The sequence below is a fragment of the Crocodylus siamensis genome, chromosome 8 (assembly GCF_052110815.1).
Source record: "Crocodylus siamensis isolate JL-2025a chromosome 8, ASM5211081v1, whole genome shotgun sequence".
Taxonomy (NCBI): Eukaryota; Metazoa; Chordata; order Crocodylia; family Crocodylidae; genus Crocodylus; species Crocodylus siamensis.
The window spans coordinates 74,397,277-74,466,617 of NC_143402.1; the positions used below are offsets into that span (position 1 = coordinate 74,397,277).

Below are 69,341 nucleotides of genomic sequence, written 5' to 3' on the forward strand. Positions count from 1 at the left end.
ATCAGAGAATGACTGGTATAAACAAGAAGAGGGCTGCATTATTCCTAGCTTTGCATACTTCCACCTCATTAAAATATTTTATTTATGTAGTATAAGCATTGTAAAATTAACAAAAGCTTATGTCTGATTCATAATCAAAACTCAAAGGTATAACAACAGAACTTGTTAGCAAGGTGAGTGCATTCATAGCCTAAATGCTCTTTTTGGAGTTATCAGAATAGGCATTACACCAAAATCCCATAAACTCCAGAAATGATTGTTTGTCACTGAATTGTCTGTACAAAATTGATGACATGCAAAGGAAAAAGGGAATCTTTTAAACTCAGAAATAATGTTCCAGGTATTTGTGCCATTCCAAAAACAGCCTCAGAGCAATCTCTTCTGCCACCTTCTGTTCCTGCAGGGATATAACTTATATATAGATCATTTTTCATCTATGCTTTCATGTGCGCTTATGAAGGTATACTAGCTATGAAACAAAGGGAGAAGTCTTTCTGCATTTCTGATTTCTCTTGTCCATTCTCACTCCCACCCTGCAGACAGGGACATAACTATGGTAAAACAAAGATCTGAGAAGTGAGGCTGAGGCAGTGGAAATCACTGAAACTTTGCAAACCTAGCAGAAAATGATCTGCATCACTGCTGTGGTTTCAGGCACATAGACAAGCAGTGCATGTGCTAAAAGGCGTCATATTCTGGATGCTATTGATGATGAAAGGAATTTTCTTCCAGGGAAAACCCGGACAGGAATCCGCCTTACATTGCAGAAATTGAAAATGACAGCTGCATGTGGCTATATGATGAGGAAATTAAAGTGCTCTTAGCCATACTGATGAATCACAGGATTTTGTTTCATAATGGAGACATTCGCCTACACGTGGATGTCTTGTCAAGTGATCAAAAACAGGCCACAAAGGAATTGTATAGTACCTTTGCCAACTTCATTTGCAAACTTAGCAGGTATGACGTAAACCTTAGAAAAGAAGAATGGAATAACCAGTGATTCTACATTGGAGAGTGCTGACCAACTTGTCCTCACTAAATATAAGATAAAGAACCAAAATGAGAGAGACAAGAGAAAGTAAACGTGCAGGAAGACTAAAATCACGTGGCATTTATTTATTAAACACAGACAACATTTCCAATGTCCTCAGCTTTGTGACTGAGACAGCAATAAAGACAGGACCTCCAGGTTGAAGTTGAATGGCTGTGGCTACTGTAAATAGTCCTTTAATTAGACTTTGGCATTTCTTACTGGGATGGCTCTGTTGACATTACATTGAGGCAGAAAGAGGCTCTACTTCCTGGAGACAGTTTTCCCTTTATGACAAAATACCTTTCACGAGAACATATTTTACTACAGACAAGTGAGTCACAAGGAGAAAGTGATACTGTTTATCTTAGAGTGGTGCTTAGAGGCTCTAACCATGACCAAGGTCCCACCCCACTGTACAAGGTGTTGTTTGTACCCAGAGGGAGAAAAGGACCATGGCTAGAAAACTATATACATACTCAAGGCAAAGGAACTAGTATTCTCATTCCCTCTCACTCTAATGCCTTAACCACAGTGGCACCTTCCGAGTGCAGCTTGAATCTACATCCAGCTGGTAAAAGATCATCTGCAAAGAGGAAGAGCTAGCTGCTTTCCTAGGGCAAAAAAGGAATAGAGCATGGTTCAGGATTGAGCCCAGTGGGCATTTCATAGGCTTCACATCTCTCCTTTATAAGGGAAAGTCCATTCCCAAATAAAGAGGCTATGGCCAATATTGGTATAAGTTCTAAAATTACAACCAAGTTCCTTAGCCAGAGGCACTACAGTTTGAAACAAACATCAATTTGCAATTTAAACAAAAGTTGATTAAATATAAAAGTCTGGACTATGTCAAAAAAGGCAGCCAGGAGAGACTATTCCAAACACAGCAAGGCCTTCTCTGCAAAGCAGTCCTGAATTTAAGGGAAAGGACAGAATCTGAGAAAACGCTTTTCAGACTGTCTGAGATGTGCTACATATCTGCCTACATATATAATATAATATAATATAATATAATATAATATAATATAATATAATATAATATAATATAATGCTGTATATTAAAGCATTTGAAGGGGACTAATATTATTAAGGCAAACCAGATACCATGCTGGAATAGAGTGGAAGAAAAGTACACATAACTGAAAACTCTGAGTGCAAGAGTAAAAAATATACCTTCAGATCATGATTACGACCACCTCACACTTTTCTTTTGACTGGGTGTCAAAGGGGCACTTTATTTTTCCTTCTCTTTAATAATAGAAGAGGTTATGGGAGAGATTTCTAGCTCTGAGTTCCATTAGATGGCCTCTTTTAATATATATATTTTAGCATTTTAAAGAGAAAATAAAGATAACTCAGGAGGATCCCAAGTCGGTGTCTGCCTCTGTAGATATGGATTCTTGAATCCTCTTGTGATCACAGTCGATTCTTTGGTGACCTGTTGGTCATAGCATAGACAGATTTAATTCTAATCACCAATAAGTTAAGTCAGCATTGCTTCCCACCAGATAAACCTACCCTACCCAATGATGCCTGTTTCCCACACACCAGAGTAAAAAATGCAAGGTAGGCACTGCTTGGTGTGTCCCCCTTGGGGTCTTGGTCTTGGGTATGCTCTTCAGTGCACACCCAGCCCTGCTCTACCAGCAGCTACTTTGTGATTTCCTGGCATTTGGTGTGCACAGAGAGGGAGTGAGCAGCCACTCATTGACACAGTCACACATTCCCTCTTTGGCCCCAGTCCTGCAGCAGGAGCCATGCCTGTGATCAACTGGAGGACAACTGACTTCAGTAGTCTACAGAGGGCTAAGGATTCATTGACGCGGATCCACTGACAGGATCAAGACCCTTGCTGATTTCCCATGATATGTTTGTGAATTTCTCTTTAGGAAAAAAAATAGCTGTATTGAAAGTCTCGGGTTAGCTGGGCTAATAGATAATTCAGCCTCTATATGGATGTCACATAGGAGCTCTCCCTAACTGCACTCTCTTTAGGCTGCTGCATTCGAGTGCCATTACAATAGCTCTGTATAGTTAGAGTAGGCTGCAACAAGTCCTTCCCTGGCCCCCTCCAGGATGCTACCAACTCTCCGCCTGTCTGTTCCTCAGAGAAATGGCACCACCTGCCCAAGCTCCCCAGCCTGAGACTGATGCCCCCAAATTTCCAGCAACTCTTTCCCCATTTCCAACCCTGTGGGTGCTTTGGGTCTTCAGTTCAGTCTTCAGCATCATGGGTGGATGAAAGCAAATGGGCTCTCAGACTTTGTAAGGGGTTCCAAGCACAGGTGCTCTTTACTTTAACTAACATAAGAAGTAAAAAGATATAGAAAACAGAAACCTAAAGACAGGATGTCTGCCTGTGTTTCCTCACTGCTTGTGAGTGTTAGGTAAGGGTCCTCCCAGGAGTCCAAGATGCCCTTCTACTCGCATTGAAGCACAGACCCTCACTCTCCTGTTCAACCAGTTTCCTTCTTCCTCACCTGCTGCCATAGTCAGAAACAATCCCAAATGCTATAGAAGCATGCCTCTTTTGTTCCTCTTTTTACATTTTTTTCCTAGGCTTTTCTTTTGCTGCTTCTTTCCTTCTCTTCTCCCCGAGTTGTTAAGGTCTGGCTTTAACAACTGGTTTCTTTGATCTGGTTTGGGGATTTTCCACAGTCCAAAAACAGTCCAGCTTCTTCAATCAACCTCATTTCCCTTGGCTTCAGCCCTCTCATTGTCCTAAGCGGATCTCATTTGAATGGGAGCACTTTAACCCATTGCCCTTAGACTACAAGATGTGAAAGAGCTGACAGCAAGCAGCAGATTCAATGGAAACTGAGATATGAATGAACAGCAAATCAAGGGCAACCAGAGTTCATAAACTGTGCATGGAGAGATTCCCCAGATTCAAAATCACCTACAAGGGGCAGTGGATACGGGTTTTAGAAACAAGAGCATATTGAAACATCGCTTCAGGTTAAAAAGCCTTTCATGTTCATGCACCTGGTACTAGATGTTAAGCAAACAAAGCAAGAGGAGAGCAAGGCACACTCTGGTTAAAATGGCCCCTACCCCATTGTTGTATAACACCCAAACATCTGGACATTAAGGACATGGCTATAGCCCTTCTGCAGGACACTTGAGAGCCCCCGCCAATCCTGGTTTGCACACAGCAAACCCAGAAATAAGGCAGTGAAGTACCTCGAGGGCACCCTTGCCACCACTCTCAAGTAAAGAGAAAGGGGAGCTTGAGAGCAGTGGGGGACAGATGCTCTTGGGGGATGACCCACCTGCTTTTGATGTGTGCCAGTGGAAACAGGTGGGCAGGGCTGTGCTTTGGGCCGCATCCTCCAGGGTACCATGGAAGTGGCATACACAAAGCCTGGCTGTCAGAGCGTCCAGGTGACCAAAAAAACAGGATGATTGCAGTTTTTCATTTTAATGACATAGAAGTCGGATTTTTATAGCATGGAAGTTAGGATCCAGTGGAGCCCTAACTAATAACATCTGACAGCATCTGGCAGCTGGACTCCGGCACCTCCAATCAGAATGTCATCAAACTTCTCCACTGCACTGTGTACGCTTGGCTGCTGATGAATAAAAAAATTAAAGAACACACTAAATTATTTACCTCCAAAACGCCTTCAACTAAACGTGGGGCAGGAGGAACGGAAGGATATGGAACAGCTTTTTTGAGATAGGATATGGAAATGATTCTTTAGCTGGTGAGGTCATGCTCACTTGGATGCTTGCTGTGAATTTTGCACCCATGTGTTTGGCTTTTATTCAGAAACTTCCTGACACACTTATCCCTCTTTGTCCACAACTTACTGACCTAAACTTTGCCTCCTGCTTCTCTGTATTTCTACAGTTTGATGTTTAATTGCTGCTGATTTTTTAAAAATAAATCACTTAACCTCCTGGACCTTTACATCTGCCTGGCTGTCTAATTCTGTGCTCTATTTTCCTTACCTTCCCTGCAGGGCTCTTGCATTTCTATGTCCCTTATTAATCCTGTAGTAACCCGGTGGTGCACAGTTCTGTAGCCCTTCTTCTTGGCTCTTCTTGTAGCAGTCCCAGGTCCTAACATCTTCTCTGCCTTCTATACCATTTTTTAATCTGGGTCTTTTTTCCTTGATGCAATTCTCTGTCATTCTATCTGCAGGTCCTAGAATTTTTCCTTCAAATATTTTTACCAGCTCCAATTGGCAACTAGGTTTTAGTACAAACAACAGACTGCTTGGTCTGTTTGTTTACTCAATTGAAGACAAGAGCCCAGTGGAGAATCCCGTTGTCATCTGCTGGCATTTTCTCTCTAGTTGCATTTGATTTGGACACATTAAGAGCCGGAGCCAGCATTCTGCACAAGAAACAGCAATTGGCCGTGGTGTTGGCTTCTCAGTATTTACCTCCCAACTCCCAACCAATTTCTATTCTGACAGAACTAGAGAATTGAGAGCTATTTGCCTGTATTCATGGCCCTAGATACATACTAAACCAGTGATAGGGGAATAATTTTTATCCTGTTACGGCCACAGCAGTTTCTTGGGCAATTTTTAATTCCTTTTGCTCCCAAGTAATTTTAAGGGCAGAACTGCTTTTTTGCCAGATAAACCCCCAGAAAGTCCATGGAAGCTTTTCCTGAGTAAGAGCTGCATGAACAGACTGTTTACTTCCCCCATCAAAGGGACAGAAATGTCAAAACAGGTTTACTATAACATCAAACCTCAGCACAACAAAGCTTCATTAGCATATGCAGAGTTTATACTAACTGGAAAGAGGAGTTCTTTGCGGTGCCCCTTTTACTGTTTAAAGAAAGTGCTTCCTGCACAAAGGGCTTATTTTACAAAGGACTGTGCTACTTTCTGATCTCCAGGAAGGGCTTCAGATGTTATTCAGATGGTTTGTATTGGCAGAAATATGATACAGCTTATAGAGACAGGTTAAAAGTTGTATGTGGAGCAGACAGAAGTTCACTGGTGCTGCTGATTTGGAGAGAGAGAATTTTTGGGGCCTTGTTTCCTTTTTACCATCTGTGCCCTTGTTGTATGTCTTCCCCAACCCTCATTGAAATGACAACAATTGAACTTCGTAGGATAAGCAGGACCTAGATTAGAGCCATTTCGTCTGGGTTTCACTTTTGTTTATATGGGAGATGGGTCCAAGCTTTCCCCAAAATAAAGTGATAAACTTGCAGAAAGCAAAATCTAGGACACGGCCCCAGATGCTCTGCAGACATGTGGAACCAGTACTTCACATCACTTCTAGCTCTGGTTACTGTAGTCACCATAGTGCAGTGTTAATTGGCTTTGGTTCTGTCTCTCTGAATGCGGTCATACTGTTCCCAGTTCAGGGGGTAACCCAGAGCTTCCTCCTGAATTGGAAGCACTACAGGTGTGTTCACCTGGTATAGGTGGCATATGCTGGGCTCTTTCAGTAAATGTAACAAAATATGTCCCATCCCTGAGCCAGAACCAATTTTTCCAATTTGGGACAAAAATCCCATTTTAGGGAATCGTCCTAGCCACTGGGACAACCCTGAAATTTGAGATTATACCAGAAAATGTGGGACAGTTGGTTACTTTACTTCAATGCAAAGATGTTCAAAACTCAGGTTCTGGTTTGTGTCAGTGCCATGGCTCCATCACATTTTTCCAGAATTGATGGATAAAAGCATTTCAATGACACCTACGATCCTATGGTGTCAATGAGAGGAGCTGGACCAACCCCCTGGGTTCACCGCACCCCTGAAATGTGTCATTGTCTTTACATCAGAGTCCAGGCCAGAATTTTGTTCCCTGGTAGGGAGGGCTGTGTCCTGACTTAGCATATCCTTTTCCAACTGACTTTAATGGGGCAACTGGCAAAAGAAGGAGTTGTCAGGTTCAGCTCTTCACTTCTTTTTCTTTCTGGTTCCTGTCTTAGATGCAGACCACCAAAGGGAATGCTTTTTATACGAAAGTGTGTGTGTGCACACACGTGCTTCTGTGTCTGTATATAATACCAACATTATTTTCATAATGTTTGGTTTTATTAAGTATCTTTAACCTAAAATTTGACTCCAAACTGGGTCTATATCTTTCCAAAAAATGACAGTTCTGGATACCCCTGGAAAAAAAAAAAGGCTCTGTTGTGAAGTATTGGTGCTATCTTCTTTGGACAAACAAAGCAGCTGAGCTTCTACATGCCTGGCAGTTTCCCATTATTACACCTTGACATGAATTAAAAGAAAGTATCAACCAGAAAAACATAAATCAAAGCTCCCTGACAGCCACTGCCATTCCTCCTAACATTTAGCATCCTAATGACATGCCCATCAGTCAGAAGATCCTTTACTGGAGAACAGTGGCCGTAACAAGTCATTTGGGAAAGCCTTGAAATAAATCCTCAATGTTGAGCTCACTGTTTCCCCTTAGATACACAAGAGGGTGCTATGAAACAAGCACCAGAAATCTGCTTCCCAGTGCTGCTAAGGAGAACAAGAAAAGCTTTCCAGCTCTTCTTCAAAGAATCATTTTCTCTTTCAGGAAAAAATATAAAATGCGCTTTACTGTCTCAATTGCCATCAATTCTCTGTGGGATCTGCTCCGTGTCACTAACTCTGAAATCCCAGTAAATCACACAAAAAAAGGGAAGATAAAAGCACCAGTGAAAGCACTCAATTTTAAATCCTGTGGCTTTCAGCTTTTCTGAGTGAGGAATTAATTTCGGGATCTTTGCAACTTGCTTTTCTTTTGCAAGGGAAGTCATGGGCTGGTATTGTCCAGGAGTTATTGTTGAATTAGCACTTTGTGGAATGGCCCACAAGAGATTCTAGGAGCTGATGGAAAAAAGGGATTCACAGTTCGGACAAACTGATCCAGGTTGCTATATCACCACCTATTCTCTATCTTGCACAATAAGATCACTGCTTAATTAATATTTTGTAGCCATGTGCATTTACCTTCTTTGCAAAGGCAAAGCTAATGTCCTGGATTCTTGATTCAGAAATGTAACATAACATTATGGATTGAGCAAAGGACTTGGAGATTAAAGTACGTGGTTGTACCCTCTGCCAAAACCCCATTTTGTTGGCAGAACTGAGGGAAATGACCTTCAAGGCTTTCCCAGGGGAGAAGGATTCCCCAGATGCACAGACCCCTCTGGTCCACCACCCCTACCAGGTGTGTACTGGACTTATAGACTCCTTTCTTCCCAGTGTATCCCGGGTTATCTATGCCACCCTTTAGTGCCAGCGCTCTGCAGTCTGATCCAGGGATCGATTCTGTGGCCTTGGGAAAGAAATTTAGGACACCGGTTTGTCCTTACTCAAGAATTAGCCTGCATTGAGGGGATACTGATAAAATGCATGGAGAGACCGAGACATTGCCTCTCTGTTTTGTAGCCCCAGTGAAGTAGTATCAAAGATACCAGTGCAAGCGTGGGCCAGGCTCGAGCATTGTCAACACCAGGATGTACAACCCCAGTCAGAACATTTTGGACTGATCATCCCGCAGCACAAGTAGGAAAGCGGAGACTGCATGACTTATCTATTGGAAAAGCAAGGGACTTGGGGGTGACATCTGTACAGTAGATGTCACTGTCTAGTCTGGCTTTTTTTCTTCATGTTGTGGGTTTTCCATTTGCCTGTTGGAGTCAGCTGTAGCCTTCAGGAACCTTGATACCAGTTCTGTACTCTGGTTATTAGACAGAACTGCCTATCGCTGGGCATATTGCTTATATCCAGCTGGATAACAGGCACCTGCTAAGCCACAGGGTTGAGCTTCAGGGGATTATAGATACCATTAGTTGCAAAGACCTATTAGGCTGCCTAGCTTCTTTCCTTGCCAATACAGGATTATCCCCTATGGCACCTTTACTAGTGCTTTAATATTGCAGTCAATAAGGCCTCCACCTGCTCCTGTGGGGGGCTATTCCACAGCTGAGCTAGTAAAGCTCCCTGAAGTTTCTCCTCATGCTCATTTAGGCTGCATTACTAGATCTGATGCAGCGTGTCAGAAGTGTAACTTCTGGCAACATGAAAAGGCATTTTAAAAATTGAGAGCATCATCTGCAATCATTTCAGATCATGAATATTTGATCCAGACTTTGCAGCGGAGAGCACCACAGCTGGTATGCAGGAGTAGCTGGCAATCTTTTTATGTGGACCTACCAAATTTGCAGTTTTCATTGCATGCTGACATGCGGGGTCCCTAGAGAAACTGTACCAGATGCTCACGTGCGGTTCAGGTGGGGGAAATGGGTTGAAAAGCACCCTTTACCCTCTTTTCTCCAGCCGGCTGCCACCTAAGCTGCCTACAGCAGGTGCATAGATTTTATGACTAGAAAGTACCATTGCAATCATGTAGTCCAACCTACATAGCCCAGGCCAGGGAACATCACCCAATTGTTCCTGGACCCAGCCTAGTAACTGTCATGGTTGGTTCATTCAGCCTGGCCCAGTTTGTTATCCTTAGTTCTCCATTTTAAATATTGGAAAGAAAACGTTCAGACCATTTACATTCTGATCTTCTAAAACTGAGCTGCTTAAAGAAGCCGTGACCATTGCAAGGTTTAATTATTACCCTGAGTTAGAATAAGCCTAATTGATTTTTCCGGTATTTTTTCTAATATCTTACAAAAAGCAAGGAACCCAGAATAAATGTCATAGGCCTATAGATCTATGTGTAACAGTCTTTTAAACTACATTTGATCTTCACAACATCTTGTTTGTTAAAAGGTTCCAGCACAGAAAAGTGAGACCTAATAGCTTTAATTAGATACAGGGAGGACGTTGTTAATAAAAAGAATAATGCCAACTGTCAAGAAAACCTTGAAAGCTATGTGTAGACGCCAGTCATCTGAAACAAGGAGAGGGCTGTGTTCTGAGATCTGGGCAAAGAGCTATTTGTTCTCAATTCATAATGATTTCAAGGGTGTCTGATACATAAAGGAGGCCGGCGCTCTGGAAACTGAAGATGGTAGAGCAAGGACAACACCTCATACCTCTATCTCAGGACAATGCTTGGGCAGCATAGCGAGTGGTTCAACATGTGGCCTGCTTGTTAGTATAGAATTATTCATTCAGAAGAGTATCATTATTTCTGGATGCTTTTCAATAGACTTAACCATGCACTTAAAATAAATTTGAATACTTATATTCATATTTGAATGAAGGTCAGTCTGATTTAACCCACTTTCTATTGCTGTGTATTAGTAATTAGGGGGGAAATGCAATGATGATAAAGGAAACCCCACATTCTTTCTAGCTCTGTATTTTTTCTTTATTCTTTTTGTCATTTTTTTTTGCCTCCTATCCAGGCTTTGGCAGCTTGGCAGTTCTGAAACAGCTCAGTCATAGCCTCTTGGGACTGTTTCAATATGCAACTCTAATTAGAGCTATAATCAGTATCATACAGACCTGAATCATTGCAGTTCTACTCGTCTTCAAGGGAGACAGTCTTTGTAAAAGGAGCTCTGTGCTAATTACATGTCGGAAAGGTGAAATATTAAGTGTCACAATAATATTATGTAGTAGCAATGCCTAGGTCTTGCGCCATGTTTTGATGAACTCAAAAGTGGTTTAGCAAGGAGACAGGCAGGAAAAGAAGGGTACAGGACAGTGAAGTGGGTTGCCTAATTTTTAGTCCTATAGATGATCAATACTTGAATGCATTGTGCATCCTGCCCATACTCCTAGTAATACTCTACACACACATATCTCTTGTTATATGTGACTGCCTGTGCATTTACCATTGTATATGTGGACAGATATTGCCGTACAGGTCTAACAGTCCTATTATGGTATACAGTTGGCCTTGACTTCTCCTTCCATGTTAGAGCAAGTGTTCAGCAACTTTTAAATTTAAATTCCTGGCTTGCTGAAGAGCCTTTTAAGAACAAAATTTTAACACATGTTTGGGAAAATGCAAATACACTTCAGTCAGTGGAGAAGAAAGAAACCCAGCCAGTGCATGGGTGGCAATGTTATAATCTCAGGCTGTCGTTGGCTTAACATTATTAAACAACTGCTCAGAATAGCAGCCATAATTATTCTTGTACAGTAGCTCAATCTAGAGTTTTAAATGTTTTCATTTTTCCTTCCTGCAAATATAAGGTTGGCTGCTCTGCTGCTTCCTCGCACCCACAAGTAGCAAACTGAGCTCTAATAAACCTGTTCCAACAGAAAGACCTGACACAGTTTCAAGCTGCTTTTTTCCTTCATATTTTAGTCACTGAATAATCCCTCAGTAGATGGCACATCACCTTGGGGACAAGAAATTTTCCAAAGGTATCATCTGAGCAACTCAAGGGGCAACTGAGTCAGGGGGAGGAATTTCTGGTCTGTGTCACTGGGGTGTTCATGAGCTGCCCAATTGTTGAACATCTGGTCCCAGTTGTTAGTGCTGTGCAATTTTTATTTGGAAGAAATTTTAGGGTTTTCACCATGGGGTTGGAGGAAAATGGAGTATTTAGAGGTGATGGCCAACTCATAGTAGGGAAGGTAGAGGACAAATTCCTTAAACATGGAACAGAGGTCCAAGATGAACAGAGGTCCAACATTCAGCTCAGGACAAAATAAAATGGGAAGTAGCTTATTCAAGAGGTCTGCTTGGACCTTGCAGTATCCCAGAGCTGTCCTGAGCCAGTTCCAAGCCCCATGTATTTGTGTTTGTATAGACATCAATATTGCATTTTTAATTTAGGAATGTATTTACATGAATAAAATACAACTCACTTGGGGATATGACCTACTTTACATGGAAGGATACAAATAATATACTTTATTGGGTTTATTTAAACTATTTTGAAACAGAGATACTGAAGCATATCAATGGAAAATTCACATCTGGCAGTCTTTTTTTTTTTTTTTTTGGCATTGTTAATCATGTCATCTGATTGAAATACATTTGAGATATTGCATTTCCTTGTGGGAGACTTAACCTTCAAATACAGCAGAGCAGTTTTGACAGTACATAATTTATATGAAAATTAAATAATTTGATGAGGGTTTATCTGTATTTGTTCTGCACTGGCAAAGATCGCTCAGCTATTTATCTAAATTATAAATAATAATATTAAATATATATAATGCTGTTGTCCTGCATAAATATGGAGCCTTTTTGAAATTCACAGAGCACTCCCAGGGCAACAGGCAGGGCTTTCAAGAAGCAGACACAGTAGTCACATCTATAATAAAATATACTATTTCCTTTAAAAGTATAAGCCCAAATCTGATTTTGCATAGACTCAAGTGTTTTAAGCAATGCATTATAAAACTTCTATTATTTTAAATGTAACATCAGTTTAAACTCCCAACTAATTTGTAGTCTCTCCTAATAGTTGCTTTTTTTTTCCCAGTGAAACTCTATTCTCCTCACCCTCAGTTGGGTTCTTGATCATTAATGGCAGACTCTGATGACACTAGTTGGAGAAAGATTGTTTCAGAAGTAAGGTCCACGTTCTGCACTCAGCTCTGTTTTGCATGAAATAACAGTGGCAATAGATTCACACTGCACTCATATACATTATTAAGCAGAAACTGGTCTAATACACTGAGATGACAACATACATTTCTTCATTTGCAGGGCTTGTAATGATATCATTACCCTGATTCCAGAAATATCCATATCTTCCTCCTAAACTAAAATTGACAAGCTTATCACCAGAGAAGCTGAATTGTATTGCAGCACTTATTTAAAGTACTTCCCTTTACTTAAATAACGGCTTTCTGCTGTCTCCACAGAATTTTTACTTTTTGCTCTGAAATTGCAGGAGAAGTTGACGGTTGTTAATATGCAAACCAGTCATATATGTCTCCATGGATGTGTCTACATGTGCATTTATGCTGGCTTAAATGTACTGTGCAGTAAGTTACTGCGCAGTAAGCGAGAATAGGCTGGTGTCTACAAGTGCAGGCATTAAAGCACATGAATGCTGTGTGTGGACTGACTTGGGACTAAAGTTAGTCCCAAGTCAGTCCACACACACTGTTACTGTGCAGTAAGGTGTCTACATGTGCGTTACTGTGTAGTAACTAATCAGGCATAAATTTGATATCTGCATGATGCAGGTGTCAAATTTACACTCAAGTCAGAGTAAGTGGTCATATTTACTGCACAGTACAGGTGTGCATGTGTAGATGTGCACACATACGGCAAAGTAATTTTGGTTACTGTGCAGTAAATGCACACATATAAATGTGGCCCATGTTATATATTTTTTTAGAGGTGCCTTGTTACCAGATATCAAACTCGCAGTCTAAGAAACTTATGGGCATTTAGCTTTAATGCACTCTTTTTTGTACAATTCAGTTAATCTACCACTAAAGACTTGGAAATACTTCCTCTTAAGCCGGGGTGGGCATAAAGCGTCCTAGGGGCCAGTTGCGGCCCGCCAGGCCATTCTATCTAGCCCGTAGGGCCCCCCAAAATTAAGAAAATTAATATTTATGTGCCCCTGGCTGCCTATCATGTGGCCCTCGATGGCTTGCCAAAACCCAGTAAGCAGCCCTCCGCCCAAAATAATTGCCCACTCCTGTCTTAAGCACATGCAGCAAACCTACAATTGTTTAGCCAAGTACTTTATGAAAGTGCATGTATCTGTAATTTTTCTTATGTCTTAGCGAAGTCAAGGCACCTTAAACAATAAACATGTACTTAAGTGTCTTCTGTATAAGCACACACAGAAGTGTGCCTCCAGGAAGTACTAAATCTGTGGTTTCGGGCTCTGTCTTCATAGATGCTTATATCAATCTGACTTAAATCAATACAGTTAAGCTAGTTTGGACACACTTACTTAATTTCAAAGCAGCTTCTCTTATCTTAAACCTGTTCCTAATTGACTTAAACTAGGCTAATTTGAGTTTAGTTTAAAAGAGTATGCATAGCTTTCCACACTAGTTAATTAAACCTGTCTAAAACTACATTTAAATTAAATGGTTGCAATTCTGAATGTAGTGAAGTCATGAAAGACCTCCCCACATGCCCACAAGGACCATTCTTTTAAAAAATGAATATCATTTGCACTTTCCTGAATTAAACATTAGAAGCATTCATACATCATCACAGCTAAAACGTTTATCAACAGATGTTGTTGGAATTGATGAATTATTGGGAAATAACCTTGAAAGCCTGCACTGGTTATTTTCAAACAGTATTAACCACAGTTCATGTATGAATAATTCACCTTTCATGTGGACTGTGGAGACTGAAAGTGCTTAAGTATTTTTCAGATTATTTGATTAAAAATGCACAATAGTGCCTAAAGAACACTGCAATCCCAAGCATTAAAAGTTTGAAAACTCCCCATTAGATTCAATGTATTATTTAATATGCAACACTAGAAAATGAGCGTGGCAGCCCTAACAGAAAGTGGTCAATTGTTTGATTGAAATTCAGCTTTCATGTATTAAGAAAAGAAAATCTTTCCTGTCTCAGGAAGTGCATTGTAACAAAGTGGATTGACCAGAGATGTAGGATGGTTGTACTGGCATGGGAAACGAAATGTGGTGATTGACTGGAGCTTTGCAGTAAGGTAGTAACAATCTAGGGTCATATCCTAATCCTGCCCTTGCAATGATTGGTGTAAACCTGGCATCGCTGTTCCCTTTGATGGAGTCTCACTAGATTTATTCCAGTCCAGAGGAGTGCATGGTTTAGCCCTTCATCCCCTCTCCAGGCCTCTGCTGGATTCAAGCCTGTTGTGTGAGCCACAGCAAACTACCAAATTTTGGACCCTGTTTATTATTGATAGATAAGCCCACGTTGCCAAAAGCATAGCCTAGGGATGAAATCAGTGGCCACATCCAGATGAGTGGGAATGTGCGTTTTGCTGGGGACAAGTAGCAGCGGCCCATGCCACATGCGCTCTGGCATGTGGCAGGGTACCCTGGGTGGGGTGGGGGGGCTGGGGCCAGCAACTGTGTTGGCCCCAACAGCTTTGCTTGGGGTCCTGGGAGCCTCTGGGAGCTGCAGCCACGGTGCCCTTGGAGCAGGAAATCTGGCTGGCAGCTGGAGTGTGGCTCCAGCCAGCCGGGCTCCAGTTATGTGTGGTGCATGCTGCCACCATGCGCACTGCCCCTTTTTTTTTTTTTTTGGTGGCACAGACCATGGATGGAAGCAGTTAAAGTTACTTCTGCATATAGATCCTTTCCCAGCTGCTGCAGAGTGCAAAATTATGTACCCTTTTGGCACTATAAAAACAGCATGGCTGCACATCTAGTAATACCCTATTATGGGTAACTTGAATGTGTGATTGATTAGTATCATATGTGTTGACCTGATGCTGTTCTTTTTAAAGTTAAGAAGTTTTTTTTTCCATTGATTTCAGTGGGAGCAGAATGCAGCCTGGGTTTTGTGGTTAGTCAGAAGAAAAGGTGAGCATTTTCTTGTAACCTATGCTTAAGAACTGAGAAGATCCTTTCTAAATATAGGTAAGATTTTACAAAGCTGGAGACCAAGTTATAAAGCAAAGCAGAAACCCTTCCCTTCTATAAGCAGGGTGAGCACTTTGCAATTTGACATGTGCACATATGCTTAGCTAATCTACCGCCTTCATCAGCAGTCCAACTATATCCTTTGTCTACTGAGGTGTCTTATATGACTTATATTTTATATTACAAACATTTGATAAAGATAAGCAAGGCAGCAATGTTTCCTTTTCTATAAGCAGCTATATCCAGGGTATGAATAGCTTGCACTTTGAGATACACACAATAGATATAGATAAAGAAACCCAATGGTGTATTAAGGAAAGGCCAGATGAACAAAGAACACCTGCAAGTAGTATGAGAAAAGTTGCTCCAGAATTAAAATTAAGTAGGGCTGCTGTAATGCGAATGGGATATGCCCATTAACACCCATGTTGTTCCCTAGGGATAAACAAGCAGCTTTATTAAGGGCAGTGTGAAGAGTCATTCTGCTTCATATGGCAAAAGCCAGAGGCTTCAACATACACAGTCCAGCTGAAGCTCAGCCAATTTGCAGAAAGACGAATTCAAGAAAGACTCTACAAAGCGCTGGTATTATTCACAGGAACATATGAGACAATTAACAAAAGCCACACAACAAAGCTACACTACTGTTTTAAAGAAGCCTACCAAGGCTTTTAATTGGGCCAGAGAGGGGAAAATACTATATCGTTTTATTTATGGTGGGAATGTCACTCTTTCACAGAATGTGAATCTCATCTCACATCTGCTATGGCGATGAGAAAAAAAGAAAAATTTCTTCCACTAATAAGAACGTTTGCTGTAGATGACAGAGTTTGTCTGTTTATGAAGAAACTTCCTACTATAGAAGTGCCTGTTTTCTTAAATGGCTAATAAGCAACAAGAGGAAATGAGGCTTGTTTTCTTCCTCAGTTTAAGTCGAGCCCACCTGAGGCATGCACAAAATTAATATACAACCTGGATAATTGGCCTTAAAACAGTTGGACAAAGATCCTCAGCAAGGATTCTGTTCAGTGTACACCACATAACAATGTAAAATGTAATACAACCCAGTATTCCTGTTTGCTCCTCTGAGACAACACCACTGAAATCAGTGCTTAGAAGATGCAGGCAGTTCTTGCTGGGAGGAAACGAGCAGACAGGGCATGTCTACACAAGATGCATTACTGCGCAGTAGAGCTAATTACTGTGCAGTAAGCGTCTGCGTCCACACATGCAGATGCTAACTGAACAATAATTGGCTCTAATCACGAGTAATTTGCTACCTACAAATACAAGTCGAAAATTTACTTGCTAGTAGTTACTACGCAGTAGCACACGTATAGATGCCTGACCGGGAGCAAATGTGCCCAGATGGGGACAATGTCTCTTTGCCCTGCCATCAGGGGTCTCCCCACCTGGCCCCACAACTATGGGACTTAGGATGGGAGATAAGGATCTCCCAGCCTGAGCCCCGTGATCACAGAGGAAGCCCTGGGAGCTCCCTCCTGCTAGGGCAGGGGGACATTGTCCCCACCTGGGCTCTGGCGGTGGAGCCAGCCCTGGCAGCAAGCAGCTCCTGGGGGCAGGGTGCAATGAGGCCAGGAAGCCTGGAGCTCTCCCTGGCTGCTGCAGGGGCCTGTTGCAGGGCCTCAGGGAGTGGGTATAGTCTGCTCCTAGGAACAGCAAATCTGCATCTCTGCATGTGTAGACATGTGCACAGGATAGTTTACTCTCAAATAGTCTACCTGAGAGTAAACTGCTCCTGGATTATTTGCACATGTAGACACATCCACAGTGTAGGAGTGGTTCTCTCTGGACTTTGTCTGAGGGAGTACACCCACCTTTTTCACATAGGTGCATTATCACGTCTTGTTACATCCCAGAAAGCTTCTGAATACCTCAGCAAAAGCAGAGCCTGAGGCTTCATTTGTCCTGCCCCGCTTCATATGGACCAGACTGCAGTCAAGCATTATCATCAGCACCAAAGAGTTCCCAGGGCAAACAAGAAACTGTTCAGTCTTACACACACAGGGGAGAAAGGGACACATTCACTGGGGGTGTGGATGAATGAACAAATTATATGAAATTAGAAAGGTAGTGGAATTAATCAAGCATTGGCTAATCGGCAGTAATTGTTTCATGCATCCCCTCTATCCTGCAGTAAATGCAAGCTGACCTGAGGCAGCTGACTCCCAAATGAAACAACAGCTAAACTACCATGGTTTTGCTTCCATTTAATGTGGGAGAGAGTGGACATATGACAGTGACCATGGCTGACCTTGGTGAAGTCACTTAGTGTGCTTCAGTTTCCCCATCTGTCAAACAGGAATAATGGCTCTAATACTCAGGTGCTCTAACACTGTGGCAATACTGTAACTAGAGTGAGTGGGCACAATCCCAGGCTTGACTTTCTCATTTATGGACATTTATGGCATTTCTAGCTGATAAATCAAACAGCTGCCAGCATCTAATGGGCCTCTTTCCTGCAGAGGCTGGTCTCAATATTGTGTGAGGTTTTAAGGATATTCCTAGCTAATTTACAAATGGAAAGATTAAATCATCCTGTAATGTCTTTGTTTCAATGACACCTGGATCCAACCTCCATTTAACCTGGCAGCTTTGCAGTAGTTCAGCAATAGGGAATGACAAGCAACACATCCTGGGAGATAGGGAGGGGAGATCCTGGATAGACTGGGCAGCTAGAGGCCAAAAAGGCATCCTTGCACCAGTCATGTCAAATGTACAGTAATCTCCAGGAAGGTTCGATCTGCCGCTTCTTATTGCCATTACAAAAACCAGAATGTGATTAAAAGTGTATGGGGGGGCGGGGGGTGACCCCTTGTGTACTTTAAGAGGCTGCAAAGCATTGCAGATGTGCAACCCAGCGCTCTATTTTGTGACCAGACTCCTCAAGCCCCTTGCAGGCTGCAGGCTCACTTACCTCCCACGTGCTATTTCTTAGTTACTGTGAATTCCTCCCAGTGTCATGAACTCCATATGTCACCCAACCTGCTGAAATGCATTTGTGTATCTTGAGTGGGAGGCTGATGGCAGGTGAAGGAAACAGCTTCAGCCTGAAGTAGGATTTAAAAGCCTTGGAGAGCAGGGGAGCCTTAATCAAAATGAGGCAGAGTTAGATTTTTTTAAGCCCTGTTATTAGGTGAGAACAACATGAAGGGCCTGGTGCATAAGAGCTTATGAAAATAGGGGTGTTGGTTGTAGCCGCGTTGGTCTAAGGACAAAGGTAGACAAGGTGATGTGGGTTAATGTGATATCTTTTATTAGACCAATTGAACAGTTGGAAAAAATGTTCTTTGCAAGTACACGTGTTTACACTTACACACACACACACCTGACAGTCCTCAAGCATGCATCCCGTGCTCTGTGCAAAATGTGAGTCTCTGCTTATCTGACTTCAAACAATGCATCTCCAAGACATTTAGCCTCATAACACTAGTTGGGAAGCAGTATTATTCCCATTCTTTAGGTAGGCAATTGAGAAAGACGGAGACAGTGTGCATGAGTGACTTGCCTAGGGTCGCAGCATATTTTGTGACACAGTAAGCAACTGTTGAGTCCCAGGCCAGGACCTGAGCTACAAGACCATCCTTCTTCCCTTTGCTTCCTATTTATTACCTTCTAGTAACCAGAACTAACCAATATTAAGAGGATGCAGAAACAGGAGGCAATACTGAGGTGAGAGTGAGAGAAAGAGAGAAATGGTATCTAGGAATGGGAATCACTGGTGGTACAGATGGGGTAGGATGCAACAAATGGGCATGACTACATGTGTATTTATGCACGCTTAAACTGAATGTGCTTTTGCATGTGCAGATGCGCTGATGCACATTAATGCAGTGTCCGTACATTGACATACACCACGTTAATGCACATTACTGCATGTACATGTGTGCTAATGCGACTTAGCTTTTTGCACCAAAATTTGATACCCACAGATATCAAATTTAGGCTGGCATAGCCTTAAATCACCATTTTTAAGGTGCATTAAGGGTGCACGTGTAGACATGCGCCCTTAATGTGCCTTAAAAACAGAGATTTTAGGCTAAGCCTGCTTAAAAGAGGAACGTGTAGAGAGAAGATTCAGGCTAAAGCAAAGCTAAGGCCTGCTTTGAAGGTAAGGACATATCTACCAGTTCTGCAGTAGCAGCTGGCTAAGGGCAGCACTTTAGGGCATTTAGTTACAAGGAGCAAATCAGTCACAGAGTACCAACAAGTGTTTGTTGCGATGGACTACATGAACAGGCCTGTGGTCACTGTGAAATCTTGGATCATAAACATAAACGTGGCAGCAGCCACATCTGTGCACTGCAGGCTGATGGAGGGAGGTTGGCGGTTGTTGAAATTCTTACCAATGTTCAGCCAATGTTAAGACCTCCTGCAAAATGCTATGCATTTGATGTCCCACTGAAGCCAACCATGAACTCACTGTGCTGCGCTGATTCTCCAAGAGCTCAAGATCCACAGTCACAGACCACCATGACAATGATGTCAGGCATGACCATCTCCAGCAGTACGCTTCCCTGCATGGCACAAGGTAAGAACCAGACACTTGATGCAATTCTTTCAGTGATCATGCATTCAAACAGGCCTGGGTTCACTGAATGCATGTATGAAAGTTTGGACTCCTCTGTGGAGCTGTAAAGCTGTTCTCCCTTGGCATGCCAGTGAAATAAAGCAATTACATTTCAAATTTACCTCTCAACTTCTGGTACAAACTGGGAGGTTGCGGAAGGTGCAGCCTCTCTGTATGTCAGATGTTATGTAAAAACTGGGAGATTTTCAAGTTGCAAAAATCAAATCAGTACAAAGGAAAATTCTACCCTCAGCTCTTTTTTGAGCTCCTTATATAGATCTGATCTCTAGGCCAGTCTAAAGAAATGTGTCATATAACAATTTTACTGTTTTGGTTTATTTTTTATATACCCTTTGGGGCTCTACTGCCTTAGTGAACACAGGCACGGGTAACAACTCTTCTGAGCGACCTGCTATTCTTTTGAGCGTGCAGAATGCTCTCTCTGGGGTTTGCCTCTCGAACGACCCGACCAAGAGTATAAAGTGACTATTGTAGCTGAGAGAACAAAAGCAACATCTGAGCGATCAGCAAGTAGCAGCACCAATGCCAGCAAACTGGGCTAGAGCTATTCTCCTAGCGAGGAGCGCAGGAGCAACGGCATTTGTGTGCTACATGCTGATGGAGGCAGACTGACGGGTGTTGAAATTCTTAACCCTGGTTTTTCAGGTGATGTTACGACTGGTGCAGTTCTTGCTTCGAGGATAGGGTTGGGGTATCCTCACGAAGGTTTAAGCAGCGAGTTAGCCAGACTCAGCACGTTTGCCCACAGGCTTCTCTGCAGCCATTTAGACTGTCAAGGATCCTAGTTCAGCACAGCACTTACACTTGTGCTTAAATCTAAGCCAGTGGTTCTCAATCCTTTTGGGCTTGAGTTACCCCTCATTTGGACTCTAGGCACCCCTCCATAACTTCTGGGAATGGGAAGAAGCTCCTATGAAAGCCATTAGAAATCTTCCCGTTGAAATATGCCCAGAAGAAATAACGTGCAATGGGAAGCAATTTGTGCCTGAAGTTTCAGTGAACAAAAAAATCTGTCTTCAAAGTCACCCAAGTTGTTCACGCACCCTGAAACAAACATTTTAGAACTTGTGTTGCAGAGATGAGGCCTTTCATATGGCTCCTGAAGAGGAGCTTTTACACCTCCACTAAGCTCAAACTCTATTTGGAGGCAAAATGATCCATGCAGTGGTTTTTTTCATAGCCTGAGCTCATGAATTATTCTGAGCTTTAAGCAGCCCAGCAGAAGATTTTTGTAAATAAGGATTATTTCCATCCTCCTCTCCTGTCCCCAGCCTTTTTTAACAGGCGCAGGTAATAACAATCAGTATTTCTCAGGTTCCAACACAAAGATGCTGGAATTAATTAAAATTAAGTTGACAGTTCACTTCGGAAACTCTTCATAATAATCCCATTGTAGCCTTGTTCGGTGAGCACTTATTTTGACAAATGTGGATATAGCTTTTCTCTTCTGGAATTAATCCCCCCCCCCCATTTCACCCCATGGGGGGGAGGTTTTCCTTAATTAGGATTTTATCCTAATTAACACAGATAAAAATGGTTATGTTCTGAATCCATTCTGTAACCAAATGTTCACAAGATGAACAATTAAAGTCAGAAAATTTAACAGCTGACAAAACTGCAGTGACATGCAATATTACTCTGTGGGCGCATCTACACGAGATGCTACATTGCTGTACCAACAAGCTATGGTGACATGGCATCGGTGGGCACTCCCTATTGCACAGTAGCAATGAGGTACTGCACAGTAGGGTTGGAAATGACTTGTGCACTGCTGGGACTGTGCAGTACCGACACTAACTGTGCAGTGGGGTGCATGTGTAGACACACCCTGTATGGACTGGAGCTGGACCCTACAAATCCTGGTGCACAAGGAAAAGTTACTGCATCGATTGTCCCAGTGAATTCACTGTGGCTACAAGGCACAAAAGCACCTCATTCATTCCTCTGCAGTCTGTGACTAAGTACTAGCCACTGGGGCTCTGATGGCATTTCAGCACGGGTCTAATTTCTGCTCTAACAAGGGGGGTTCACCTGAATCAGGGACCGGGAGCATTTTTAGGACATGACAACACCAGGTCAATTCCTAAATCCCTACCTTGGCCAGAGCAGGTCACTTTCTATTTATGAATAATAAACGGCAAGTGCTAAGTTAAAAAGGTAAAAGCTGATGTTGTTCTGATGCTTAATTACATAAAATGTATCCGTTACTTTTTAAATGAGAAACTGGTGCCCTAGGGAAGAGAATACAGGAATTAAGAGATAAATAAAACTCTATTTATAAAACAATGCCCTGGTTGTGTAATGTAATAAATGAAACTGTACATACATTATTTTTCTGCCCTGGAGGAAATGGACAGGGATAGCCCTGATACTGTATGTGCTAGCAGAAACTCGTGTACTTGGGGCAAGGAATCCCACTGAATTCAGTATTCATTGAGTCCACACTGTTGGAGCCTAGTACAAGATTAGGACTGTGTTTTGGAATATTTTGTAACAAATAATAAAATAGAGCAATGCTTATCACTAACACATGGCAAGGAGAATGCAAGTCAGTACATTACATTTGTTTTAATTGAAGTAAAATAGTACAGTCAGACTTAAAATTCAGATATACAAAGAACACCTGTAGCATTTTGCTATTTACAAACCAACATTTTCCAAAGTGGTAAAAAAAAATAACCAAGGTTAGAAACTGTACATTTGACACAGCTCTTTCAGTAATCTTATCATTTTCATAACAGTACCCTATATGGATTTTCACCTTTCAGTTCTCTGAATGTTATGTACAATAGATTGCTAGGCACACACTGTTAATTCTCAGTCTTCCAAGACCAAAGTGGATTGCATGGACTTAAGAACAACAAAGACACAAAATAAGGCATATAGTAATACAAATAATAGACAGAGCTTGAAATAATGCATGCCCTTTTTGTGAGATATAGCATCTCTGGTAGATTATCTGTGGTAACCCAAAATAGCTCCAACGAAGTAAGAGAACTCTGAAGGTTTACACCAAGTCTGGATCTGGCCTCAATAGTTTGGATTTGTGATATCAGTAGTTTGCACTAACAGTATAGAGTAACACCATGGTCATAGTGGACAGAGATTTAACATGAATGATTGGGTGTATGATTTGAAGAAGATGCTAAAGAAGTTTGTTCTCAGATCCCATCAAAAGTCAATGGAAAATGGGCATCTAACTCCTGTATAGCTTTTGGAAAATCCCATAGTGAGGTATAGTTGACTGAGATGGTTATTGATCATTACTACCTGATCAGAAATAATACACGGCAATGATGAAACATCTATCATAGTAAATCCCAAATCAAGACGCAATTTGCACTTTTGTAATTGTTACTATTATTTAGAAATGTACACATATCCTTTATGACAAGAAATCCACAGTAAAATGATACCATCAAAACACACACATTTTGCTGCCTACCAACAAACATTTTTTTTTTCCTATTAGTAGTTCTTTGAGATCAGATACTCGCTAAGCCCGATCCTGGATGTATTCCACACCCAAAGCTGCTACTCGCTGCAAAGGGAGCCGTGTGTGTGGAATGGCTGGAGGATGAGGATATGGAAGTAAGCATCATTTGGAAAGAAATCTCTTTAGCCAATGTTTAACATGGTTGACTATCCTATAAATAGACAATTGTCCTGGAAGAGCAGCCTACAAACAATAAACCAAGTCAGGACACAGTAGGGGCTTGCTCCTCATCACAAGTAGCTGAAGGAGTTAACTGCCATTCAACATGGGGAGGATGACATTTGATCATAATCTGGACATTTAAGTAGAGCAGGGTAGTTACTGTTCATCTGCAGGGAAGTGTCACTGGAAATATCAGACGGGCTGCGTCCGCGTACCCAAGCATCTGGGTGCAAGAACTGCCCGGAGTAATCGGAGCAGTTGCTAAGCCGTGGGCGATAGAAGCCAGGATGAGGTCTGTAGATCTCCTCAGCGGTGTATCTTTTCATAAACAGGTACACAGACATCACGCCCGCACTCTAAAGGGGAGAAAGAAACAAGCTGCAACTTGTAGCAAATAGGACTGGCCTCACAGTTAACCCTAAGGCGCAAATGCTACTTCAGAACTGCATTGGCATCCCCAAGAAGAAAATGTCCTTGAAACGATGGAGTGAACTTGGGTAGAAGAGTAGGACAGCAGTGTGGGTGCATGGAAACTAGGGTCTTCCTGCCCTGTTAGTGACTTCAGTAAAGCCACAGAGAAATTTCATTTCTCTTCCCCTCTACAGAGCAAGGATAACAGCCCTGTTACGAAAGCATTCTCCTGAATTACGTACGCCTTCTGCTACATTGCAGTATCTGACAAAGGATGCAGGCTCAGTTGAAGGTCCTAGGATCAAGCCCTTTGTTTCTCTTACTGTGCAAGTGCATTCCCTATATTAATGATGAAATGATCTTGCATTTAAAAGCACAATCTTGCTCTTCATAATAGCCTTTTTATGAAGCTTGGACAAATGATCAATTCCTGGGAACTAAATATAGTTCTTACAGGCGCTTCAGAGAGCTCACACTGGCAAGTACCTACCTCTGTCAGAAGGAAAGAGATAGCCGAGAAAGCAAATGACCATCCATATTTATAACTGAAGTAAGTCTCAGAGTCCTTGGTTCTGTTCAACATCTCATCGTTGATGCTGGATATGTACAATACCAGCCCCACCACAAGAGAGAGACCTGGAAAGAGATCAGGCAGAATTACAGCAGGAAGACGTTCCCCAGCAAAAATACTTTCATGGTCCTTTTTCTTTTAAGGTAAAATTTAAAGCAAGTAGGCTGCACTTAAATAATTAGAGAAACATACTTCACCTCATTGAGCTAACTGGTGCATTTGTCATTGTAGTCAAACCATATGTTCTTAAGGAAGGTCTTCTGAATTACAAGTACTCTGTGTACAAAAATGCTTTAAACCTTAGCTGTCACAGCTATTTGTTTAGCACTATGCTAACATTATGAATAAAACATTCACTTGTCTCATGGAAAATTATTATTTTAAAGTTCCAAAATCTCATGTGTCTGATTTACTATAAGAAATTAATGGTCTGTTTTTTAAAACACGGGAGTCCAAGATTTTGAGAGCAAAATTCCAGATCTCATGACATCAGTTGAGTGCCAAGCCAGGCAGTTAAGGGGCTAGCACTTCTATCCCATAATGAATGACTTGGAGGCCCAATGAAGAGTTCTCTGAGCCCAAAAACGCACCAAGATATATGCTAAAAGATAATCTTAGAGAATACTAAAACAACTCTGGAAGTACCAAAATTGTTTCAGGATCAGATATTTTTCCATCATTAATCATAGGTTATATCATGCAATGTAATATTAATATGGAATTTCTTTTGCTTAGTAGCTTAGTAGCTGGAATTTCTGAGGCTAAGACTTGTGTACTGTGAACCTTATCTATATCATATAGATGTGCAGAAAAGCAGGACCTGGGGGTCACAGTGGACAATAAGCTGAATATGAGCCAGCATATCTATGGTGCCAGGAAGACTAATGGCATCCTGGGATGCATTGGTAGGAGCGTTGCCAGCAGATCGAAGGAAGTGGAGAGAGTGCAGTGAAGGGTGACAAAAATGGTTCGGGGGCTGGGGGACATGACTTGTGAGGAGAGGCTGAGGGAACTGCACTTATTTAGTCTGGAGAAGAGAAGACTGAGGGGAGGGCAGGGGGTGGAAATTTAACAGTGGCCTTCAACTACCTGAAGGGAGGTTCAAAAGAGGGAGCTGGACTGTTCTCAGTGGGGGCAGATGACAGAACAAGGAGCAATGGGCTCAAGTTGCAGCCAGGGAAGTTTAGGTTAGATATCAGGAAGAATTTTCTCCCTAGGAGGGTAGTAAAATACTGGACCAGGTTACCCAGAGCGGTGGGGGACTCTCCATCTTTGGAGGTTTTTAAGACCCAGGTAGACAAAGCCTTAGCTGGGATGGTGGAGCTGGAGCTGGGGTGGACTAGGTGTGATCTCCTGAGGTCTCTTCCAATCCTCATTTTCTATGATTCTACATCATAAGGGACAGGCTCACAACTAGAGCTGACTGGGAAATTATTATCCCTATGAATATTTTCATAAAAAACTTTTAAAGAAACCCCCAACATTTTTGAAAAAGTTCAGAAGAAAGGATTCTTTTCCAAAAGTTTCCATTTAGTCATAAAGTCATTTTTCTTGGCAGATTTTTGACTGAGTCTAGCTATAACATGGCAAATGATAATAGACTTAAATGGAAAATTCTACTTTAAAGACTGTGGCACAGATGTAGCTTAAAATTTAGGATTTTCTTTTGAATATGAGTATGGTAAAAAATACTAATGCCAGTTTATGGCATCTGTTTATACATCTGCAGAGTTTTCCTATTATTTCCCCTTAAATACAAGGTAGATGCCTTACACTCCATATGCAAACAAGGCAGATGAGTTAGGAAGCACAGGGGTCATATCTTGCTAATAAAACTCACCAGACAGAATGAAGAAGATTCCCGATACAAAGGCCAGGATGGTTCTGTGGGGCCGAATGTGTCCAATGTTGCTCAGTATAAACCCAATGAACATGAAAAAGAGACTGACTAAAGGGAATGGCGTGGCGGATCGAATCATCTCTAAATGTTAAAAAGAGAGGGGAAAAAAATGAAAGTGCAGGGTGAGTGTCACTGGGCTAACCTGAGCAACAGCATCCTCTTTCACTCTTCTGTACATCTACACACACTTGCATTGAAGTAGGGTTAGCAAACATCTGTTGATATTCAAATTCCCACTGGTTTCCACATGCAGCATTATCAGTGTCCACCCACTACAGTATTTTCCTGCAGCACATATAACCCTTGTATTTATTAAATCAAAACATGTCATCAAGGTTCAATCAGCCTTAAAAGCTGCAAAAGCAGAGGAATATACAGGGAGAATTGGGCCACTCCCTCCTTAAGTTGTCTCACTGGGACTGCTCAACATAAGAAGACTCATACAAAATATACCAAGACAGACATTGCTGCAAACTATTCAGCCAGTAAGAACCAAATGTAAACCCATGTACTCCAGTAAATAACAGACCCTGACAACTCCTGCAACAGGAAAATCTCTCTGGGCACATCTACATGAGATGCTTACTGTGGAGTTGCCTAATTAGCTCCACAGTGAAGTCTCAGTGTCTACACATGCAGTCCTATTAAACAGCAGTAAGCTAATAAACGCTGTTATAGGTTAATACTTGTAAACACAAGTACTATCTTACAGTGGCATTATTTAGGGCACCACAATGTATGTGTAGATGCTGCCCCAGATGGCTGAAGCATGAGGGTGCTTCGCTGCAGGGGCTGCCTGCTGGCTAGCCCTACATTGGAGCACACTTGTACCCCAGCCAGCCCCTCTGCAGCACCTTGAGCCAGGTTGGATCAACCCCAGGCTGGCAGGCTGGCCCCTAGGTCCCCTGCTAGCCAGGGTCGCTCCGACATCGCTCAATGTGCTGCGGTCCCAGGTGCATGTGTAAACATGGCACCCAGGAGCAATAAACTCCAGTACAAACTGCACCGGAGTTTATTCAGTCAAATTAATTGCATGTGTAGATGCGTCTCTAAGTTTGACACCTTCTAGACTGTGAGCTTCCTGCCTTCGGAGGGAGACAGGTACTTAGGAGCATGTCTAGCACTTCACTTCGTAAAAATTGGAATTGCATGTAAACACCAGCTCCTGCATTAGGACAAGCCATTAACAGTGAGTCAGAAGTCTCTCTCTTACGTTCGGTGTTTTGAAGGGATTTTTTTGTGACCCTTAGGGTTGTTTGGTTGTAGCTGTGCTGGTCTAAAGACAGGCAGACAAGGTACTTTGGGTAGATGTGATATCTTCTATTAAACCAAAAAAATTGCTCTTTGCAAGCTTTTGGGCACAAACACTCTTCTCAGGCATAGGGAAAGTCTGTTGGTGGTTGTGTACTTTACTGGGTAGTATGGCAGACAAAATGAAAAATGCAGGTCTGTGAAAATGCCAATGTGTGGCAGTAAGGTTCAAAGGGAATGGGAGACAATACGTGTGAAAAGGTAATGGTGCGGGGGAGGAAGGGGGAGAAGGTGATAAAATGTAGCTGATAAAATGCAGACAGGTTACCTGGGGTTATCAAATGGCAGGCAGGTCATAAGGTTATGGCACATAATAACCTGCCTGCCATCTGATAACCTCAGGTAACCTGTCTGCATTTTACCAGCTACATTTATCACCTCCCCATCCCCCAACTACCTTTTCACACCTATTGTCTCCCGTTCCCTTTGAACCTTACTATCACACACAGGCATTTTCACAGACCTGCTTTTACATTTTGGCTTCCATGCTACCCAGGAAAGCACAGAGGTACCAACAGACTTTCCCTATACCTGAAGAAAGGCGTTTGTGCCCTGAAGTTTGGCAAGAAGAATTTTTCCAACTATTAGTTGGTCTAATAAAAGATATCACATCTACCCAAAGAACCTTGTCTGCCTTTGTGACTCTTCAGCACTTTAGCTGGCTGCAAAGAACAGGGGATATAATAAAAAAAAGTACCTACTTAAAACATTTATTGTTGATTCAGATGTCAGCTGCACGTTCATGGGCATGACATATTCTATAGTGAAACATCGGCCGTGTTCCTCACCTGCAGGAAGGAGAATCTGAATCATGCTTCTAACTTAATTAAAATGATCATTAATTTAAAACAAAACACATTTCCAGGCATATAAAGCAAACCTGGGTTTTTTTGGTGCTCTTTGAGTCCTAAGTGCAATTGTCTGGTGAAATATATCCATTACTATATCGTTGAGGGATCAGCTGCTTGGCTTTTAAAATGTCACCGCTGAAAGAATGATAGCCAAGGGAGTAGTGGTAGCGGGACTCACGTATAGCTCAGAAATACATCAGCTCAATGGATACAGCAGTCCCATCGTGTTGGCCATTCAGAAAATGTATTGGGAAGGCAGTGGAAAAGAAAAAAAAACAGCTCCAAGATGTGGTAAATGCATGGGCAAGATGATTGCAGTATTCAGTTTTATTTAATGAATTAAATGTAAACCATTGTTCTCTACTATGAAAAAGCCCTGAAAGCCAATTACCAGTCTGGGAGATTTCCTTCAGACCGCACACTCATAAACTGGGTAGAGAGAAGTCGGATGAGGAGGCCAAAAGTTTAACATTTGATATAAAATGTCTTATTAATATAAAAGGAAAGTACTGTGGGTAAAACCACCAGGAGGCAGGAGATGTAGATGGATTTCCAGCCACGCCACAGATAGAGACCCCTCAGGACAGTTATCTTGGCTTTGCTACCCAGGACTCGTTTCAACCAGGGGTGCAAGCTTGGCAATGGTTCTGCAGAACAGGACTGCACAGTTACGATCCTGCCCTTCCCCTATGCATCTCAGGCCCTTTATAAACAAAAAGGGCAGGATTGGGCCCTCCCAGTACCTCCCAAGGGAGCGCTCCTGTCTCAAGATGTAGGAAGGACTGATGGTTTTGGTTTACTGAGAGTCCCAAAGAGGGGGAAAAGAACAAAACAAAGCAACTGACTTCCTGAAAATGTTGTACCATTCAGCCCAGAACAATTATAGGCTCTTTTGCTGATGAAGTCTGTAAAGGACCAGGAAAATCAGAGTGGCTGGGAGTAATTCCCTCTCTCCTTTGCTTCTGAGCACGTAGCTGTGTGCCACCACCTCTCTACATGGTTACAACCTGATCCTGAGGAATGACACTTCCCCAAACCCCCATGGGAGAAGGACGTTTTGCTCATTCGACAAGTAGGGAAACTGAGATATGAACTGGCACGGTTGCTCTCCCAAGCTTATGCAGGACATCGGTAGCAAAGATGGAAATAGGAGCTAAAATTCCTGGCTCCCAGTTGCATGCTCTTGGAGACGGCCCTTCCCCATTAAGACCACATGCAATGATATCAGTCGGTGTTTCTTTTTACGTACCTGCCAGGAAGCAGACCCTCCAGAGCCCAGAGTGCAGCGACATTTTGATTTCAGTGGACTGATTTTGGGGCAGGATGATTCCTTCTTCCAGGTAGAGCCAATAGTCAGTGCTAACAGAAATCCCTAAGAGGCCCAAGCCACAGACAGCAAACACACTGCTGAGCAGAGTCAACGCCTTCCTGCCACACGTGCTCATTCCAAAAAGCATCAGGGTTCGAGGTGACCAGAAGGAAGAGCTGGAGGGGAGAAAGGATGGCACCATGAATATGTACAATAGCAGCAGCAAATCTGCTTCCAGCTTTGCTTTCTTTAAGGTCTGCAGGCGGCTTTGCCCTCAAGTACTTATTTAGGTAGAAATAAACTCCTGGACGCAGGAGTCTGATTTGACACCGACGTGATTTAAACACACAGCCTTCTGATCTGGAGTTGGATGTGCTACCATTGTGCCACAAGGTCCTACATGGCTGCTGTGCCCAGGCAGATGTAGAGTTTGAACTAGATGCCACCTGACTGGTGCACAGCTTTATACTAGGTCTCCCAATGCTTGCCGACTTTCTGAACATAAAGCAAAGCGTGGCATAGCTGGCTACAAAGCATACAGAGATAAATATTCTCATCAAGGAGATATTATTCATGTGTTCAATGCATCTGTTCAACAAGGACAAGTACAAAGTCCTGCGCTCAGGAGGGAACAATCCCATGCACCAGTGCAGGCTGGGGACCGACTGGCTAAGCACCAGCTCTGTAGAAACGGACCTGGGGGTCACAGTGAACAATAAGCTGAATATGAACCAACATTGTGCCCTTGTTGAGAAGAAGATTAATGGCATCCTGGGCTGCATAGGTAGGAGCATTGCCAGCACGTCAAGGGAGGTGATTCTTCCCTGCTGTTTGGCACTAGTGAGGCCACATCTGGAGTCCTGTGTCTAGTTTTGGGCTCCCTGCTACAGAAAGGATGTGGACAAATTGTTGAGTCCAGTGGAGGGCAATGAAAATAGTTAGGGGTCTAGGGCACATGATTTATGAGGAGAGGCTGAGGGAGCCGGGCTTTATTTGGTGTGGAGAGGGGAAGACTAAGTGGGGATTTAATAGCAGCCTTCAACTACCTGATGAGGAGGTTGAAAGAGGATGGACCTGGACTGTTCTCGTTAGTGGCAGGTGCCAGAACAAGGAGCACCAGTTTCAAGTTGCAGCAAGGGAAGTTGAGGGTAGATATCTGGAAAAACTCTCTCACTAGGAGGGTAGTAAAGCCCTGGAACAGATTATCCAGAGAGAATCATAGAATCATAGAAGTCGGGTCGAAGGGACCTTGTAGATCTTCAAGTCCAACCCCCTGCCTGGGCGGGAGAAAAAGACTGGACTCAAATGTCTCCAGCCAGGTAGGCATCAAGCCTCTTCTTAAAGACCCCCAGGGTAGGAGCCAGCACCACTTCCCTTGGAAGCTGGTTCCAGCTCCTAGCTGCCCTGACTGTGAAGTAGTTCTTGCGGATGTCTAATCTAAATCTACTCTCTAATAAGTTGTGTCCATTGTTCCTTGTTTCATAGTTTCATAGTTTCATAGTAGCTAGAGTCGGAAGGGACCTAGGTAGATCATCTAGTCCGACCCCCTGCCTTAGCAGGAAAGAGCACCGGGGTCAGATGGGGGTTGGACTTGAAGATCTACAAGGTCCCTTCGACCCGACTTCTATGATTCTATGATTCTCTCTGGATAATCTGTTCCAGGGCTTTACTACCCTCCTAGTGAGAGAGTTTTTTGTCATGCCAGGGGGCGCGAGGGGAAACAGCGTCTCCCCTAAACCCTTCTGGTCCCCCCTAGTGAGTTTATAGACAGTCACCAGGTCCCCCCTCAGCCTTCTCTTGTGAAGGCTGAACAGGTTCAGGTCCCGCAGTCTTTCAATGTAGGGTCTGCCCTGTAGTCCCTGGATCATGCGTGTGGCCTCCTCTGGACCCTTTCAATGTTGTCCACATCCCTCCTGAAATGGGGCGCACAGAACTGGACACAGTACTCCAGCTGTGGCCTGACCAGTGTCACGTAGACGGGGAGGATCACCTCCCTGGCTCTACTTGAGATGCACCTGTGGTTGCATGACAGGGTCCGGTTAGCCCTGCCAACCGTGACCTCGCATTGTCGACCCATGTTCATCTTGGAGTCAATAATGACTCCAAGATCCCTTTCTGCCTCCATGCTCTCAAGAAGGGAGTTTCCCAGTCTATAAGTGTGCTGCTGGTTTCTACTGCCTAAGTGCAGCACCCTGCACTTGCCAGTATTGAAACGCATCCTGTTTATGTCAGCCCACTCCTGTAATATCCAGGTCTTGTTGCAGTCTTTCCCTGCCTACTAGCGTGCTCACCTCACCCCAAATTTTGGTATCATCTGCGAATTTAAACAGGTTGCATTTCACCCCATCATCCAAATCGCTGATGAAGAAATTGAACAGCGCGGGCCCAAGGACCGAGCCCTGGGGGACTCCGCTGCCCACTTCCCCCCAGGTCGAATATGATCCGTCCACCACCACCCTCTGAGTATGACCCCTGAGCCAATCTGCAATCCATCTGACTGTGTAGGCATCAATGCCACAGTCGCCTAGTTTTTTAATGAGGATGGGGTGGGAGACCAGCAAAGGCCTTGCTGAAGTCTAGAAAGACTACGTCCATGGCAACACCTGCATCCATTGCCTTTGTGACCTGATCATAAAAGAGAGGTGGTGCAGTCTCCACCCTTGAAGGTTTTCAAGACCCGGCTAGGTAAAGCTTTGGCTGGGATGATGCAATTGGGGCTGGTCCTGCTTTGAGTAGGGGGTTGGACTAGATGTGACCTCCTGAGGTCCCTTCCAGCCTTGCATTCTCCATGATTCTATTGTTTATGCAGTGTCTGTGTACTGCAACCCAAGTCAGAGCCTCATTTATCAAAAGTATTTTATGCCTATCACTGGGATATCATGCAGGATTCCTGTGAGCTATTCTATGTTGCAAAAAAAAAGAAAAGAAAAAGAATGGGGTTAAATGATCTGAGCAGGGTTGGAGGAAGAAAGATGCAAGTCAGGAATCCATGGGTCTCTTCCTGTCCCTTAAATATGAAGCCAATAATAGTTACTTACAGTAATTAACAGGGGTGCTATATGTCTTTGCAGTTTGCAGAGCACTTTGAGAGTCTACAAGGGAAAGTGTCTATCAGAACATCCTCATGATTACTAACCCGAGAAGCAGGCGATGCTTTGTTAAGTACATCTTGCCACTAAACAGTCTTGTCGTGTGTCTATAAGTCAGATCCCTTTCAGCACCAGAGCTTATTACAATGTATTTTCTCCTTGATATCAAATCAATACATTAACCTCCCCATAAGGCTACACACAGAATTTCAAGTGAAGTGTCTTTTGCCTTTTGCACAACAATATCGTGAAGGAACTGAACAGGTAATGTACAATACGATAATTGTATTTATTGTATATATGCAGCATACAAAGATTAATGATATTTTCATACTGGTGCTCTGGTTGGTTTCTAAAACACAGAACACTGAACCACTAGAAGGCTCACAAAGCAATGCAAAAGACAGTAGCTTATTCCTATTTATATGTGTATATATTACTCACACACACACATGCCCCATGCTAAATGCTAATGAATTAAGTACATCTTGGTAGGAAAGGTTTGTATCTTCCATCAGAGCTAATACCACCACAGCAATTTTCCTTCTCCATCACCAAAGAAAGATACCAATCATAACACTTCATTAAGTTAAGGCATTGGCTCTTTATGGAAATAGATTCTGCCCAGAAAGTCTTGACATTATCTTGAAAAAATGCTGTCACTTCAAAAACGTAGCCTGTGCAGAACTGTGCCATCACATAGTATCATAAGCCCTTCCCCTATACCTTTGCTAAAGGGTTATATATATAATTTTTAATGGTTCTGTCAGCTACAGCAAAACCAGGACAATAAATATTCCCAGCAGTGACTGTGGACATTTACCTTCTTTCAGCCACACCATAAAGATACAGAATACTGATTGCTCCCTTCATTCAAACGCTGGAGGGCAGTGATCAGGTATGCTCAGAGATACCATTGCTTTCCAGACACCCACCCACGCTGTGGAAGAGCGCAAGAAATGATAGGTTTGAAGACATCCATATCCCTATGGAGAAGGTCAGCTGCAACATATACATAATAAATGTCCAAGAACAGGCACTTCTTCTGATGTCCTGGAGACAAGAAGCGAAAAAGGAATTGGCAGTCACAGGGAGGGGAAGAGATTGTTGTTTGAAGACAACTTTGATTTGCATCCTCAGATATGACTAGAGTGGCTGTGACAATTTTACCCCACTTGCATCAGGGGAGGATACTACTCAGAATGGTGTATTAAGGACTCTCATCCACCCTTTACTTACTTACTTACAAGCCTTTCCCACCTCTTCCATGTTCCTCCTAATGAATCCTTTCTGTGACTGCAAAACCAGATCCTTTAATAAGTGAGGAGGAAAACAGTGATTCTTTAAGAAGAGTGCGTAATTCTTCAGCCCCTTAAAGATATGCCAAGAAGGTGACTATGCCAGCTCAGAGCCTTCTAAGTTCTGTTCCTGCGGTCGTCCCCGAATCAGATTTTCTAACTGCAGTGTCTAAAACAACTACATTTCACTCCTGCCTGTACTAGCAAAACAACATAAGGAAACTGGATCCTATTCAAGGATCACGTATCATCAAAAAATCTCTGCACTAAAAGCCTGCCTTAGAGAGGTACTGAGCTGCTAAAAGTCCAACTGGGAGTGTTCAGGAGCAAGTCTTTATTGCAGTGCAGGAAATTATATATTTTTTCTTTCCAATCCTTTGTTTAGGACAAGAGCTTGGAAAATCATACTAACAGGATTTCTACTCTTTCACTGGCATATTTCTAGCACTGATGCCAGAAGTTGGACTACAGAATCATGCCATCCTGATTGCCAGTTTTCTTTCTTCTCCCCCATTTCAGGCTGACAACTCACCTCTGATGAGTTTGAGTGACACTTTATTAGTGTTCAGCATGTGGGAGTCCAAACTACAGTGACAGCTCGAATCATGTCAGAGATAAGTATGGGGATACAAAACAAGAACTGAAGACAAGAAGAATTTGGCTTTGCTGTTTGAAAGTCCAATGCCTTGTGAATTAACAGGGCTCTTAAAAGGGACATTTTCAAAGGCAAAAATGAGAATTAGGTTTGAATTCCCAAAGGAGTCAGGCACTTAAATGACCTTTGGGCCTCCTACCACTGGAAAGAGGAGATTTTTTCAGGTTCCTAATGATGTCAGTGTGAAAAAAAATAATTGTATAGACTTGGCGATTTAAGATACTGAATTGTTAAACTGTCATGGTTTTTTGGTACGAGGCCAAGGACAAATACAGGAAGTCCAGAATATAATCTGCAATTCACACACGTTTCCTCCTGTTTTATAGATATGTCTCCTAATGGGAATTGTGCATGTGCTATCCCAGGATAAACCCCTCCAGCAACCTTTGACACTACTACGGACATTTTTCTGTCACTGCTCACCCAAGTTCAGGAGGACTGCCTTAAAGTTCAGACCCATTCCTCCAAGATCCCAGACATAAAATATTCTACTAGACGATGAAGCTCAATCTGGAAACCACGGTGCTTCCACACTGGCTCCGCAGCTTCCATAGTGAACTAGATCATCCAAGAAGAAATCCTTGCATCAGCTGAGGGCTAAAAATGGGCAGCAAGCAAGTGTGGTCAACCTGGAACATGGACAGTTTTCCTGTCACACCGACACACGTTACTGCAAGGCTTTGCTGCCAGTTTCACTGGTTCTTTATAAAGAAGACTCCCCCCAGCAAGGGCAGGGAGGCAGGGGCTGGGGAGTGTGTGACCAGAAGCCAAGGATGTCCTGAAACCCTGAAAGGCCAGAGTCTGAATCCTAAAGGGCTCTTGATGTGGATGTGGCGAGGATGCTGAATGGAAGGCTTCCTACACAGGGGCTTGTTGTTTGTCCATAAAGCTGCTCGTGTCTTGTGCTTTGTCTACAAGTCACTTTGCAAACTCTGTTCGTGACTGGCTCGGAGACAGCGATCCAGAACTCGGAGAAAACACAAAACCCGCTGGAGGATCTCGAGAGGCAGATTCAGGGTGTGTGCAGGCTGGAGGGATCTCAGAGTAAAAGCTATGCACCAGGCTCATGCTAGCCACAGCTGCGAAGAAGCAATTGGTGATGAGCCTCTGCGCAACCTGTGGCCCAATTATTAGACTCCATGAGAAGACTGGAGAAACCACAGGGGCTCAGTAGCTCTTCAAATGCACTAAAATAATTAGAAATGTTTTGTGCTCTCTCATTATTATTTTTAAAGCGGGGGTTTTGAAGAGAGGCTCGGCACACAGAGAATGTGTCTGGGAGCCCAGATCCAGAAGCAGTCCCTAGTCTGGCCTGAAAAAGCAGCAGCCAGGGTTGTAGCAGATAAAACTCAGATTAGAGAACAAGATGCAGTGCAACAGTGGGAGCTCAGTGCTGCACCACGTATGTTCTTCAGTCAACCTCCTCCCTTCCAGCCATTAAACTGCTGGAACTACTGGAGTTAATGGAATCATTAATTACTTAAATCATATACCGCCTCAGTTACAAAATGGAATAGCAATTACCATGGAGTTTACAACACGCTCAGAGGGAACAGACATGTGACTATTAAAAAAGCTTGTACAGGACAAAGTTTGCTGGACAGATGGCATCGACTTTGCTCTGATTTCTTTAATTAATTATCTCTTTCACCTCAGAGGATCTCAAAGTGAAATCTAAACCATGCATCAGGAGCCTCATCCACAGCTGAGAAGCAGCAAGCCCACACAAAAAAGAAGCAAGAGGACTATAAATTATGTGCACGTCATGGGGCCTGATTTCCCAAAGTGCCAAGTACCCACAACCCATTTAAAAACTGTGGACATGCAGGTGCTAATAAGGTGTGTGCACTAGGGTGGCTTAAAAATATTTTGGGGACTTTTTTGTGGTGCTGGTGAGAAGAGTGGGAATGAACTCAGCAGAGTGAAACAAAAGAGATACAACAGGAGAGCAAAGAAATATAGTATGACAAGAAGTATAACAGCTATACTATTTTTGATGGGTCTAAGATGGGCCTCCTTTCCGTGAAAATAAATGAAAGAAAATGGGAGCAGTCTGAAATCCAAGTACCATCTCCCAGTGCCTGTACACTGAACAGATCATGGGAACAAATACGAGGAGGTAGAGAAATTGTATTGCAAATCCAACTCAAAGAAAAAATAGCATGACAAGCAACATCAGAGTACCATTGTTGGAGCAGGCAGAGAGATGTGGCTCACAAGTTCTCAAGAGAGAGTTTAAAATTGGCTGGCCGTGAGTCACTTAACTCTAAATTAATCCACACCAAGGATAATCCTATTACATTTTTCAGTTGATCAGGCACAGGAGCAGTTGAGATCATTTAATTTGAAAAATAATTATAAAGAAACAAATCGTGAGCGCAGAGTTATAGTGTTTGCCCAGTTGCAAGTGATCTAGTTACGGTTATATTGGATCTTTCGCTTTAATAGTCTCACTTGACTGCTCCTAACTTCTGGCTACTTGCAGACATTACAAAATGTAACACAACAACCGCAATTTACTGGAAGAAGTAGTGCGTTACTTAGCCCCAGCTCTGCAGCATCTGTACAGATCAGGCACTTCAGTGTGGCTTTTTGGCACTTGTATCTAAAGCAGAGTTAGTCTGAAGCTGATGTGCCGCCTCATCAGGGCATGTGCTGGGCTTGACACACGAATGTGCTGAGTTTAAAGTAAAGTGCTGTTGGGCAAGCAGGCTCTGAGCACAGAGGTGGTTAGCTGCGTTAGTCTGAAATCAGGCAGAAGGTAGGGCAGGGTGGCAGCTTAGACACTGACTGGTTCAGGGGGGTGAGCTTTCCTTTTCCTTTTATTGTTTCCAAACTTTGGATCTTATTCAAATAGTCTTGTTAAAAGTTTGGTTAAACAAACATTTTAAAAAACCAAGACAAAACACCCCGCAAACAAAACAAAACAAAATAAAACCCAGTCATTTTGAGGCTATGGAAGCCTTTTGAAAACAAAAATGTTTTGTGTATTCCCATCTATTGTTTTAAATACAGTGGTCAAAACTGAAAAAAAAAAATTGGTCTTTTAAAAATAGGGTTCCTAAAAAGTGGCCTGAATGTCAAAGGAACTGCGCATCCACAGCTCCAATTAACCTCAAAGTGAGACATGTCTTCAGCACCTCTAAAGAAATCAGGCCACTTACCTAGGTGCCTAATGTGGATCCATGGTGTGAAGACTATTGTCAGCGCTCTGTGAAACAATACTAATAATATCATTTCATCCCCAAAATATCCCCTACATTAAAAGAACATCAAGGCTGGAAAGTGAGGTGTTCAAAAGTCAGGAAGCAGCAACACAAAGGCTGTTGGCACAAATCTCATTCTGTATTGCACACACATCTGTTTTGCATTATCCAGCACTGCTTGTTCTGGGGGACTCCAAGTTCATTAAGTGCACAGGATGCCCGGTGTTTGGTGACCACGGTCATACAATAATGCCTTTCATCCCCATCATGTAGTACTGCATGGTACCATTACTGCATCCTGCTCATGCCCTGCACTGAAATCATTCTTTTTGTCAGCCTTGGTTTTGCTCATTGCTCGGAGTTTATCCCCAAGATAACTGAAGTTCTCCGCAATGGCCCAGGTTAGGAGGGATCTCAGCACTCACCTTACATAGCACAGGGAGTAAGCAATGTTTCCTAAGTCATACAGGGCACCAATGGCAGAGGTGGGACTTGAACCCAAATCTTCCAAGACATAGTCCGATTCCTTGTTCAAGAAGCTGCTTTCTCTCATCAAGTAGACTCTATCGCTGTACACATCAGACTTATATACCATCCTATATCATTCGCAGCAGTCCAAATGTTAGCGCCTAACTTTCAATGACCCTGGAAACTTGTAATTACTACAAAAAAAAAAATACCTCAGTGCACACAAACTCCAAGTTAGGCCAGATGCTTACATTCAAGAGCTCATTAACAATTAGTCGCTGCATCAAAATATAATCCTGAGAGAGCCTGTTTGTAAAGGACAGCACCTGGGTTGTTCAACCTGTCTCTTAGGAACCTCACCTCTTTGGTCAGGCAGCAGCAAATGCTTTGCCAAGCAGAAGACCCCCATACTGTACTTTGAATATCAGCAAACAGGAGGCAGCGGATGACAGCGTACCGAACACGCCACACATGCACGTGCTTCAGGTGTGCAGCAGTTCAAAAGTGCAGGGCCAGGCAGCTGTGCTGAGAGCACACAGGAAGAAGCAGCTTCCTGGGCAGGAGGTTGCAGACCATGCGAGACATGTCATCGTTTCAGTTGTCTGTGTCAGAGTCATTCAAACGAGCAACACACGTCAAGGGTTTAACAAAAAAGACAAGTAGGGACTTCACCTACATGTCATCATGAGACTTTAACCTGGTGATCTGATGTGGAAGTGTTAGACAGGCCATACCCTTCAGAAGAAAATTAGGACCTACAGTTCTGTGAGACCTTGGAGCACTTCCCACAACAGTGAAGTAGAGATGTCTAGCTACACCCCAGGCATGAAGTCTGTGTCTGAATCACTAGCAAGGCCTGACACTTTCCTGGTCATACCTCTGTCCTGACAAGCAGTACACAGCCTGTGTATACAAAGGCCTGTATACAATATTCATCAACTTGCTGTATTATATTATGAATTCCCAATAGGAGACACCATTTGAAATGTTACCTTTTAATACACTAGATTATTTAGCATATCACAGTGGAGAAATACTTATCACTGTAGAGGCCAGAAGATAAATCTGGAGGAAAATAAAAATTGAGCATGTGTACACATGCAGCAGACTGCGCAGTTGTTACTGAGCAGTCATTTACTTGCTTAAGCTAGTCCTAAAGGACTGCACAATATCCAGCATCACTGCGCAGTCCTGTTGCCACATGGTTATTTTTAACTGCTACTGCGCAGTATCTCGTGTAGATGCGCCCATTTGGGACTTTCACTTTAGGACTGCAGACTTCTCACGTTCCTGTGTTACTCCTAATGTTACTAATCTGTTGATCTCTATATGTACTACTGTATTAGGTATATAAGCAGCATTTTCCCCTTTATATTATAGATATTTACCGTATAGTAGTCTGCAAAGCTAGCAATCTTCATTTATCTTCCACATTAGAACTCCTAAACTGCAGTTTCAGAAGAATGGGTTTTGACTTGTTTTCACTGAAATCAATGACAAAATTACTTAAAGTCCAAGTCAGACCCTTACAAAGCAGAACAATGGGTACTGCTTGCCAGCAGGAGTGATAGTATAAATATAAAGGAACAAGAGCCAAAATCCCAGAAAAATGAATGTAGTAAAATTGCATCAGAGAATAATATTAATGGAAGCAGCATAGGATTATGGGATAGTGGAAGGAGCAGCAGACTATTAGTTGAGAGTAAATCTGTGCAAACCAGAGGGGCCAAGTATGTGGGGGCCCAAAGGCCTTGGCCTTCCTTGGGAAGAAGGTTGTCACCTGAAATGTGTAAAAGTTTCCACATGTCCATCATCTTAGCCCCCCCCCACAAAAAAAAGATAAAAGTTAGTGCCTATGACGCAAACTGATTTTTGCTTCAATAGGCGTGTCTACACAAGATGCTTTACTGCACAGTAGCATAGTTTATAGTATGTGCCACCCAGCCTGCACCCCAGCACTGCTGCCTGGTTGGGTGCTACAGGCTCCTTCCAGGCCTGCTGGCACCCAATCCCAGCTGCATGCAGCTCCTGGCCACTGGGGCCAGCTCCAGCTGCCCACAGCTAACCCCCAGCAGCCTGGCCGGGCCCTGCAGTGCTGTGGGCATCGCCTTGCTGTGTGGTTGCTAGTCCCATGCTGTGCCCCTGTGCTGGGTGCTACAGGCAGGTGCCCAGACCAAGCAGCACAGGGACAGCCATGAAAAAGCCTAGACACCTGGCATGGGAGCACCAGTGGCATCATTGCCAATGCCATAGGCTGTCTCCTGGGGCCCCAACAGGTCCATGGAGAAGACCGGTGACCTTGTGGCACTGTGAGGGTGAGGCATAGGTGCAGCAGCAGTTTGCACAGGGTGGGTGCTCCAACACCCACATCTATGAGGGATTGTCAGACTGGATGCAGGAGTGTGGGCATGACTGGTCCGTATGGCAGTGCCACATAAAGGTAAAGGCCTTACAGGCACGACAGGTTACCATCATCGACCACAACCATCGGTTGGGGAGTGCCCCCAAGACCATGCTCTTTATGTGGCAACTGATGGACATCCTCACACCCTGGGACCCAGGCTGCAGCCATGTTGTCTACTGCAGCATGGGCAGCCTGCCCAAGCCCCTGCTCCAGCCTGGCATCTGTGGTGATGTGGTGCCAGAGGAGGGGCCTTCAGGCTGCTGGGAGCTCAGGCCAGAGCCTGCCCTGACAGCTGCATGACTTCAGCCCCAGCCATGGCCAGCCATGTCATTGGCAGCTGCCAGCAGTGCCAGCTTTTCCCTGGGGGGAGGCCCTGCCGGGACTGACTGGAGCTGCTGGGCACGCCAGCATTGCCCACTTGGTAAGCCCTGCACTGGGGAGAGGGCTCTACCTGCCCCAGCCCCTGCCCATACTCCCCTGGCCCCTGGGTGACCCTTCAATGCATACAGGGAGGTGGGAGAAAGTGGAAAACTTTATTGAGCAGCCCATGCCCCTGCATCTAGGTGGGCATGGGCTTCACATGATGAGAAATGTGTTGATGCCAGTGGTGATGTCCTCCTCAGCTGCAGGGGACAGGGTTGTGTAGCACAGCCACACACAGCCCTTCAGATGGTGGCAGAGGTTGCAGGGCAACACAAGCTTGCCCCCTGCACTGTAGAAGCTCAGGGACCCATGCTAGGTGTGCTGGTGCGTCTGGGGCACCATGGCCAGCAGCAGCAGGGCATAGTGGGTCGAGCACCCTTTGGTCCATGCAAACAGCTCCTCGCACTGCACCTGGGACATGTGCAGCAGGAGCACGCTTGGGGCACAGAGGGGCCACAGTGGGGAGCTGGCCCCAGGGTGGGGGTGCAGGCAGCTCTGTGTCCCAGTCATTGGCGAGCTCCACACCCCCCCAAGCTATGGACTTGGTGGTAACACAGGAGACGGGCTGGCCTGCAGGAGAAGCGGGGCAGCGGGCTCTGAAGCCTGGCCTTGGCCCTGCCTGGGAACGGGGCAGGGGAGGCAGGCTGCCTGCAGTCAGCACCCAATGACCCACAGCCCCCAGGGAGTGAATGGGGCTCTGTTGCTGGGGAGGGAGTGGGGACAGGCTCTGTCGTTGGAGAGGGAGAAGGGGGCTGTTTGGTGCAAGGGCAGTAAAAGTGTTTTTCTGAGAACTGCCTGCAGTAAGCGTGGTCTTGGGGGTGGGCAGCTGTCCAGGTGGGCTACATCGGGGAGTGCAGGGGAAGGTGGTTGGCCAGCGCCTCTTGCATCCAGTGCCCTGGACCCCACTGATGAGTTTTCTGGCTTGCCCAGGGTCTTCGCAGCAGGGGCCTGCTGGGGCCAGCACCAGGCCAGCAGGAGCCTGGGGCACTGGGCATTGCTGCCAGGGGCAGGGGCTGGAACAGCCATGGTGTGGGGAGGCAGAGTCTGCAGCAAGAGAGCTGTTGTGTGCTGGCTCCAGCCTCTGCATGCTGCTTGCAGCCAGAAAAGTGGCTGGTCAGGGAGCAGAATTGGGCTGCCTCTTAAAAGATGGCTGCTGGTAGCTGTAGCCAGAGCCCTGATGGTGGCAGAGGCACATTGCAGGGCCACAGCGGAAGCAGTTTGCTACTAGGAGCAGCAAAGCTGCTCCCAGATCTCTGCACATGTGGGTGCCTGCTCGGGAGCATTTACTTGCAAGTAGACTGCTTCTCACAGGGTGTGTCTACATATGTATTTGATCTGGGACTAGTGTTTTGGTGATAAGTTTATTGGACCAACTGCATACTTCGGAGAGATATTAGACAAGCTTTTGGGCCCAGAATGCTTTTCTTCAGGTGTGAGGCTGAAGACCTGAAGAATGGCACTTTGTATCTCAGAACATTTCTAACATCTCTCCCAACTACGCAGCGGGCATATCTACATGTTCCTTAATGTGCAGTGGTTACTGTGCATTTACATTTAATACTTGTATAATCAAGTACTATCTAAATGCGCAGTAACTGGAGTTACTGCACAGTAGCATCACTAAAAAGGCATTCACTTGTGCTACTGTGCAGTAGCCTAATAATACCGCGCAATAACATATTGGCACTGTTTGTGCTGTGATGTGCTACTGTGCGGTATTATTAGGCTGCTGCACAGTTGGTGTCTTATGTAGATACATCCAATAAAGGTATCACCAAAACCCCTTGAGTCCTGCATGTTTCCTGGCTGAGGTATCACTGAAGCTTTTTCATTCACTGGCCTGAAGCAAATTCTTTTAATTCTGAAGAATTAAAAAAAAAATGAATTTAGGGGTGATGCAAACAAGAAACTCTTGACATTTTTGGCACATTAGAAAGTAAAAAAAAATTCAATTTTGCTCAAGCAAAACATTGTGTTTTGATTATCAGCATTTTTAGGATTTTAGAGAATGTAAAATGTCTTTCAGTTATAACAGGAAGTCATTTCCAGCTGAAAATACCCAAGCATTTTGGCAGGAAATGTCAAAACTTTTTTTTGTGTATTTTCCCCAACACAAACATTTCAGGGAACTAAACACAAATTTGCAAGCCATGCCAATATCATTGATTTATTAGTTGTAGCATGAGATTTAACTCACGTATTCGCCTTTTAAGCCATTTAAAAGCAAGACTCAACTCCAAATCACAATGCTCCTGACACGTTTAAGGCACTTGCTGTATTTAGAAAGAGAAATGAAAGCTGTTTCTTCCATAACTAATTGAGCATTTCAAGGGCTCCACAGTCTTCAAGCAGGGCAGATTAGCTGTTCTGTATCCTGCCATGCAAGGCATTTAAAATGTTTTAATCTAGATTTGAAAAAAAAATGTATGTGCTTTTTCCAGTGTCAAGCAGGCACTTTAACCCTGCGTAAGACACAAATTAAAAACACTGAAGCATGAACTTTCTTTGTGTTACGACGTTGCACTCCTACAGACAGGCTAAGAATAACTCACTGTGAAAAGAGGTTAGTTATGGAAGGTGGTGGGCAAGGGATGCACCAGGATCATCATTTTTAGTAGGAGCAGTGGGGTGGATTAGGCTCTTGAACAGCATTTCATCTGCTTGCCCCTTGCTTTGAGTGCTTGATGCAGATGGGACACAATAGCTGGAGCTACAGCGGCATGACAGCTCGAGTTAAATTAAGCAATAGTGAAGGAAACCTGGAGAGCCAACTGAAAAAATCCACCTCTCCTCTCAGGTTCCTACATCCCACGCTGCAGACACAAGTACAGGCACTTAGGCAGTAGCGGAGCTGGAGAAGGGGGGTGCCTGCACTAATGCAAGGGTTCTTCCCACATTAAAATATCTCCCACAGCTCCTGCTTGGGAACGGCAACATCTGGAGCATCTTATGAAACAGGTCTCCCTTTCCCAGTGAAAAGGACCCGAAAGAGAGAGAGAGGCCTGAAAAATCCCCCGAGCACTATCTTAATTGCTGAACAATGAGCCCTGCAGACAAACAGCATATGGTTGTGTACGTGTATATATAAGCGTGAGTGTGTGCGTGTGCATGCAGACAGGCCTAGGAGACCTCTACCCAGGATGCCTTATTAAAAGACACTTGCTAGTGTAGAGTAGATGCCTTGTTAGTCAGCCAGGAGGAGAGTACTTCCACCTTCCCCAAGACTCCTGCCTTACCACAAAGCCACTGGGCACTGAAATAGTATCATCATTAAACGAAGGAGTGAGGGTATACTTCAGATAAGCATCTTAGCAGCTCAAGTGGCATTAGCATAAACTGGCTAAGTGAAAGCTTTGCTTCTTGATAGCTTTACACAGATGTGGAGCTGTCCCATGGCAGTACAGTGGGGTTTGTGCACCTGCTCTAAAAAGCCTCTCACAAGCCTCCAGATGGCTGATGAAGACAGAACCTAATCTTCACCGGGTGAAGATTTCTTCGCCTCTTTGTTTTAACTCACCAATTAACGTACTGGAAGACATCCTACCAATCATTATATGTTATCTGGCTTGACTGCAGTTTTTAAAGCATAAAATAATATGTCAGGACTCTTGATGTATGCAAAACCCAAGTCTCCCATGTTTTCAGTAAACTTCAGTCTCATTTCCTGGACTGAATGCTCAGGTCCCAGGAGATACAGTAGGAAAAGTTTTGCAGGAATGTAGGCAAGTCTGTTGCTATTCCCCATGGACCCTTTGGTTTTACACTTTAAATCTTAATCCTCCCCATTGCCCTTTTCTAAGCCCTTCTCAGCTTTTCGCTGGGCACATCTACACGAGACACTATGTCGTTGTAGCGATGAGCTACATAGCCATAGCTCATTGCTGTGGTGACATAGTGTCAGCGCGCATGAACTGTGACACTGATGCTACTGCATAGTACCGTGGGGGAAAAAAATGTGCAGCATCAGGACTGCACAGTAATGCCAGTTACTGCACAGTCATTTAGTACTTGCTTAAGTACCAGGATTGAGGCCCTATTGTGCTCAGTTCTGTGCAGACAAGCCCTACCCCAAAGAGTTTACAATACGAATGGACAAGACAGTGGGTGCATCTACATGTGCACCACACTGACAATATGCTGCAGGGGTGAAACCCTGGGATCCCACCCCCCCCGGGGTGTGGGCTGCCTGGGTGGTACATAGCTTCTGGCCTTCACTCCCTCATCGGGCAATGCATGGCCCCTCTCCACGCAGGCAGCACCAGCCGCTTGAGGCCTTCCCTAGGCTCTACCCAACGGTGCAGTTGTGAGAGAGGCAGCCACAGGAGCCCTCAGGCCACCAGCTGGATGGTCCTTCTTTACAGGAATGTCACATGAGGAATGTGCAGCAAGGATTGCAATAGCTGGTTCAGGCTCTTCTGTTTTCAGCTGAACCGTTCAACAGAGTGATCTTCGGTCATCAGTGATTATAGCTTACTGACTAATTTTAAATGGCTCTTGTGCAGTTTGAAGGCTATATCGGTGTCAAATTATGAACTGCGCTAGTTGGGTTAATGTCTGTTAAGCTTCAACCTCCCATTTGACTCTAATTTTGACTGTGGCTCAAAGCATTCATTTTTGTAGGAGGAACTTGACACTGAATGGACAGGCTATTTTTGGGAAACTGTGACAGGGCCATCAAGGGCCAGCAGCATTGAATGGCTGTAGAAACAATGACTCTGTCACCAGCAAGCTCATTGAATTGAAGGGAGTTGATACCCAGAAGCCAGCTGGGGAGTTGGAAATGTTGAAGCCTAGGAAGTTCCCAGTGGCACTGGAAAGGCCAGAAAAGTGTCAGACGCTGTTTAAAAAGAAAGCTCTCGAAGCCAGATGGGCTTTTGCCTTGACAGGAGCAAGAACACCAAGCCAAATGGGCAAGAAGGGCTGCCTGGCTCGATGGACTCAGGCCCACCCCAGCATTCAGGGGCAAAGGGCCATAGGACAGCTGACAGGGTTGTGTTACATGGAAGAGCTTTCTATCTTTCACATGCCTGGTTCTCTTAAAAATAGGAAAGTGTGTGTATGTAAGAGTCCTTTGCTGAGCCCATACTTTATTGCCATGTTCTCTCTAAAAAAAAGTTAACTGAGAAGCCAGAGATCCTGCAGCCAATTGGGCTCTGGGTGAATGCAGCTAATCCAGTAAGAAGCTTGGCCGGAGGTTCAGGGTTGGCTAGGCTGTGGGGTCCCACTGCCCAAAAAAGGTGTCAGGACTTAAGGGTCTGCTGGAGGATACAGAGTCATAGGAAATGAGGGTTGTAAGGGACCTCAGGGGGTCACATCTAGTCCAACCCCTGCTCAAAGCAGGACCAGCCCCAACTGCATCATCCCAGCCAAAGCTTTGTCTAGCCGGGTCTTAAAAACCTTCAAGGATGGAGCTTCCACCACCTCGCTGGGTCACCTGTTCCCATGTTTTACTACCCTCCTAGCGAGAAAATTCCTCCTAATATCTAACTTAAGCATCCCTTGCTCCAACTTGAGACTGTTGCTCCTTGTCCTGTCACCTGCCACCACTGAGGACAGTCCAGCTCCATCCTCTTTTGAACTCTGCTTCAGGTACTTGAAGGCTACAATTAAAACCCTGCCTCAGTCTTCTTGTCTCTAGACTAAATAAGTCCAGGTCCTTCAGCCTGTCCTCATAAGTCATGTGCCCAGCCCCCGGTCAATATGCAGCAGAGAGACCAGATCTAGGAAGTTCTCGGTCACTACCCAGACCCAGGGGGTTTATAACTGTGAGATTCAGTGGTTGGGAACCACCACAAGAGACAACAATCTGTTTAAAGATATACAGGAACTGGCTATGACAGATACTAAAGATGTAACTAAGGACCTGACTTTTCTATTCTGACTGCTACCTGTAAGCAAGCCGGCAAGTTCGTGTTCATTATAACGCATGAAACTAACCCAGATGCCTGATTCGTTTCTGCTGTCAGCATCCCAGGAGAAATGGTAATTTTTTTATAAAATGTGCAGGCAGTGCACCCCTGCAGCAAACTACCCATGGATATGAACCACAGGACTTAGCTCTTAGCACCTTATCCCATGACTGGCAATAATTGGGCAAAAAAAAAAAAAGAACATAACAGGTAAACTGTTTTTGACATGCAATGGGAATTAGCTACAGTAACATCACTGCTGGAAGGCCTGAATTCACCAATGCTGACAGCATTTTTGTGTAGGAACAATGTGCTTGTACACTTCTCAAGGAATGGTCCATAAGTATAAAAAAATTCAGAGACAAAGCAAGAGCTACTGCCAGACCTACAGTAACTGATTATAGGGCCTTATCCATACCCTACTAGAGCCAGTGGAAAGATCCCAATTCATAGATTCATAGATTCATAGATTCATAGATGCTAGGGTCGGAAGGGACCTCAATAGATCATCGAGTCCGACCCCCTGCATAAGCAGGAAAGAGTGCTGGGCCTACATTACCCCAGCTAGATACACATCCAACCTTCTCTTGAATGATGCAGTGTGTTTTGGAGCACGCTCTTAGTTAGACCTTGAATGTCTATAGGGTGCATAGATGTAGTCTCTGTGTGAGAGCTGGTGGAAAGGAGTCCACAGAAGCTGCTATTTCATCTTGTTGTTTTAAATGTGCTTTCCCCAACAGCCCTGCTTTAATCTCATTGTGATCCTGTTGTGCATCCTTGTAGAAGTGTCTCATGTTGACACTAATAGCACTGACACCATCTGACTTAAATATCATCTCTGATCAACATTGACCTTACAGTTAAAAACTCAACTCTTCTGGATACGAATAATATGTCAATCCTTGAAGCTACTAATCCTTATAAACAGATGGCTTAGACTTTGCTTGGGACAGAGCACCCACATATGGGTCTAAGTAAGCTTAGTACCAGTCATTCTCCGCTGGATGAAACTTCAGCTTCTTTCAACTGAATGCATGCCTGTTTAGATAATCTTTTCACTTGTTTAGATTTGCTTCTATTGTATTTGCTTTCTTTAATGAATTGTGCCTCTTTCCACACTTTCCAAGTAATCAAACTTTTGCATAACCTGTATGCATATCTATGCATATCCTGGGATTTCCAGGACTCGCTACTTATTTCCATACAGTTGCTTTGCTGTGGAGTGATGGACAATGGCTTAAAAATCTATGGCAATATATACATGCTAGTGAGGGTTGACTTTGGAGCCTCCTCCCAAGACCAAACCAAACAACCATCTACAATGAAAATCCCTAGAAGCAATTTAGCCCAAGCTGTGATCTCTGCTGAGCTTCCGGCTCTAAGCCTGAGTCCGCCTGCTCCTCACCTGCCCTCTACAATCTGCCAGCAGCAGGCCCATAACTCCTTATTCCTGACTTCTGGCCCTTGCAGCCCTATTTCCTGCCTCCATGGCCAGCAATTGAGAGCAAGCCGAGACAAAGAGAAACAAGTTGGACTTCCAGAAGGGCTTTGCTTGAGGAGCAAGTGGCACAGTGGATGGCTGTGGGGCAGCCTGTAGTGTAAGAATAAATGAGGAGGTGAAGGGTAACCTCACTATTATTGTGGATACGCCCTAAAGAACTGATCTGGCCTTGGGAACGACAGCGCACTGTGCCTTCGTCTCCCTGCCTTTTAAACAGGAACAGTTTTCCTTCACCGAGAGGAGGGGTAAATGGGACGGGAGGTTAAATTCATGTTTGCACCTACAATTCTGCAAGAGGTTTAGACAGAAGGTACTACTTAAGTTTAAAGAGTTTAAATGATCCTTTATTCTTATCGCATGAAGCCCAGTCTGACATTACCAATACCCTGACTAGCTGCTTTTGTCATCTAGTGGAGCTACTTTCTCTGACTCCTTATTGCTCTATTCATTTCTCTGACAAATAACTTTGAGTTTATCTGGTGTCCAGAATTGCTCCCAGGAGCACTATATTCTTTCACTAGGACAAGTTGTTCTGGTTCGGATTTGACTGCAAATCCATAATGTGGTGGAGTCTGAATGTCCTGGATGGTCTCCATGTTTGCTTCATTTATTGAGCTTGTTGACGTGAGCTGGGCCAGCTAGGAGAAGGTGTGCGTCTGGAGGGTACAGGCTTGTCATGTTGAAAAACAGACCCAATCAGCAGACAGAGAACAAAGTCTAAGGGTCCTGCTTCTAGCATGGATCCTGCCACGTGTTCCAGAGAGAATAAGGCCTCTCTCCCTGTATTCCTGGAGGAGGAATGTGTCATAGCCCTCCTATATTTGGGGGTGAGAAAGAAAGACAGGATCCCACATGGGTCTGTACCACAATTTCTGTTCCTCACTGTTAATTGCTAGGGAAGTCTCTGCTGTGTCCAGTGGCAATCTCCAACCCAGAAGCTGTTGAATCTCTCTCCCTCACACCACATGGCTACTTGGGGCATGGTACCGTGGGGTAAAGGAGAGCAGGGGTGGCTAGGAACCCGAGCTCAACCCCTTCCTACTGGGACACTGCCAATTTATAACTCACCGACATTCATAACTTACAACACACCACGCTTTGCATAGAAAAGGAAAACTCCAATACATACATAAAGCTATCCCTAGCCAGGCATATTTTCAGGTGGTTTGGGGTGGTGGGGAGGGATTCCTCCTAAGAAGTGATGAGCCATACATAGTTTGCTGTCAGCAGAGATTGGTGGTTTCCTCTCTGCTTCTTCCTGACAGACTTAAGCCTCTGCTCTCTGCGAAGAAGGATTTCACCCAGATGCATAGGATAGGTGGGTGTGCACTGAACAGGAAAATTAATCAGCAAGTTCTTTTGGGTCAGTGCGTGCCATATTGTACCTCCAAACATCCTCCCATCATTAGTAAGCACAGACGTAATGAGTTATCTTACTAACAAGCAGTAGTTTTAATCTACAGATAAAATGTCCATCTTAAGGGAGACAAAATTATGTTCAGTATGAATTCAAAATGAGCCAAGTTACACAATGGAGTAAGCCCTTCTTTCTTAGTAAGAGCCAGGAACAAATACATAGCTGCTTAAGTTTAAGGATAAAACTTTTCTTTAGTCCTTAAGTGGCTTAGGAACTCAAGTCCCACCAATGCTAGTTAAGACTCTTACCCTTCAGTGGGCACATCTACACATGCATTCATGTGCTGTAATTATGGCGCATTAAGTTTAGCACCTGTAATAACATGATTAGCGCTACTGTGCAGTAGCGCCGGTGCACATCTTTTACGTGATGCTAATGTGCAATGGATTAATTCTACTGCACATTGGCACATTAAACCCATGTCTTTCAAGACTTACTAATGTGAATTATAAAAAAAATGAAAATAAACTAACGGTATTAATTCCATCTCATGATTTTTTTTTTGGGTATCATAATACACCATGTACTTGTGCAGACAGTACCCTACTGATATACACACACACACACACACACATGTACATGTACATACAGATATATACATACACATTAATTAATTCTTTGGTAGGTTGGTATATTATTTGTCTGTCTTTTCTCACAATGCTGAAGTAGAAGATGAAGTTACAAGGTCCAAGGCATGGACTGTGCCAGGTAGGGATTCATGTGGTTCAGTGAGTATATTCAACTGCTTCTGTAGTGCTCCAAGGAATTGGAGAAACAAGCACATGTACATTTACCCATCTCCTGGCCACCCCTCTGGACAGATGCATGTTAGATGATGGCAGATGAAAAAGGGCTCTCAGGGAAGATGCTTGTTTTTTCCCTCTGCAAGATTTCCAATCCCAGAATGTTTTGAGGACCAAAACCTTGCTCCTGGGAATGGTCTCACTGGGTGCGTCTACACGAGACACTGACTGTTCAGTACTGAACAATACTGCACAGTAACATGTCACAGCATGGACAGTGCTAATACGCTACTGTGCAGTATTACGAGGCTACTGCACAGTAGTGTCATCTAAATGGCATTTGTTAGCGCTACTGTGTAGTAACTCCTGTTACTGCGCATTTATTTAGTACTTGCCAATACAAGAACTAAATTAAAGCGCAGTAATAACCGAGCAGTAGCATCTTGTGTAGACACACCCGCTGAAGTCAAAAGAACTATAGGCACAAGAGATGCAAGGAGGATTTCCAGCTGAGTTTTCCCAGTTCAAAGCAGCCCTCAAGCTGAACAATCTGGCTTTGGGACGACCACCAGTGGTCCTCAGCTAGTGCAGTGGCTCCTTTGCCCAGTCCTGCTACTTGCTTAAGGAGCATGAGAACAGAATATAACCAAGGCTGTGTTCTGCCCAGAACATCCTTCACTACCAGACTGGGTCCTTGGAGGAATTGGCTGATGATTACATTTACATGGAGAATTACTTCAGCACTTCCTTTTGGAGCTACTGTGAGGACCCCCTGTTGGTGGTAGCCCAAGATGTGGACCTATCATTTTCCTACCTTGTCAGAGCACAACAGACAGGGAACATGACTCTACTGGATTTGACTTTTATGTAAATCGCAACACAACAGTATGAAGTAGCCCCACCTCAAAAATAACAGCACAGTTGTCTCCAAAATTAGTCCAAGCATACGTTATTTGTGAATTCAAAAGGAAAGCATGGAAACAAAAGGCATGGCAGTAGAACAATGCTAACTCCTCCAGTAGGGCTTTCTTCTGAGGGTTAAATTATCACCCCTTGTTACCTTCAGAAAAAGGCATTGAGTGAGAAGATCCAGCTTTTAGCACTGGAGAAAATAACTGGTACCGTCAGGGGCTGCAAGAGCCAATGGTTTAACTGAACCCAATGGAATTTCCATCAGCTAAGGTGATGCCTTCCTCCCCCCATGCTACTCTGTCGCCTCCTTCATGAGGAAGGTGGGACACATCACCCTCCCCCACAAGTCCAGAAAAGCCACCATCCCCTGCCGCCCGCCCTTGCCATGCAGGGGGTTGCGATGAATGGTTGGGAGGGTGCCTGCACTGCAAAGAAAACCAGAGCTTCAGACAGAGTGAACAAGCTTGCTGTTGCTTGTCAGAAAATAATACAATTGTTTTTGAGTTCGAAAGTGGACTGTGCTAGGTTTAATTTGTGCCTGGAAAAGAAAAAAAAACCCCAACAACTAAGAAAGATGCTAAAAATGTCAACCTGAAGAGGTTGTGAAGCAAGATTTGTCTGGTAATATCATATATTGGACCGAGTATAGAATTGGGAGAAGTATTAGACAAGCTTTCAGGCACAAAATGTTCTTCCTCAGGTCTGTGAAAGAAGTAAATATAGCCTGAGCTAAATACTAGGGAGACAAGATTGGTAATGCTTACACAATGTTGAACAACCAGTCAAGAGTCCTCTGTATTCAGGAAGATCTCTCCAGCTTTCTGTCTTACCAGCTCCAAGTGGATTTTAATAACCACTATTTGCAGAAGTGAAGACAGACCCTGTCTCAGTTTACTTGCTCGAACTTCAACATATGATCTAACATTTTTTAGTATACTTCATTTAACAACCAGGTTGGGTGTTTTTCAAGCAGCCTCACTCAAATTCGTATCATCTTCTCCAGGTTAGCTGCAGTGAAAATTGTTTTTAACCCCCTTCCTTTTCTGGGCACAATACATTTTGATATTTGCTGCATGTCAGCGTGCATCGTGTTCACAGATCAAGACTGCATCATGTGGTGAATCACAGTGTTGTCATTATTGGTTCTTACACCAGTGACGAAGAGAAACTCAGGTTTTTCTCTCTCTATGGTAGGCAGTCTTTCAGGAATATAAACCAATGTCAATGCATCCTATCCACACAGGTGTAGGAAGGATGGATTGCCTTCGGAAGTGGCAGAACTGAGATTCCCAACTAGGGGACAAGGCTACTGTAGCTCCATTGACTTCCACAGAGCTGGAGTGATTAACCCACGTTAAGAAAGTGCTTATGGCTCCTAAGCAAACCTAGTTACAATTGCAAATTGTTTTGTTAGCAGAGGGTTCCCTACATCAATCATTTGACAAACTCTTTATTTTCTTCTGAAAATTTTATGAGTATAGAGAGTTGAAGCCAACCAGATTGGGATATAGAAATGAGAGAGAGAATGAACTTCTTAAAGGGTTTAAAATTCAGAGGATAAATTTCTAAAACTGGCATTTTTATATGGGTAATTCACTTATGGTAGCGAGGCCAACCTTTTAGGCAGCTGTGCTACAAATTTGCCCCTATACCGCCCCCAAGTGCCACTCTGGTCCCCTTCCCCTGCCTGATCTGCTGTCCTGTGCTCCCTGTCTGACATTCTGCTCTACTTTCTGCTCCCTGCCCTATTTGCCACTGTGCTTCCTGTGAAATCCCCTGCCCCCCCAACTTCAGGGGCATGCCACGCAGGGTAGGGACAAAAGTTCCACATAAACTGGTTGAAGTGATCTGGAACTGGTTTAAACTTGTAACAGAACATAAGTTCAGTGCACCTAAACCAGTTTAAAAATGGCTGAAATCAGTTTGAAATAAACCTGGCTGAGTTATCAGACTTAACTGATTTGGGTCAAATGGGTTTATGGAACTCCTGTCCCAGACCCTTTCCTGGTTTAAGTTAAATCAGAGTCCCCCAGCATCCCAGCATGCTTTTCAGCCCTGGGCAGTGAGTCAGGCTCCCCCACTCCCTGCAACCAGGTCACATCCCCCCTCCCTGCGGCTGTCTGGCTGCTCCTTGGAGGGACTCAGCCCAGGGCGCGTGCTGCTGCCTGCAATGGGGGGATTAACACCCCCCTCCCCTCGGGCTACTGACATCTGGCCCTCGCAGCCACGGGTGCATGAGCAGAGCCTGTCAGTGCTTGTGCCATCGCCCCCCCCGGGGGGATTTAACCCCCAGTTCCTCACCTGCTAAGGGGGTCTGGCCCTGCCCCTGCCTCAAACCAGCAAGTGAGCAGGGGTGGGGGGATGGGGACCCCTGACAGTGGCTGCTTCCCCCCTTTCTCTCCAGGCATACCCGGGTTGGGGTCCCTGCAGGCCAGCGTTGGGGTCCATTTAAACCCCTTCCCAGTCACATTCAGGCCTGGCCACCCCCCTTCCCTCAGCTTCATTGCCGTCCACAGAGGGGTCGGTCTAGCGCTCCCCGGCTTCCGGCCGGAGCCACTGCAGACACGTGCCTGCATTTCATGAGTCAAAAGTGGATGTCTGTCCACTTGCAAATTGGTTCAATCTACACAGGTTAGAGTAACCTGCAAAAAGACTGAATCACTTCAGGCTCCAGCTTTTTGAATATCACAGAGGTCACTCATGCCTCTTGCGTGGCACCTGTCCCATAGGTCAGCTACCCCTGCCCTAGGGGATAGTTCACAATAATGTGGTTTCAGTTCCCTCTCGAAGTCTCACCCTTCCCACCCCCAGCATGACAGGACAAGCCTGGGGACCTGGAGACCCTTCAGTGCTCTGACCTTGTCTGAGCTAGGACCAGAAGGATGTTGCTCGAATGCATTAATAACCCCTATGGGAGAAGTCCAGGGTAGATCAGACCATGCTGCTTTTTACAAGCATTAAGATTGGAGTAGAAGCCTGGGATTCAAGTTAAACAGATTTGCATGCGTTCGTCTGTTCTGCTCACACATTAAAAAGAAAAAATCATATTACTCTAACTATACCAGCAAGGGGAGAGTGGGATAATCCTCCTAGTATGGAGGCTATTATACCGTATGAAAGGGCTTAGTTTGCTCATATGCAGCAAAAGAAATTAAATATAATGGTCTGGGGAGGGGTGCTCAACCCCGGCTAGTGAGCCAGATCCAGCCCAGCCCCACGTCATCTAACCCACAGGGGAGCCCCGCAGCTGTGGCCTGCATGCAGGATTGGGTGCACAGGGCCAGGCCCCGGGGCCCCAATCCTGACACGCGGTGCAGGGCTGCTGGGCCCGATCCTGGCACGTCTCGTCTAATCCGGCCTATAGACTGACCCCCTGTGGGGCCAAAGGGTCAAGCAGCACAGATCTAGGGCATTTTTACACCAGTATAAAACTGTATCCCCAGTAAAAATGTCGCCCCAAAACACCCCTTAACTAACACAAATTTGCCAAAACAAAGGCATTCGCTCTAAAGCGCTTTCCGCACGTCTGACGGCTCGGGCACAGCGGTGCCTCTCACCTTTAGGCCTCTTAACCGGTCGCGGCTGCTGAGCTTTGCCTTTCTGAGCCTGCTGCACGCGTTTCGGAGCGTCCCAAACTCCGGCTACTATCAATTCCCTTAAAAGCGGCGGGAAGCAAGTGACGAAGTTACCTCAGGGCGCGGCGGCGGGCGTATCGAACAGCAGGTGGAGCGGGGCTGCATGCAACCCCCCCGGTCGGTTCCGTCTCCCACGAAGACCTTGCAGACTTCCAGGATTTGACACCGGGCGAAGGGCGAGCGCGTGGCGCTCCCCTGTCCCCGTCCCCCGCGCCCGGCTGCGTGGGGCGCGGGAGCCTGCGGGGCGCGGCGCTGGCCAGGGCTGGAGAGGAGCCCCGCGCCCAGCCCAGCCCAGCCCTGCGTCCTGCCCGCAGGCTCCCGCTGCACGGCGAGCGGCCCCGGCCCCGCCAGCCCTTACCTCGGCGCGGCGCGGCGGCTGCGGCTTCCCGGCGCGGCGCGGCGCAGGCGAGGGGCGGGGAAGGGGAAGGGGGCGCGGGAGTCGCGCTTTATGCGACCTGCTCGGCGAGGGAAGGCGGCGGCCAGCCCGCCTCGCCCGCCGCCCCCGCCCCGCAACGCGGGGCCTCGCCGGGAGGCGGTGGCAGAGCCCGCGGCCAGCGCGGCGGGTCCTTGAGCCGCGACCCAGAGAGAGAACCCGCCCCGCCACGAGCCGGGTTGGGGAGCATTAACAACCCCGGGGGCAGAGTTATGGAGTGCTAACAACCCCAGGAGCAGTCTTGGGGAGTCTTAACAACCGTAGTAGCGGCGTTGGGGAGTATTAACAACCCCAGTGGCAGAATTATGGAGTGCTAAAAACCCCAGGAGCAGAGTTGGGGAGTATTAACAACCCCAGGAGCAGTCTTGGGGAGTCTTAACAACCGTAGTAGCAGTGTTGGGGGGTATTAACAAACCCCAGTGGCAGAATTATGGAGTGCTAAAAACCCCAGGAGCAGAGTTGGGGAGTATTAACAACCCCAGGAGCAGTCTTGGGGGGTCTTAACAACCGTAGTAGCGGTGTTGGGGGGTATTAACAACCCTAGTGGCAGAATTATGGAGCGTTAAAAACCCCAGGAGCAGAGTTGGGGAGTATTAACAACCCCAGGAGCAGTCTTGGGGAGTCTTAACAGCCCTAGTAGCAGTGTTGGGGGGTATTAACAAACCCCAGTGGCAGAATTATGGTGCTAAAAACCCCAGGAGCAGAGTTGGGCAGTATTAACAACCCCAGGAGCAGTGTTGGGGTGTATTAAAAAAACCCCAGTAGCAGCTATGGAGCATTAACAACCCCAGGAGCAGTCTTGGGGAGTATTAACAACCGTAGTAGCGGTGTTGGGGAGTATTAACAACCCCAGTGGTAGAATTATGGAGTGTTAAAAACCCCAGGACCAGAGTTGGGGAGTATTAACAACCCCAGGAGCAGTCTTGGGGTGTATTAAAAAAACCCCAGTAGCAGCTATGGAGCATTAACAACCCCAGGAGCAGTCCTGGGGAGTATTAACAACCGTAGTAGCGGTGTTGGGGGGTATTAACAACCCCAGTGGTAGAATTATGGAGTGTTAAAAACCCCAGGACCAGAGTTGGGGAGTATTAACAACCCCAGGAGCAGTCTTGGGGTGTATTAAAACCCCCAGTAGCAGCTATGGAGCATTAAAAACCCCAGTGGCAGTGTTGGGGAGTATTAACAACCCCAGGAGCAATCTTGGGGAGTGTTAACAACCCCAGGGGCAGAATTATGGAGTGTTAAAAACCCCAGTAGCAGTGTTGGGGAGTGTTAACAACCCCAGTAGTGGTGCTGGGGAGTATTAAAAACCCCAGTAGCGGTGTTGGGGAGCATGAATGCCGCATGCCCCCTGAGGCTGGGGGCCATAGCGAGCTCCAGCAGGCGGTGGAGGCTCTGTTGGTGGCGGGAGCGCGGTGGTGGTAGGCAGGGCACTCTTGCAGGCAGCTGCAGCACTGTCAGCTGCGGAGGGGTGGCAAGTCCTGATCAGCAGGTAGTGACCACCCGCAGACGCTGCTGGCAGCATCGACAGCGGCCTGCAGTGATCACAGATCTCCCGCAGATGCCGCCAACGGTGTCAGCGGTGAGAGCGTGGCGGGGTGGTGAGTAGTGACTGCCCACAGACGCTGCTGGCAGTGTCAGTGGAACTTTTTCACAGGGGGTGTACTGCCATGTGCACCCCCTACACGTTGCCGATGTTAGAGACTATTAAAAACCCCAGTAGCAGTGTTGGGGAGTATTAAAAATGCAGTAACAGTGTTACAGAGTATTAGGCTACCATCCAGTTTGTGAGCTGGACACGAGGTCTGGCTAAAACACAGGACTTGCGCGCGCAGCAGTCTGGCTTCAGCAACCATTATGAGCTTAGGGAGGAACCTGGTGGATCAGGTGTGATTTGTATTGATAGACCTAAACTCAGCACTGGTTCCTTGAAAGGACTCTGTACCTAAATACTGCAAGTTTACATGTTTCTGTTTCAGCTGCATTGGCAGCAGGATGCCAGGTGTTTTCAAGGACCAGTATCAAACAGTACTGGCAGATGCAGTGCAGATGAATACAGACCGTCAATGCAAAGCGCTGGTGAGAAGGTACGGAAATAAAAAGGGTAATTTGTTAATTTTTGTGCCAAAGCAAGCGATCATTTAGAATACGGTCTTTTCTTCCCAATAGACATTGCAGCACCACTTTCCCCATTGTACTCTTCATACATGGGGCTGGTGATATTACCAATTTTTGCTGATTTGGCCAAGAGTCTAAGTTTTTAGCCTGAAAAAAAGAGGAACAATTAGCAATCTCTTAGTAATTTTAAACAGTATGATTTAAAGGGAATTAAACACTGGGGTGTTCAGCTGGTGTTAGTTGGCATTGGTTCTGCTGAAGTCAGTGTATCGATGCTGATTGACACTAGTGGTTATGCTTTTCTTTGCTTTATATCTGTAATAAAAGGTGATGTGTGTTAGCACTGATTTGTTCATACAGTTACAGGGCTCCATTTAACCTATTACAGCCCTGTGGTCAGATCCTGCAAGGCAGAAACCTGCTTCCCTACGGACTCTGAACTGACAGCTTACGTGCATAAAACTACAGGAAGTCCTTGACTTACAACATTTCCAGTTACAACGTTTCGCATTTACAGTGTTCATAAACTGACACCCCGTTCAACTTTCTGACATCAGTTTCGACTTTACAACGCTTGATCTGACGCAGCGCCATGATGGTGAACGTTCTCTGGTTCGCTTATCTCCCTGGAGAACTTCTGTCCTAACTTCCTTGGATGCTTTCTTTAAGAAAGTAGATGAGACTCCAGAAAAACCCGCAGCCAAGACTCCTAAGAAGACAACAGCCAAAAGCCTTTCAAAAAGTCCAGCAAAGTCACCTCAAAGTAGTCCTTCCAAATCAATATGATTGCTATTGACAATATAAATACATTAATGTCGCTATATTACTCATCTATAATTGATTAAGTACAAAATTCTGGGGTATTTTTGGTGGAAAAAAAATTGGGAAAAATTTAGGAACCAATCCCCCATTTATAACATTCTTTCTTATGGGAAAATTGGTTCCAAGTTACAACATTTCAACTTAAGATGCAGTTTGCAGGAACCAATCGTGTTGTAAGTCCGAGGACTGCCCGTATTCAGGTATTTCATAGATTTCATAGGCATTTGGGCTGGAAGGGACCTTGGAAGATCATCGAGTCCAGCCCCCTGCCCCAGGGGCAGGAAGTCAGCTGGGGTCATAGGATCCCAGCAAGATAAGCATCCAAATTTCTCTTGAAGGTGTTCAATGTAGGTGCGTGAACCACCTCCGATGGCAGGCTGTTCCAGACCTTGGGGGCTCGGACAATAAAGAAATTCTTCCTTATGTCTAGCCTGAAACAGTCTTGCAGTAGCTTATGACGGTTTGACCTCATCATCCCTTGGGGCGCTCTGGTGAAAAGACATTCCCCCAGAAAGTGGTGGCCACTCCAATAAACTTATAGGTGGCCATCAGATCACCCCTGAGCCTGCACTTTTCCAGTCGTCATAAGATCTGTTTTCCTGACCTCTGATCATGCGCGTGGCTCTTCTCTGGACTCTCTCAAGCTTCTCCACATCCTTTTTGAATTGCGGAGCCCAAAACAGGACGCAGTACTCCAGCTGTGGCTTTACCAAGGCCGAGTACAAGGGGACAATGATGTCCTGGGATTTGCTTGAGATGCATCTATGGATGCAAGCCAGCGTTTTGCTTGCTTTACTAGCTGCAGCGTCGCATTGCAGGCTCGTGTTCGTCAGTCTATTTCTTCTGTAGTGCTAGCCATCATAGCACTGCTGAGCCTATAAGGATGCTGCAGGTTTTTCCTCCCCAGATGGAGAATCTTGCATTTTTCAGTGTTAAACACCATCAGGTTCTCTTCTGCCCATTTGCTGAGCCTCTCCAGGTCAGCCTGGATCACCCTCCTGCCCTCAGGTGTGGATGCTTTGCCCCAAAGTTTGGTGTTGTCGGCGAACTTGGCCAGTCTGCTCCCGACTCCAATGTCCACATCATTAATAAAGATGTTGCACAATATGGGTCCAAGGACAGAGCCTTGGGGGACCCCACTGGTCATAGGGCACCACGACAATTGACCACCACCCTCTGGGTCTGACCATGGAGCCAATTCCCCAGCCAGCGGATTGTGGTGGACCCAAGGCCACAGTTGGCTACTTTCGCCAAGAGGTGATCATGGGATACCAGATGGAAGGCTTTTATGAAGTCAAGATATATGACATCAATCTCTTCTCCCTTGTCCAAGTGATAAGTCACTTGGTCATAAAAGGAAATAAGATTGGTCAAGCAAGACCTACCCACAACAAATCCGTGCTGGCTGTCCCTCATGATGTTGGTGTCGGCCAGTCCATTAAGGATGGCCTCTTTAATAAACTTTTCTAAGAGCTTCCCCAGGATACAAGTCAGGTTGATGGGCCTGTAGTTTGCTGGATCCACTTTCCTCCCTTTCCTGAAGATAGGCACCACACTGGCCTTCTTCCAGTCTTCGGGCACTTCACCGGAGCGCCAGGAGTTCTCGAAGACCCGTGCCAGGGGCTGGGCTATGACGCTCGCCAGCTCCTTGAGTACCCTGGGGTGCAGACTGTCAGGGCCGGCTGACTTGAAGGTGTCCAGCCTCGCAAGGTGTTCCTTCACGAGGTCAGCATTGATGGAGGGCAGGGGATCATCCTCACCCGGGCCTCCCTGTCCCGTAGTGTGCATGGGCGTCCTATGGGACTGATGAAAGACCGATGCAAAGTACCCATTTAATAGGTTGGCTTTTTCCAATGTTGCTTTGTCTAGTGTTGCCCTTGCTTTTCCTCCAGCTTCCCACATATCTGAAAAAGGACTTTTTATTGGCCTTGATACTTGAAGCTAGTTGGAGTACTCTGCACGATTGTGCTTTTAAGTTTGTTCTTTCACATATCATGATGATACAATAATGGCCTCAGCCTGGTTTTCTCAGCCACTGCCTAGACCCTGATGGATAAAACACTCAGCCTTTGCTTTCTTCCTTATAGCTGAAACATCTCATAAAATAAAAACAGAATATCGCATCATCCCTCAAGATTCGGTTGCATTTGAACAAAGAGTTGAGGGATAATCAGAGATCACAGACAAGACGGAAAGTGTCCATCCAGTAGTTAGAGTTTCAGCATTAGAATAAAGGTAAAGCAGCGTGCTAGGCTGTTGTAGGAGCAGAAAGTCCACCATTGCCTTGTGGTCATGACCAGGAGCAGGATGGCACTGATGCCTGCTAGGTCTTCTCCTTATGTCCCTCTTGTAAACTAGATGTTTTTCCAGAATCGTGCACAAGCAATGGCTCTTTCTGTTGCTACAGTGAGGTCTTACTTCACACAGGTCTCACCAAGGAGTTGGCAAACTAACAGGTGCTCCATAGTCTGCTCTTCATGGCAGTCGTGTGTACTTGTGTCGTTAGAGTAGCCCCATCTGATCGTGTCTGTTTTTTGCCTGCAAGGTAAGACAGGAGAAGGCAGCTGTGGCCACATACCAATTGTGCTGCTCCTGCTGCAGTTCAGATGCCCTCATGGAGATGAGGTTATGCTAATATTAAAGAGACTGAGGGAAGAGAAGCAAGGTAGACGGTGGTAAAGTCCCTTTGTCATGGTATAAGGGTCTCCACACTAGGGGTTGTGGCACAACTAGTTGTAAGGAATATAACTTAACCAAACTAGGTAGGCTGGGACCAAACCTGTGAGCCATATCTAGCCCAAGGAATACCTTCAAATCCTTTCACCTCTGCAGGACAGTACCTCCCCAACTCGGAGGAGCAGACTCCAACAGAGCATGATGCTACTCAGTGGTCACGTCTACACAATATATTTACTGTGCAGCTAATTAGCTGTGCAGTAACTATCTTGGTGGCTACACATGTGCCTCTATTAGGTTGAAATAAATTAATTTGTCCTGCTGGAGGGTACCACTCGGAAGTACAAATGCTATCCTGCAGCGAGGTAAAAACACCCTGCAGCAATGCATGTGTAGATGCCGAAGGGACTGGCTGGGGCATGAGGGTGCTTCAGTGCAAAGGCTGCTTGCCAGCCAGTGCCACACTGAAGCTCCCTCCTGCCCTAACCAGCTCCTCCGCAGCATGTTGTGCTGTGTGGGGAGCAGCCCTGGCTGCTCTGATCCAGCTCCATATGCTGCGCACGAATAAATTACGGAGCTTATTGCTCCAGAGTTAATTGCTCCTGGGCACATGTTCAGGAGCAATAAGCGGTAAGCTCTATGGTTTATTCATGTGCAGTAATAGCGCATGTAGATGTGCCCAGTGTGAGCAAAAGGACAGGAATCCATTTTTAAAGGTTGGTTTTCCAAAGAGCTCAGCATTTACCACTCCCTGCACCTGCAGGAGTTGGTGAGAATTGTTATTGGCTTCAATAGGAGCGGAGTCTGGCTTGCATGGTTTTCAGACCCTGCTTCTGAGCAAGCCTGCATCCTGAACCAGAGGCAAGGGAGTGGTGATTTTCTTGCAGATAGAAATGAATGACGTTCAAACCCAAAAGTCTCTGGGGCCAGGCAAGGGCTAGGATATCATCTTAGTTTAGTTCCAAATTATTTCAACACAGCAATTTTCTTAGCTTCATCTGCCCCTCCCGCCCCCCAAACATGAGAGCTTTTATTATCCTCTTTAAAAGTAATCTGTAATAGTTGCCTGGATACTCCCCAGTCTTATTCGAACTCTTAACATGAATATGGAGTCTGTAGAGAGTGATGTAATTAACTCTTACGCTATAATAGGTCTGTAGCAGACATGCAGATAATCCCTTGGGTATATACATATTAGGCCTTAATCTGAATGTTTTGGCTTTATGCATAAATACATACAACATCACATTTGGACCAGTTTTCCATCTCCCCATGTCTTGTGTAGGTATTTACGCAGCGCAGGGCAAAATGGCCAGGCAGCTTTGCTGTTCCCATCACATTTCACAACTGGTACTTGCTTTGCACAGATGCAAATGATTATCTGAATTGCAGCCCAGTGAGCAATAGTCTCCTGTGTATAGTTCCTTCAAAGCAGTAAGGATATTTTAGCTAAACTAATATTTAATTACCGTATCTTGGGAGACAGCCCAGCCCTCCTGAAGTCAAGAGTGAACTCCTATGAACTACGAAGTAGTCAGGAATATGCATTTTGCAGAATTGTGCCCAGTGTTTGTCAGAGGTCTTCCCTGCTTCTCTCAGCCAATTAGTGCCTGCACAGGTGCAAGTGAGTAGCTAGGCTCATTTGCCCTCTGAGACTGAGCAGGGCAGGCCTGGTCTGGTTTAATCTAGTGTAAAAGTGCACCTGTGCTTTCAGGGAGCTGACAGAGTTATGACTGGACTGAAGGAGAGCAGTTTACTGTTTGAGACAACAGCAGTCTGCCGGAGTTGGAGGTAGGTGGTGAGGCCACGTATGAAACCGGGGGGAAACAGGCTGTAAGGCCATGCGTGGGGGCCTGGGGGGAGGTGAGCTCTGGGGTGGGGACTTTGGGGTGGAGTTTTCTGTGGGCAGTGGATGAGGATAAGGAGTATGGGGTGCCTGCATCTAGCCAAACAGCCCCCAGCCCAGTTCCTTGAGTGCAGCATTAGTCTGGGCCTGGCTGGACATGCGAGTGGTGGAAGCTGCGTTATCTAGCTGGCTGGGGAGGAGGAAAAGCCCAAGCACATGGGGTGGTAATAGGCTAGGGGCCCTCATTAGTTTTGCCCCCAGGACCTGAAGGGGGGGTGCCCCAGATGTCTTGGGAGCTGGACACCTTACTGTTTCTGGATGCGGTGTGTCCCCCTACACCTGTGTGAGCATCCCTCCACCACAACCCCCTGTCAACCCTCACGCCTGCACCCCCTTTTACCATTCAATTTGTAGTCAAAGGTTAATTGTACATGACAGATTTCTGGGTATGCGTCCAGCCAGGATACTGCCGGTATTGTGTGCCCAGGCAGGATACCTGTTGTGGGGGAAACACCATCTGGCGACACTAAAAGTCTGTGCCTGTGCTATAAGGGAGCGTCTCGTTTTGCTAGAGGGAGGCCCAAGCCACAGAGCTGTGATTTCACATTGAATTTCCACAGTCCTCGCAGGCGATCAGTGGGGCGGAGAGGGGAAGGGGAGGGAGGCTTAGCTCCCCTGCTGCAGCAGCTCATTTTTCTGTTTTTCTTGGTACCTGAGTCTGCTACTTTGGTCTAATTTTGACCTGCATGTGGCCTGTAGAGCCAGTCTGTATAAGAGCCACAAGGAGCCATATAAGAGGTGCTTTGAGTAGTAGTACCCGCGTTTGCAATCGGAAATAGTCTTTTTGTTTGCAGTGTAACATACGGCTATGGAGACGGGCAGGGGCTGGGATTTAATCTTGTTTCAGCCATTCCTGAGGTTGTTTTTTTTTAAATACAATAATTGGCTTAGCTTCATCCATTGCTAAGCAAAAGAGATTCTAGTTTTCTCCTAAGAGGTAATCTACTGGAACAGTTGCCTGGGTACTGCCTAGGCTGATTTAGATACAATTCATTTGTCTGTTTACATTGTTTTTATGCTAATCTGTACCACCAACTTGGTGTATTTCCTGGATTGTTGAGGATGTTCTACATTGTGACAGAAATATTTCTGCGCATTCATTAACATTGTTAACAAATATTTTGGTTTTGACACTGATACTTAGGGTTGATCAAGTCTCATACAAAGCTACGGCTCCGGTTCTGGTTGCATTTTCAGCAACGTAAATCAAAAGGATCTCCATCCGCCTCACTTGGACAAGTTCCAGAGGTGTGAAATCCACATCCTGAATTGGATCTAAGTGGCACAGTGCCGTGCTGGATACCTGTACCCCAGCTGCTGTGAAATGTGCTAATGAGGCTACTAGAAGCAGAGCCAATGAACGGGGCAAAATGCCATGCTAAGGTAGATTTTACAAGTCAGTAATCCAAGCACAGGCCTGGCTTTAAAAGACCTGGCTGCTATTCCTAGGTGCAACACCAGTCTCCTCCTTGATTCTAGTCAAATGATGTCCCTTTTTTTGTGCCTCAGTTTCCCTATCTGTAAAATGAGAATAATGATCTGGACCTCCCTTGTAAAGTGTTTTTAGCTTTTCTTTTTTTTTTTTTTTTTTGCCAGTAAATCATATCTGAGAGCTGGGTACTATGTAACTCTAGGGGCATCATTCTCATTTGCCTTATGGTAGCACTTAGGAAACCCAGTAGTGGATCACAAACACAGAACAAAGACCCCCAGCCCTAAGGACTTTATAACCCACATGCAAGACAAGATATTTCTGGTAGATGGAAGTGTCACAGTGCAAGACAGGCTGTGATTTCAGCCCATAGGTACCCAGTCCTTGTCAGATTTTCTTCTATCCCTATCTAATATCAGTGTGGCAAGATATACAAAGTCACTCTGAAAAGGTAGAATAACACTCAGAAAGGTAAAGCAATGGTATAAGAGGCAAGGTGCCAGGGGGTTGCTATCATGCCCTCTTTTAATCAACCCTGTCCTATTCTGCTCCCACTCCAGCCTCCTAGGAGGGATGTGGGCAGTGGGGTCCCCCAGGGCTCGGTCCTTGGGCCCGCACTGTTCAACATCTTCATCAGCAACTTGGACGAGGGGGTAAAAAGCACCTGTTCAAATTTGCTGATGACTAAGATGTTGGGGGATGTGGGCATGCTAGAAGGGAGGAATAGGCTGCAATCCGACCTAGACAGGTTACAGGAGTGGGCGGATGAGAATACGCTGGGATTCACCACTGACAAGTGCAAAGTGCTGCACCTGGGGAGGAACAACCAGCACCATACCTACAGGCTGGGGAACTCCCTTCTTGTCAGTGCAGAGGCAGAAAAGGATCTTGGAGTCATCACTGACTCCAAGATGAACATGGGCCGGCAGTGTGGGGATGCAGTCAGGAAGGCCAACCGCACCTTGTCGTGCATCCACAGATGCATCTCGAGCAGGTCCAAGGCGGTGATGCTCCCCCTCTATGCGGCACTGGTCAGGCCGCAGCTGGAGTACTGCATCCAGCTCTGGGTGCCACACTTCAGGAGGGATGTGGACAGCATGGAGAGGGTCCAGTGGAGGCCACCCGCATGATCCGGGGACAACAGGGCAGGCCCTACGAGGAGAGGCTATGGGACCTGAACCTGTTCAGCCTCCACAAGAGAAGGCTGAGGGGGATCTAGTGGCCTGTTACGAACTAGTCAGGGGGACCAGCAGATACTGGGGGAGTCACTGTTCCCCCGAGCACCGCCAGGAGTGACCAGGAATAATGGTCACAAGCTGGTAGAGGGTGCATTTAGGCTAGATATCAGGAGGCGCGACTTCACAGTCAGGGCGGCTAGGGTCTGGAACCAACTTCCAAGAGAAGTGGTGCTGGCTCTACCCTGGGGGTCTTTAAGAGGCGGTTAGATGTACACCTCGCTGGGGTTGTTTGACCCCAGTAATCTTTCCTGCCATGGCAGGGGGTCAGACTGGATGATCTACTCAGGTCCCTTCCAACCCTAGAAACGATGAAACTATGAGCTCACCCTGCTTCCTCGCTTGCCATGCCTTTGTACTAAGGGGGGGCTGCCTTTGGAGACCAGTGAGCCTAAGTGCTCGCTTTCTCTCCCATCTTAGTATTCACTCTCTCCCGTCCTATGTGCCTTAAGGACTAAATTTGGGACCTCCAGCCACCCCATCATGCCCATACCTCACAGAGGTCACTCCAGATTCATGCACCAGCTTGTTCATGCTTCAGGCCTCTTAGATTTAGCCTGCTGGTCACTCTGCTGCAGTCTGCCAGCCTCAGCCCGCTCCCTCTGGCCTGGCTTCTGAGTCAGCCTTTTCTTACCCCTGTGCCACCTCGCTGGGCTTGGGCCCTTGACCCCGTCTCCTTGCTCTGCGCCCCTGATTGCCCTTTTCGGGCTCTGACCCTTAGGCCTCCTGGCCTCAGGCTACCTATACTGCCTGTGTAGCTGTCAATCCTGGCCCTCTCAACCACTGTTTCCCAGCTCCTGGGAGGGCTTAAAAACACCTGGGCTGCTCAGGCAGCCCAGTGGCTTTAAACCTGTCTGCACCCTCCCCAGGTCCCCACTCCAGCTCAAGTCTAGGTGCCAAACCTTAGGCACCCCCCTGTAGCCTCATCATCTCCCCTTTGTAGCCAGACCCTAGTCCACCGGTATAACTCTAACCCAATATAAGCCCTCTGGCTGTAACACCATTTCACAACTGGATTTGAGCACAAAGCTCCTTGGCTCTGTCACCCAGCTCCCTCCGACCCTGAGTCCTAGTCTCTGGCCAGGCAGCAACATCCTACTTGCACTACTGCCAGGGCAGTCCAGGTGTCAGCCAGGAGCTCCTCTGCAGCTCTCCGGCCCTGCGGCTCTTTCCTCAGCAGCTCCCAGAGCCAGACTGACTGCTCTGGATCAGGCCCTGGGTTTATGTGGCTGGAAGCCATGCCTCCTGCAGCTCTGCACAGGGCTTTCCCTGTCAATCAAGGGCCAGCCTGCCCTCCTGCGGTCACAGCCAGCTGAGCTTGCTGGCTCCCTGCCACCACTCCCTCTCCTGCCCTTGCCTTACTCCCCAGGTAACAGGGCATACGTTCTCTGCTGCAAATGGATTTTGGTGTTGTGAACTGATTAAACTAACTTAACTTAATTGAGAGCAGCAGGAGCAACAGATGTTGTTGCCTACATTTATTTTCTTTTGTTGCCAGGTGGGTTTGAGAAATAAACACTGGAACATAAAAGAAATCTGTAGACTTGTCTTTCTAGTCTTCTAGTTTAGCCTATTACTAGGAGGAAAGAAACAGAGGCAGCAAAGTACGTTAACAATAGCTAGCTGTGCCTTAATGAACCGAGTATGAAGACTGACACTTGTCTAAAGACCTGTAAAGAAAGGGAGGCCCTCTTGATAGGCATGCTTTAAAAAGAGCAATGGCTCAGTCAAGGCATTGACAGCCGCTATTTCAAGATTCTCTTCCTGCTTCTGCCCCTTACCGTGAGTTGCCTTTCTCCAATATGTGGGACCACAGATGATCACCTGGCTGGAAGTTAGCAGAGTTTGGTGGCACAATGTTGCCTGATGTTACAATCTAGCACAAAACTAAGGAGTTTAAAGTGTACATGGTTGGTATGGATGGGCTTGAGGATGATGTTAAAGTCAGCCCTAAGTAACAGTGTAGCCTTTGTTTCCTTATGTGTAAAATGGGGATAACACATACCTAGATTAGAGTTCTGTGAGGCTAAATTAATGAATAAATGTTTATAAAGCAAACTGGGCACGTCTGCACAAGACACTCACTGTGCGGTAGCCAGATAACACCGTGCAGTAGCTAGCTGGTCAAAAACCGTTTTAATAACCTGCTGCGCAGTATTATTAAGCTACTGCTCAGTTAGAGTTACAAAAAACCCACGCGCCAGTGCTACTGCACAGTAAATGTAGTTACTGAACATTCAGTTAGTACTTCGTTAAGGAAGTACTAAATTAATGCACAGTAACTATGGCACATCGATGAAGATGTAGATGAGCCATGGGGTGTCTTAGATGGCTGGTGCCAGGAATTAATTCTCATTCATCCTGTGGATCAAAGTCCTGTGACTTGGCATTCCTGCCAAGCTGTAATTATTTCTAAAGCTCTGAGGCGACGCTATTCAGGTAGAGTTCAACCTGACACCTGAGTGCAGTGTCGGCTCTCTTTCCTTCCTACCAGCCCTTTGTAAGCCTCTTCTCAGAGCAACAATCTCCCCATTTAATACAAAAATTAAAAGTATGAGGAAGAAGAAACATTTTCTGTCTGAGGGTGCTGGGCACAGCAGTTTCCTAATTACTTCTCCTGTAAAAGACAGGCTAATCAGTACCCTGCATCTTCTCTGGACAGCTGAGACCACATTGGTTTCCCAATTCTTATATTATACAGTCTTTTATAACTTCCCAGTGCTGTTTCGTGCCCAAATGTCAGCATCTTCCATTCAATAACTATATTTCACCTCCATATATCTTACTATTTATGACTTTAACCTTTTTCCCCCCTTTTGGTGTAAGTGGAAGCCTTGCACAGTTTGGGTCGGTTCCATTCCTAAAGTCCTCATCCCACCAAATATTCTGCATATGCTTCAGGGTTGGTCTTGGAGATCTTGCTGTGAGCTCTTTTAAATGCTGTCCAGAAAGGAAGGAACTATCCGAGGTACCTAACAATCAAAAGACAGGAAACAAGGTACCGC

General features: G+C 45.2%; 1 protein-coding gene across 2 annotated transcripts; it reads right to left on the minus strand.

Moving 5' to 3' along the window:
• Positions 1-22,607: 22,607 nt before the first annotated feature.
• Positions 22,608-56,196, minus strand: CACNG5 (calcium voltage-gated channel auxiliary subunit gamma 5). Of its 2 annotated transcripts, none has more exons than XM_090059993.1 (6): positions 56,073-56,196; positions 29,995-30,230; positions 28,596-28,682; positions 26,524-26,664; positions 24,603-24,748; positions 22,608-24,057 (listed from the first exon to the last, which is right to left on the minus strand). In XM_090059993.1, exons 2-6 carry the CDS (start codon positions 30,200-30,202, stop codon positions 23,800-23,802), a joined length of 840 nt encoding a protein of 279 aa, XP_089916119.1. In that variant the 5' UTR covers positions 30,203-30,230; positions 56,073-56,196; the 3' UTR covers positions 22,608-23,799. The 2 variants fall into 2 exon arrangements, with proteins under 2 accessions (XP_089916119.1, XP_089916118.1); XM_090059992.1 differs by lacking the exon at positions 56,073-56,196 and adding an exon at positions 55,769-56,052.
• Between the last annotated feature and the right edge of the window lie 13,145 nt (positions 56,197-69,341).

What these genes read in the sequence shown, in the direction of transcription:
- CACNG5 (XM_090059993.1), bottom strand. Translation starts at nt 30,202, where the DNA reads ATGCTTTTTGGAATGAGCACGTGTGGCAGGAAGGCGTTGACTCTGCTC. An exon ending in AATCTTCTTCATTCTGTCTG is followed by an intron (nt 24,749 to 26,523) that starts GTGAGTTTTATT and finishes ATCTCTTTCCAG; the next exon opens with GTCTCTCTCTTGTGGTGGGG. An exon ending in TCTCTTTCCTTCTGACAGAG is followed by an intron (nt 24,058 to 24,602) that starts GTAGGTACTTGC and finishes TCTCCCCTTTAG; the next exon opens with AGTGCGGGCGTGATGTCTGT.